At 35.3% G+C, this 72,089-nt stretch overlaps 1 protein-coding gene and 1 pseudogene across 2 annotated transcripts in view; both read right to left on the reverse strand.

The window, feature by feature from the left end:
* Nucleotides 1-17,743: 17,743 nt before the first annotated feature.
* LOC109789800 (vicianin hydrolase-like) lies at nucleotides 17,744-33,611 on the reverse strand (annotated as a pseudogene). Its single transcript, XR_014430303.1, has 13 exons — nucleotides 33,376-33,611; nucleotides 32,946-33,015; nucleotides 29,948-30,006; nucleotides 28,945-29,044; nucleotides 28,536-28,607; nucleotides 28,368-28,455; nucleotides 26,360-26,612; nucleotides 25,701-25,816; nucleotides 25,344-25,558; nucleotides 23,945-23,976; nucleotides 18,742-18,844; nucleotides 18,347-18,455; nucleotides 17,744-18,045 (listed from the first exon to the last, which is right to left on the reverse strand). The product of XR_014430303.1 is annotated as a vicianin hydrolase-like (transcript).
* A 33,348-nt stretch (nucleotides 33,612-66,959) lies between these two features.
* The window catches only part of LOC109789799 (beta-glucosidase 12), a 23,607-nt gene continuing 18,477 nt past the window's right edge, over nucleotides 66,960-72,089 (reverse strand). Inside the window, exons 6-13 of the mRNA XM_020348833.3 lie at nucleotides 70,956-71,043; nucleotides 70,617-70,872; nucleotides 69,590-69,705; nucleotides 69,258-69,472; nucleotides 69,113-69,144; nucleotides 68,396-68,498; nucleotides 68,179-68,275; nucleotides 66,960-68,089 (exon numbers count right to left, since the gene is read on the reverse strand). Coding sequence (XP_020204422.1) covers nucleotides 67,906-68,089; nucleotides 68,179-68,275; nucleotides 68,396-68,498; nucleotides 69,113-69,144; nucleotides 69,258-69,472; nucleotides 69,590-69,705; nucleotides 70,617-70,872; nucleotides 70,956-71,043 — 1,091 coding nt within the window. The 3' untranslated portion in view covers nucleotides 66,960-67,905. The remainder of the gene's footprint in view (nucleotides 68,090-68,178; nucleotides 68,276-68,395; nucleotides 68,499-69,112; nucleotides 69,145-69,257; nucleotides 69,473-69,589; nucleotides 69,706-70,616; nucleotides 70,873-70,955; nucleotides 71,044-72,089) is intronic.

A 72,089-nucleotide genomic window follows, 5' to 3' on the forward strand; every position in this document is an offset into this window, starting at 1 on the left:
TAATTTAATATTAGATGTCAAAATACAAGAAAATAAATGGAATGAAAATTCATACCCTATAGCAATACTTTATAGAATATATTATAAAGTAATGAAAACTCAGTTGGCTCCTAAAGCCTTATTAATGAATCCGAAGAATGAAACTACCATGTTATTAGTAAATCCTGAAAAAATAAGTGCAGTAATACCAAAAACCTTAAAACATAATGAAATAACAACTGGACTAAAATGGAGGTTAGAAGAAATATTAAAACCAGAACCCCCAGAACCAGTAGAAGTAGAAGAGATCGTAGAATATAAATCAGGAACTGTTGAAGTTTCTTTTGCCCCTTTAAGAAGAATAAATTCTTTAAGAATAGGAGAAAGCTCTAGGGCATCCCCTAATACTTTTCATACTGCTAGAAGATCATTAGATAGATCAAGCTTAATATATCATAAAAACATGAATTTAAAAGGAATTAGACCAAACCATACGGTCCCAACCCCAGAATATACTTGGGAAGAAACAAAAACTCATAACTCTCCATCACAAACTGAACTTGCTGAAGAAGAAAATATAGATTCTACTATAAATGTTATTAATAAATTCGAAATAAATAAAAATTTATTAAAACAAGAATTTTTAGCCGAAGAAAATAAAGACAAAAGAAAATGGTTTTTTGAAACATTTACCCAAGAAGAATTAAAAACTCTTAGAGAACAATACTATAAACATCTAGAAGAAATTCAAGAAAATATTCCATATTTCTTATGGTTTGAAGAAAACTGTTTTAAAAATTTAACTGTTAATGTTCTAAAAAATGCTACTAAAATATGGAAAACTAAATCAGGAGAAAAAATAAGTGAAATACCCCCTTTAGAAGAAGTTAAATTTCCAAATATAGAAAATAAGGAAGTAGTAGCATCACCCTTTAAAATGATAGGAAGAAGAAATCTAGATGAAAATCCCACAGTATTAGATATTCAGAATATTCATAGTCAAATAAATTATACTAATCAATTAATACATCAAGTAGCTTTAAAAGTTTATGAAGAAAAACTAGAAAGTACGGATAAAAATCCTTTAGGAATAAAACCTTTAGAAAGATCTTTAATTACTCCCACTAGATTTACAGATAAAGAATATAAAGAATTTAAATTAGGAAACAACACAGACAATTTATTGTCAGAAATAAATAAAAAATTAGAAAAATTAAATATAAAAAATATCAATATACTTGATATCCCTCAAGAAGAAATAGGTAATTTAGATATAGAAGATTTAGAAGATAATATACTTAAAATACAAAGAAAATTTACTGAAACACAAACTACTCATAATATGCCTACCACTAGAAATTATTATCAAAGGCCAACCCTTCCAGATATACAATTCGAAGAATGGAATTTAGAAAGTCCTTCCTCCTTTAATGGTGAAGGAATCTCTGAATGGAATATAGATGGGATGACAGAACATCAAATCTTAAGAAAAACCCATGAAATGTCCATGGCCGCTTCAGCATATAGAGCAAAACATAGTGAACAACAAACTGTTAAATTGTTAATAGCTGGATTTACAGGAGCACTAAAAGGATGGTGGGATAATTATCTCTCTTCTGATCAAAGAAATTATATTTTAACAGTAGTAAAATCTGAGGATGGAACTCCCTTAATGGTAGAAACCTTAATAATAACTGTTAAATTGTTAATAGCTGGATTTACAGGAGCACTAAAAGGATGGTGGGATAATTATCTCTCTTCTGATCAAAGAAATTATATTTTAACAGTAGTAAAATCTGAGGATGGAACTCCCTTAATGGTAGAAACCTTAATAATAACTATAATTCAAAGCTTTATGGGAGATTCAACTGTATTTGATACTAAAACGAATATTCTTCTACATAATCTAAGGTGTCCCACTTTAGGAGACTTTAGATGGTACGTAGATAACTTCATAATAATGGTTATGACTAGGGAAGATTGTAAAGAAAAATTTTGGAAAGAAAAATTTATTGCAGGATTGCCCCCAGTCTTTGCCACAAAAGTTAGAGAAAAATTAAATACTTTATATCCTGAAAATTTATCTGAATTAACTTATGGACGAATAATAGCTGTAATAAAAAATACTGCTTTAGAAATTTGTAATAATATGAAATTAGAAAAACAAATGAAAAGGCAGAAAGAAAGTGGAATAAAAGAGTTAGGAAACTTCTGTGCTCAATATGGGTACGAAGGGTTAGTACCACCCTCTAGGAAAATTAAAAAGAAGTTTAGAAAACCTTTTAAAAGACGAAACAATTTTGTAAAGAAAAATAATTCACCTTTTAGGAAGAGAAAATTTTCAAATAATAATAATAATAATAATAATAATAAAAATTTTACTAAAAAACCAAATTTTTCTAATAAAAATAAAGGAATAGTTTGTTTTAAATGTGGAAGATATGGTCATATGAAAAAAGATTGTAGAGTTAAAGAAAAAATAAATAACCTAAATATGACAAATGAATTAAAAGAACAAATTGAGAAAATACTTTTATATGAATCTGAAAGTGAAGAGGAAACAAGTGAGGAAGAATATTTAGAGAATATAGAAACTTCTAGTGAAGAAGAGAGTGAATGCGAATGTGAGGAAAATCCTTGTTCTTGTGCATTTAATATCAATGTAATAAATGCTGAAATCAAAATAGCTTTAGAAATGGTAGATAAAATAATCAACGAAGAAGATAAAATAGAATATTTAAATAAATTAAAAGACTTAATTTTAGAAGAAAATCGTGACGAATCTACCTCCAAACCTGAGTTTGAAGGATATGATTTTGCACAAATAGTAAAGAAAGCTTCTCTAAAAGAAATACCTGTAACTATTAATGACTTACAAAAAGAAATAAAAGATTTAAAAACTGAAATAATCAATATTAAAACCAAAATGATTGAAATAACTCAAGAAAATTATCAACAAAAGGAACAGATAAAAGAAATTCTTGAAAAATTAAATCCTCAACCTTATACAATCGAAAATCAACCTTCGATAAGTCAAATTAAAATCAGTCAACAAAAGTGGCATATTAAAATAAGTTTAAAAATCGGGAAAAATTTTCATAAAGATTTTATAGCTCTAGTTGACTCTGGAGCAGATTTAAATTGCTTACGAGAAGGTATGATACCTACTCAATATTATGAAAAAACTGTTCAAAAGGTAAGAGCAGCAAATTCGAATAAACTAAAAGTTAACTATAAGCTTTCTAATGCTCATATTTGTAATAAAGGAAAATGTTTTAAAAATACTTTCATACTAACTCCAGATATTAATGAAGAAATGATTTTAGGAACTCCGTTCCTTACTCAAATATATCCTTTTGAAGTTTCTCAAGAAGGGATAAAATTTAAAGACCTTCTATTTGAATTCATAAAACCTGTTAAAAATAAAAATATTAACAATTTAAAAGACTTAAATGAAGAAATTTTTTTAACAAGAATAGAAGCTAAAACTAAACAAATTAATCTGTTAAAAACTGAGGTAAAATATAAACAAATAGAAGAAAAATTAAAAAATCCTAAAATCAAAAAAGAATTTGAAAATATCGAAAAAGAAATAGTGAAAGAAATTTGCTCTGAAGTTCCTAATGCTTTTTGGGAACGACATTATTTCGAAGTTGAATTACCATATGAAGATGATTTTTCTGAAAAGGACATTCCTACCAAAGCCAAACCTGTACAATTAAATAAAGAAACTCTTGAATATTGTAGAAAAGAAATTCAACAATTTTTAGATAAAAAATTAATAAGGCCTAGTAAATCTCCTTGGAGTTGCGCAGCATTTTATGTCCAAAATGCTTCGGAAATAGAAAGAGGAGAACCAAGAATGGTCATAAATTATAAACCTTTGAATAAAGCATTAAAATGGATAAGATATCCTTTACCTAATAAATCAGAATTAATAAATAGAATTTATAATGCAACAATATTTTCAAAATTTGATATGAAAAGTGGATATTATCAAATAAAAGTAAAAGAATCAGAAAAGTATAAAACTGCATTTGTAGTTCCTTTTGGTCAATACGAGTGGAATGTAATGCCCATGGGACTTAAAAATGCTCCATCAGAATTCCAAAATATAATGAATACTATCATAAATCCTTATTCAAAATTTGCATTAGTCTATATAGACGATGTGTTAATTTTTTCAGAATCTATTGAACAACATATGAAACATTTAAGAATATTTAAGAATTTAATCAAGAAAAATGGAATGGTAATATCTCAAAAGAAAATAAAATTGGCTCAAACAAAAATAAGATTTTTGGGTCATGATATATATCAAGGAACAATAACTCCTATTAAAAGAAGTATTGAATTTTCTGAAAAATTTCCCAATGAAATAAAAGATAAGACTCAATTACAAAGATTTTTGGGATGTGTAAATTATGTAGCAGATTTTATCCCTAATATAAGAATTCTTTGTAAACCCCTTTATAATAGGTTAAGAAAAAATCCAAAACCTTGGACCCCCGAATTAACAAGAATAGTTCAAGAAGTAAAAGCCCAAGTGAAAACCTTACCTTGTCTAGGAATACCACACCCTGAAGCCCAACTAATAGTAGAAACAGATGCTTCGGACCAAGGGTATGGAGGAATATTAAAACAAAAAAATAGATAACCACCCTGAACAAATAATAAAATATCATTCGGGTATATGGAACCCAGCCCAATCCAAATATAGTACTATTAAAAAAGAAATTTTGAGCATTGTTTTATGCATGAATAAATTTCAGCATGATTTAATAAATAAAAAATTTCTTTTACGAATAGATTGTAAATCTGCAAAAGAAGTTTTAGAAAAAGATGTTAAAAACCTGGTTTCTAAACAAATTTTTGCCAGATGGCAAAGTTTAATATCTTGTTTTGATTTTGAAATTGAATTTATAAAAGGAAAGAATAATTCTATACCAGACTTTTTAACAAGAGAATTTTTGCAGGGCTCCGTTTATGTCGAACCCCATAAAGAAAATGGGCTCTCAGCCCAATCCTCCTGAAAAATCTGGGCCATCTAGCCTTTCGCTAGATGACTTCTCCCCCTCATATTTAAACCAGACTAGAAAACTCCCAAATACTCTGAAGACCCCTCTTGAAAACAAATTTACTGTATTAGCCCATACACCAAAAACCCCTGAAAAGGCCACTTCCTCTACCACCAAAAATATCCCTAAAGAATTTCATATTTTAGAAAATTGTGAACATGTGGTTACTCTTGAAGATCACTGGACTGAAGAAGATCCATGGAAGATTATGCAAAGTCTAGCTCCTCCTAAATGGAGTTGGATCCCAAAAAATGAAAATTTAAAGAAAAATAAAAAGTTTTATCAATTTATTTTAATAGATACAGGTTCTGTTGAAATAACTCCTGTATCAGATACCCGAGATCCTTCTATAGTAAATTATTCAAAATTAAGAATTATCAAGGTCCTCTCTTACCTTGATTGGAAGACCCATCCCTTCACAGAAAAAACCTTTTCCAGACCTTTCGATCCTCCTTCATATTCATATTTTGATTATCAAAAAGCCTGGTCATATATTCTCCTTGAAAATAACCCAAAACATTCTTGGTACATTTCCTTTAAAAATGAATTACCTAGTTCAATTCCCAATTGGTTTGTAGATTGGTTCTTTAAAATCAGCCCAGTCCAATCTATCATACCTGAAAATGTTTTGACTATATACCGAAGATATAAAGTTCTTACCCCAAAAGAATTACCCCATCTCAGATTAATAAAATTCTGTTCAGCCATGGGAATTAGTTGGCTCATGGCTCATCTTCTTGAAGTTCATCAACATAAAGAAGAAACCTACCCGAAAACTATTTGTAGAAAAACAAAAGTTTTTTGGTGGAAAAAATTTGAAGTAAAATATGTTGAAGATCGTTTTCAAAAATGGAAAACAATGGGCCTTCAAACATCATCATATAAGGTCCAGCCCAAATTGAAAATAGGAGAATCTCTAACATCTGAAAATTTAGAGAAAATTTCCTCATCCAAAGAAGAGAAGACGCTCTTGAAGAAAAAACTGATGGAAGCCTTATCTTCCTTGGGTTCAGACTCTGAAGACGAAGAAGAAGTTGAAGATTGTTATGCCATCCAAATGGCTCAGAAGCCTGAAGAAGATGAAGAAATTGATTTTCTTAATTTATAGCAATCATCTGAAAAGATTGTTTTAATTAAGAAAAATGTTGAAGAACATCCTGAAAAACAAAGTATGCAAAATAAGAAGAAAATGAATGAACCAGTGCAACGTATCTTGGAAAAATTGAAGATAAAATCAGATGAAGATCAGTACTGGAATACTATTGAAGAATAGTTTAGTGCATCTGAGTAAGAAGTCGTGGGTCCCTTTTCTCCCACGTCGCCCAAAAGATGCTTTCTTTAGTTTGTCGTTTGTGTCGGCAGCCGAAAGTAAAGGCTTGCCAGTTGTAATTTCTTTTCTTAGATTGCAACACGTGTATGTATAGGATGTGTTGCTTTAAGTCGTGAGGCTCTTTTCTTATCTATAAAAGAGTATTCATTCGGAGTAAGAGGACACAGCTCTCCTGAGCCTTAAAACCTCTATCTTCCTTTGAGTCTCCTTCATAGTTAAGACGCCCAGCCTTGAAATGAGTCTGTAAAAATTTGTAAGTTTAATAATAATGCTTAAATATTTTATTGATGGTTTTGCACATGTACATCTGTATGATAATTATAATCTCTTTGAATCTTTTGTAATTATCGAATTTTATTTTTATGAAATTTCATTTTTAATTCCTGTTTATATATATAATCAAGAAATTAACAGTGATGAAGAATATAATAACTTTATTAGCATATTTCTTCTTTCAAGTGGTAACTTTGAATATTTAGAAGATTTTGTAAATTTGTTTTTATAATTCTTATCTTCTCTTCTCTTCTCCTTCCGCATAAATGAGCGCCCTGATGCCTAAATGGTATCAGAGCCAAAAACCTGAAAAATTTTGGCTAATATTTAATATAGTGTTAATATTTTGGCTAATATAGGCATCAGGGCGCTCATTTATGCGGAAGGAGAAGAGAAGAGAAGATAAGAATTATAAAAACAAATTTACAAAATCTTCTAAATATTCAAAGTTACCACTTGAAAGAAGAAATATGCTAATAAAGTTATTATATTCTTCATCACTGTTAATTTCTTGATTATATATATAAACAGGAATTAAAAATGAAATTTCATAAAAATAAAATTCGATAATTACAAAAGATTCAAAGAGATTATAATTATCATACAGATGTACATGTGCAAAACCATCAATAAAATATTTAAGCATTATTATTAAACTTACAAATTTTTACAGACTCATTTCAAGGCTGGGCGTCTTAACTATGAAGGAGACTCAAAGGAAGATAGAGGTTTTAAGGCTCAGGAGAGCTGTGTCCTCTTACTCCGAATGAATACTCTTTTATAGATGAGAAAAGAGCCTCACGACTTAAAGCAACACATCCTATACATACACGTGTTGCAATCTAAGAAAAAGAAATTACAACTGGCAAGCCTTTACTTTCGGCTGCCGACACAAACGACAAACTAAAGAAAGCATCTTTTGGGCGACGTGGGAGAAAAGGGACCCACGACTTCTTACTCAGATGCACTAAACTATTCTTCAATAGTATTCCAGTACTGATCTTCATCTGATTTTATCTTCAATTTTTCCAAGATACGTTGCACTTGTTCATTCATTTTCTTCTTATTTTGCATACTTTGTTTTTCAGGATGTTCTTCAACATTTTTCTTAATTAAAACAATCTTTTCAGATGATTGCTATAAATTAAGAAAATCAATTTCTTCATCTTCTTCAGGCTTCTGAGCCATTTGGATGGCATAACAATCTTCAACTTCTTCTTCGTCTTCAGAGTCTGAACCCAAGGAAGATAAGGCTTCCATCAGTTTTTTCTTCAAGAGTCTTCTCTTCTTTGGATGAGGAAATTTTCTCTAAATTTTCAGATGTTAGAGATTCTCCTATTTTCAATTTGGGCTGGACCTTATATGATGATGTTTGAAGGCCCATTGTTTTCCATTTTTGAAAACGATCTTCAACATATTTTACTTCAAATTTTTTCCACCAAAAAACTTTTGTTTTTCTACAAATAGTTTTCGGGTAGGTTTCTTCTTTGTGTTGATGAACTTCAAGAAGATGGGCCATGAGCCAACTAATTCCCATGGCTGAACAGAATTTTATTAATCTGAGATGGGGTAATTCTTTTGGGGTAAGAACTTTATATTTTCGGTATATAGTCAAAACATTTTCAGGTATGATAGATTGGACTGGGCTGATTTTAAAGAACCAATCTACAAACCAATTGGGAATTGAACTAGGTAATTCATTTTTAAAGGAAATGTACCAAGAATGTTTTGGGTTATTTTCAAGGAGAATATATGACCAGGCCTTTTGATAATCAAAATATGAATATGAAGGAGGATCGAAAGGTCTGGAAAAGGTTTTTTCTGTGAAGGGATGGGTCTTCCAATCAAGGTAAGAGAGGACCTTGATAATTCTTAATTTTGAATAATTTACTATAGAAGGATCTCGGGTATCTGATACAGGAGTTATTTCAACAGAACCTGTATCTATTAAAATAAATTGATAAAACTTTTTATTTTTCTTTAAATTTTCATTTTTTGGGATCCAACTCCATTTAGGAGGAGCTAGACTTTGCATAATCTTCCATGGATCTTCTTCAGTCCAGTGATCTTCAAGAGTAACCACATGTTCACAATTTTCTAAAATATGAAATTCTTTAGGGATATTTTTGGTGGTAGAGGAAGTGGCCTTTTCAGGGGTTTTTGGTGTATGGGCTAATACAGTAAATTTGTTTTCAAGAGGGGTCTTCAGAGTATTTGGGAGTTTTCTAGTCTGGTTTAAATATGAGGGGGAGAAGTCATCTAGCGAAAGGCTAGATGGCCCAGATTTTTCAGGAGGATTGGGCTGAGAGCCCATTTTCTTTATGGGGTTCGACATAAACGGAGCCCTGCAAAAATTCTCTTGTTAAAAAGTCTGGTATAGAATTATTCTTTCCTTTTATAAATTCAATTTCAAAATCAAAACAAGATATTAAACTTTGCCATCTGGCAAAAATTTGTTTAGAAACCAGGTTTTTAACATCTTTTTCTAAAACTTCTTTTGCAGATTTACAATCTATTCGTAAAAGAAATTTTTTATTTATTAAATCATGCTGAAATTTATTCATGCATAAAACAATGCTCAAAATTTCTTTTTTAATAGTACTATATTTGGATTGGGCTGGGTTCCATATACCCGAATGATATTTTATTATTTGTTCAGGGTGGTTATCTATTTTTTGTTTTAATATTCCTCCATACCCTTGGTCCGAAGCATCTGTTTCTACTATTAGTTGGGCTTCAGGGTGTGGTATTCCTAGACAAGGTAAGGTTTTCACTTGGGCTTTTACTTCTTGAACTATTCTTGTTAATTCGGGGGTCCAAGGTTTTGGATTTTTTCTTAACCTATTATAAAGGGGTTTACAAAGAATTCTTATATTAGGGATAAAATCTGCTACATAATTTACACATCCCAAAAATCTTTGTAATTGAGTCTTATCTTTTATTTCATTGGGAAATTTTTCAGAAAATTCAATACTTCTTTTAATAGGAGTTATTGTTCCTTGATATATATCATGACCCAAAAATCTTATTTTTGTTTGAGCCAATTTTATTTTCTTTTGAGATATTACCATTCCATTTTTCTTGATTAAATTCTTAAATATTCTTAAATGTTTCATATGTTGTTCAATAGATTCTGAAAAAATTAACACATCGTCTATATAGACTAATGCAAATTTTGAATAAGGATTTATGATAGTATTCATTATATTTTGGAATTCTGATGGAGCATTTTTAAGTCCCATGGGCATTACATTCCACTCGTATTGACCAAAAGGAACTACAAATGCAGTTTTATACTTTTCTGATTCTTTTACTTTTATTTGATAATATCCACTTTTCATATCAAATTTTGAAAATATTGTTGCATTATAAATTCTATTTATTAATTCTGATTTATTAGGTAAAGGATATCTTTTCCATTTTAATGCTTTATTCAAAGGTTTATAATTTATGACCATTCTTGGTTCTCCTCTTTCTATTTCCGAAGCATTTTGGACATAAAATGCTGCGCAACTCCAAGGAGATTTACTAGGCCTTATTAATTTTTTATCTAAAAATTGTTGAATTTCTTTTCTACAATATTCAAGAGTTTCTTTATTTAATTGTACAGGTTTGGCTTTGGTAGGAATGTCCTTTTCAGAAAAATCATCTTCATATGGTAATTCAACTTCGAAATAATGTCGTTCCCAAAAAGCATTAGGAACTTCAGAGCAAATTTCTTTCACTATTTCTTTTTCGATATTTTCAAATTCTTTTTTGATTTTAGGATTTTTTAATTTTTCTTCTATTTGTTTATATTTTACCTCAGTTTTTAACAGATTAATTTGTTTAGTTTTAGCTTCTATTCTTGTTAAAAAATTTTCTTCATTTAAGTCTTTTAAATTGTTAATATTTTTATTTTTAACAGGTTTTATGAATTCAAATAGAAGGTCTTTAAATTTTATCCCTTCTTGAGAAACTTCAAAAGGATATATTTGAGTAAGGAACGGAGTTCCTAAAATCATTTCTTCATTAATATCTGGAGTTAGTATGAAAGTATTTTTAAAACATTTTCCTTTATTACAAATATGAGCATTAGAAAGCTTATATTTAACTTTTAGTTTATTCGAATTTGCTGCTCTTACCTTTTGAACAGTTTTTTCATAATATTGAGTAGGTATCATACCTTCTCGTAAGCAATTTAAATCTGCTCCAGAGTCAACTAGAGCTATAAAATCTTTATGAAAATTTTTCCCGATTTTTAAACTTATTTTAATATGCCACTTTTGTTGACTGATTTTAATTTGACTTATCGAAGGTTGATTTTCGATTGTATAAGGTTGAGGATTTAATTTTTCAAGAATTTCTTTTATCTGTTCCTTTTGTTGATAATTTTCTTGAGTTATTTCAATCATTTTGGTTTTAATATTGATTATTTCAGTTTTTAAATCTTTTATTTCTTTTTGTAAGTCATTAATAGTTACAGGTATTTCTTTTAGAGAAGCTTTCTTTACTATTTGTGCAAAATCATATCCTTCAAACTCAGGTTTGGAGGTAGATTCGTCACGATTTTCTTCTAAAATTAAGTCTTTTAATTTATTTAAATATTCTATTTTATCTTCTTCGTTGATTATTTTATCTACCATTTCTAAAGCTATTTTGATTTCAGCATTTATTACATTGATATTAAATGCACAAGAACAAGGATTTTCCTCACATTCGCATTCACTCTCTTCTTCACTAGAAGTTTCTATATTCTCTAAATATTCTTCCTCACTTGTTTCCTCTTCACTTTCAGATTCATATAAAAGTATTTTCTCAATTTGTTCTTTTAATTCATTTGTCATATTTAGGTTATTTATTTTTTCTTTAACTCTACAATCTTTTTTTATATGACCATATCTTCCACATTTAAAACAAACTATTCCTTTATTTTTATTAGAAAAATTTGGTTTTTTAGTAAAATTTTTATTATTATTATTATTATTATTATTATTATTTGAAAATTTTCTCTTCCTAAAGGGTGAATTATTTTTCTTTACAAAATTGTTTCGTCTTTTAAAAGGTTTTCTAAACTTCTTTTTAATTTTCCTAGAGGGTGGTACTAACCCTTCGTACCCATATTGAGCACAGAAGTTTCCTAACTCTTTTATTCCACTTTCTTTCTGCCTTTTCATTTGTTTTTCTAATTTCATATTATTACAAATTTCTAAAGCAGTATTTTTTATTACAGCTATTATTCGTCCATAAGTTAATTCAGACAAATTTTCAGGATATAAGGTATTTAATTTTTCTCTAACTTTTGTGGCAAAGACTGGGGGCAATCCTGCAATAAATTTTTCTTTCCAAAATTTTTCTTTACAATCTTCCCTAGTCATAATCATTATTATGAAGTTATCTACGTACCATCTAAAGTCTCCTAAAGTGGGACACCTTAGATTATGTAGAAGAATATTCGTTTTAGTATCAAATACAGTTGAATCTCCCATAAAGCTTTGAATTATAGTTATTATTAAGGTTTCTACCATTAAGGGAGTTCCATCCTCAGATTTTACTACTGTTAAAATATAATTTCTTTGATCAGAAGAGAGATAATTATCCCACCATCCTTTTAGTGCTCCTGTAAATCCAGCTATTAACAATTTAACAGTTTGTTGTTCACTATGTTTTGCTCTATATGCTGAAGCGGCCATGGACATTTCATGGGTTTTTCTTAAGATTTGATGTTCTGTCATCCCATCTATATTCCATTCAGAGATTCCTTCACCATTAAAGGAGGAAGGACTTTCTAAATTCCATTCTTCGAATTGTATATCTGGAAGGGTTGACCTTTGATAATAATTTCTAGTGGTAGGCATATTATGAGTAGTTTGTGTTTCAGTAAATTTTCTTTGTATTTTAAGTATATTATCTTCTAAATCTTCTATATCTAAATTACCTATTTCTTCTTGAGGGATATCAAGTATATTGATATTTTTTATATTTAATTTTTCTAATTTTTTATTTATTTCTGACAATAAATTGTCTGTGTTGTTTCCTAATTTAAATTCTTTATATTCTTTATCTGTAAATCTAGTGGGAGTAATTAAAGATCTTTCTAAAGGTTTTATTCCTAAAGGATTTTTATCCGTACTTTCTAGTTTTTCTTCATAAACTTTTAAAGCTACTTGATGTATTAATTGATTAGTATAATTTATTTGACTATGAATATTCTGAATATCTAATACTGTGGGATTTTCATCTAGATTTCTTCTTCCTATCATTTTAAAGGGTGATGCTACTACTTCCTTATTTTCTATATTTGGAAATTTAACTTCTTCTAAAGGGGGTATTTCACTTATTTTTTCTCCTGATTTAGTTTTCCATATTTTAGTAGCATTTTTTAGAACATTAACAGTTAAATTTTTAAAACAGTTTTCTTCAAACCATAAGAAATATGGAATATTTTCTTGAATTTCTTCTAGATGTTTATAGTATTGTTATATATATATATATATATATATATATATATATATATATATATATATATATATATATATATATATATATATATATATATATATATATAGGAGGGTTCAAACGACACCGGTGTAACTTTTACTAAGTGTTACACCGCTCAATAACTTTATATTAAGTGTGAATTTTATAAATTCAACCGTTAGATTAAAAGTTCATATCAATTTATATGTGTATGTCAAATTTTATTAAAATTGAACAACAACTTGAGAGTAATCAAAGTGTTCATATTTTAGTATATTTTGAAATAAATATATTACGTCAATTTTTTTTTATAAAAATAAAGTATCAAATCATCTTGGATTACTATAAAATTTTGTATATATGATCTAAGAGATATGAACTTACAATCTAACGGTTGGATTTATAAAATTCACACTTAATATAAAGTTATTGAGCGGTGTAACACTTAGTAAAAGTTACACCGGTGTCGTTTGAACCCTCCTCATATATATATATATTAATACTATATTTTGATTTATTTTTTTGTGTGCTTACATTTTAATATTTTGAGTTTCTTCTTTTTTAATTGTAATCTTTCAAAATATTAATAACATTATATAATTACTCTTGATTTATAATTTTTATTCACGATTTTGAAATTGTAGAAAGAAAAAAAAAATTGTGTATCTCATATTAAACAAAATATATATAAAATTATTAATAAAATATAAGTTTATTAAGATAATATAATACTTCTAAAATAAAAATATTACTTTTGGTCTAGTCTACTATTAAATGTGTTTTTAATCCTAAATTTTATCAAATTTCAACGTAACTTTTGAACAAAATAATATTTAACTTGTACTAAAATTAACTTTTAAATTCTAATTAAATAGGGGTTATATATATTATATTCAAACTTAGAATTGATTTTTAAGTTAATATTTGTGAAAAGATAATTTAATTTATCAAATATCTCATATTTAATTAACCATTAAAATAATAAATTTCATAAATTATTTATTAGTTGTTCAATATTCTCGATTTAATCCAGAATTAAGATGTAACACATAAAAAAATGTAACACACACACACATACATATATCTATATATATATATATATATATATATATATATATTTAATTTTTAGCTTCCTAGGATTAACATAAAACTTTTTTATTCTAAAATAATTTAAAAGATAGAGAAATAAAATTAATATAGTATATTAAAGTATTTTTCCTTTTTAACATTTCTAAATGTAATTACATGTCATTATGATTTTATTTTTCTATTTTTTATTGAAAGTAAAATTATAGAATTTTGGAATGTGCATGACTTTGTGTGAATTTTTATTTCAATTTTTGTCTTGTAGTTTGGGATGGTTTACTACAAACTGCCATAATATAGAAATTTTGCGGCAGTTATTTGACTCCGTCGCACAAACTGCCGCAATGTTGGAAAATTTTGCGACGATTGGGAGAAACCGTTGTATGAAGGGTCGCAATATCAAAGCGACGATGGTTTCAGGATAACTGTCATAATTTGTCCATCGCAATTCATCATTTTCCTTGTAGTGAATGTAAACTATATCTTTTGGTGGCCACCTGGAAAGGAAAAGAAAACGCACCTATGTCACTCGACAAAGATTCTGATAAGAGTAAAAGCACACTTAGTTTGTACACAACAATCATAGTAAGGTATTGTGGACTCCACCACTCACTCCTATTTGTAATGTTTCAATTGTTGAAGATGAAGCAATGCAATCCTCCACAACTGTCAGATCAAAAGAGATCTAATGGTTCATTGCACGCACCTTTTCATTACCCAAGAGGTCTAACCATTAGAAGATAAAGCGTAAGCGCACAATGGTTACGAGACAATGATTTAAAGATGCCCTAAAGGCTGTATGTAAATCTTGTTTGTCTCTCATTTTATCCAAGGCTTGGGGGCATGTATACTAGATGAGCTCTTAGGTTATTGGAAACAGGCGTTGTCGGGTATCCCTCAACAATGTCAGATGCCTAGACCCCTTTTTGGTAGCCAAAGACACTTAACATGTCGATAGGGAGGTGACTTATCTTTTGGTAACCGAGGGTGCCTAAGCATCTATAATTCATGCCCATTTGATGTCATCAGGCCTCGATCTCTTATCCGTTCCAAAATTCAAGTCATTCAATGCCTAAGCGTGTCTAATTCTTGCTCAATCAACACCCTTGGGCTCCGATCTCCTAATCGCTCAAAACAGTTGAAGTCATTTGGCAGGCATCAACCTCTTGACAATCGAGGAAGTTGAACAACCACTTAATTTGCATAATGATAATTAGGCACGACCACGATAAAACATGGACAAGAGACATATTACCTAATTGGTAATTAACCTTAGACCATGACCCATTAAGATTTGGGCTCGTAACGATTAGTATAAATAATACGACATCTCGAGGTAAAATTACTATTCATAATGTATTGACATTTATTATATTGAGCCAACTTCTTACTTGAGTGTTGGAATGACTTTTGTACATGCATTCCCCTCGACATTATAGGAAAACCGGTTCAGAGAATGAAGAACAATGAAGACATCAAAGAAGAAAAGTAGAAAGTATCCTTAAACATAAGACTTGTCTTAAGACAAAATGGTAGACTTGGTACTCCGAAGATCATATCCATTCAATATTAAAATAATGTTTAACTAGCAAAAATCACATTTCACAAACACAAATTAATATTTGATTGTTAACTTTAACATATCGAGTAAACTATGTCCATCGAAATAAAAAAACATTATTAAATAAAATTTAATATCTCTAATTTTTTTTCCTTTCTCTCTTAAGTTTAAGTTTTTATCCTTAGTCACCCTTGCAGATGGACAAAAAAAGAAAAATTAGGAAAAGGAATTCTATAGTGTGAATAAGCGTAAGGTTGATTTCATTCATATCCATGTCAAGAGAAAATCACGGTGCGTTGATAGTGAACTTACACAAATTAGCGCCAGCAAACTTTATAGAGTCAAGTGTTTGTTTTTCAAATATAGAAGCACCGATTGTCTCTTTTCCTTGGAAGCAGTACTAAATATTTTATTGCATTTCGCAGAAATAGTACTAAACGTCACACTCTAAAATACTTTATACACTATTCAACATGTGTTTTTTGTATTGATTTTGAAAGTTACGTGTCTTACTAGCTTGAGTAGGGTATCCAACAAATAATGAATGAGATCTATATATCTTGTGACACACGTGAATATTTCACCAAGAATGTTAGAGCAACTCCAATGTGACTCTAACATGAGTTTCTTACCATTAGAGAAAACTGATCAGGTGGCAGCAAGAGTTTCTTGTAGATGAGAGAGGGTTGCTTCACTAAGCAACGGTTGCTTACTTTTGTAAACTGAAGGAGGCGCGGCGGAGGACGGCGGAGGCGTGCGGTTGGACGGCGGCAGCGTGTGGGTGGACAGCGGAGGCGTGTCGGTGGACAACGGAGGTGGATGTTCTGCCGCAGGTGGACAGCAGAGGCGCGTCGGTGGACGTTCTGCCGCGGGTGGATAGCGGAGGCGCGCCGGTGGACAGCGGAGGCACGCCTGTGAACGTTCTGGCTGGACCTGCACGCGGCAACGGCGACGGTAATAGTAGACGGTGTTTGAAGGTGGAGTTGGAAGAAAAGGAAAGGGGGAGAAAAAATGAAAAAACCCTTTACGAAGAGAAGAAGAAAAAGAGCGTTTAAAGAAATAAGAAATAAGAATTAAAAATTAAAAAATTAAAAAATTAAAAATAAATAAAAAATTTTAATATCAACTTATTGTGTATTTTTTTTCATAATTTATTTTCTTTTATTGTAGTGCAATTGTCCTTTTTAATAAAAATTTTAATTTAGTTTGTAAATGATTTGAAAAAAAATTCTAAAAGTTGAATTTCTTAAAGTTTCTTACCATTGAAGTAAATTTCTGTTTGAGTTGCTTAATGCTGACATGACACACTGATGATCACTTTTTTCAGTTTCCAATGCATGAAGCAACTCAAATGAGTTGCTTCCGTTGGAGATGCCCTTAGCTCAGTACAAATAATAATAAAAAATATTGTTATATTTTATAATAATATAATACTTATTACTAAAAATTATTTTTACATATATTATATGTTGATATATCATTAAAAATATAAGTATAAGTTATAATTCTTTTTTTTTATTCATAGTTATTTTAATATTATTATTATTATTATTATTTATTAATGTCACTTTTATAAAATTAATGACTTATTAATTTTTTTTTATTTTTATCCTTAATAATTAATGTGTGTTTACTGAACAATGTGATTATTCATTTTCTAATATACCTATTTCTTCTCCAACTACCTAAAGGGCATAACAGGAAAATAAGTAATAAATATTTTGAAAAACTAAAATATTAATCATTTTCTTAATTTTTGTGTATAACCATAAATGTCAAACAAAAAAAACTGAAGGTAGTAGTAATATACAAAAATTATTGAATCTTATTCAAAATTAACATTAAAATTGTGTACAAGTATATATCAAATAAATTTATAATTATATATATTATATTTAGAATGAAACTTTTTGTGTATCACTTTTGTAAGATTTTTCCTCACAAAATGAACCTTTAGAACTCATGGGCACCATGATATTTTACTTGGTCATTCCATTAGGCATGATTTATTTGATAACAACAATTTATTGATTACATCCGATGCAAGTGATATACGGGAATAAACAACAAAAACACTAGTTATGGCAAAGGAATGAAGGATAATTTTAGATCACTTGAGAAGGAACTTTTTCAGCCAAAAAGCAGAAAACTTGGGGTATCTTCTCATATTGTTCTTGAAATCAACATATATGATGCCAAATCGAACTGTGTAACCAGCATCCCATTCAAAGCTGTCTGAAAATGACCATCCATTGTAGCCCTTCACATTGACACCTTCCCTGCAAAGAAAAGCATAAAACCAAAAATTACCATACCTAAATTATTCATTATCAACCAAATATTTATAACTAAATCCTACTTAAATTCTTTCTTAAAAATAAAAAAGCAAATAGATTAAATACTTTCTATTACGCTCTCATCAAGTCACAAATCATCATACATGATAAGTTTGTTAAGTTTTATAATAACTACTTCAAAAATTATATGAACCATGATTTCGGATTGATTTATTATTTAACATATTTTATACGAACTATATAAGAATTAGACTCAAGGAAGAAACCCATTTGACTTTCTCACTTGATTGCTTGAAGAAGGAATTTAAGATGGCCATCAAGGTATGTAATCCTGATACCATCCTTTCGGGCTTCATTGACTGGTGTTGAGTCATTCCCTGCTTCAGCAATACCTAAAAGAATTTAGAGCCAAAAAATATTAATTTCTGATTTAACTAATCAATTAATTGCAGTTAAGCTAGTGTTTCATAAAAATTATGCTTCACATTTCACACCACTTATTGCATCAGCTACATGATGCACTAAGAAACAAGGTTAGTAGCTTAGTACAGAACATTAGGTTAAATAAGGAATTAACTAATCGGGTTAATTACCAGAAATTTTAAGATAGGATATATCATTGTAATCTTAATGCGATTATTTACTAACCAAAACGAAATTAAATTTAACAGTATTTACCATTTTCAGTGATGTAAATTTTGGGATTCTTGTATTTATCCTTTAGGTGCATCACAATTTGATGTAGTCCCTTCGGATATATATGGAGCCAATCCAAACAAGTCTGCACAAAAATAAAATTTTGTTTCATTAGTAGTAGAAATGCATGTAGACTGCTATTGCATGGTTAATTTATTTCACCAACTGCATATTTTTTGAATTTACTTGGATCATTTATAATCACAATGAAATACCCATTAATGTAATTTTAGATAAATAATATTCACATATTAAGTTCTATTTTAAGAAATTAATCATTTGAAACCATTTTAGATAACTTTTTCCTTACATTAAATATTTTTATATTAAATTTTACTATAAATTTAGTTTTAAAATAAAAACATTGAAACATAAATTACATCACATCAAAATCATTTTTAACCAAGATTAGGAAATACAAATTGTAATTATTATATGGCATGAAGAAAATGGTACATTATCAATTAGTAATTACCAACTAAATTAAATGAAGTAGCATTGGTTTAAATAGTTTGACAGAGATAGAAAACTGAATATTGTATATTCACTTTCATATGTTACATGTGTGAATACCTGAATATATACAGTAAAAAGAGAAGTAGCTGATCCTATAATCATGCTAGTCATTATAGCAATGATTCTACAATAATGACAATTATTGATTACATTAAAGTCTAAAATATGGAATAGCTTAACTATAGGGATTGACTAATTCATATCATGATTCTCATGATCATCCATGATTATAGGATCCGTAATCAAGGGAGATTTATTGATTCTCTAACTTCCCCTCTCAAACTGATAGTGAAGGAGTCACCCCAAGTTTGTCTCTTAATTGATTGAACCTTGTATGTGTCAAGGCTTTGGTGAGGCAGTCAGCGATTTGATCAGCTGATGGAACATAAGCTACAATGACTTTATCTTGCAGTACTTGATCTCTAATGTAATGCACATCTGTTTCAATATGCTTTGTTCGAGCATGCATGACTGGATTTGAAGCTAATGCCTTGGCACTCAAGTTATCACACCATAGTATCGGTTTCCTTGGCTGAGGGAGTTTTAATTCAGTAAGAAGTGAACGAGTCCAGGTTATTTCAGCAGCTAGATCAGCCAAGGCTCTATATTCTGATTTTGTGCTGGACCTTGACACTACTTGCTGCTTTCTTGAGGACCAAGAAACAAGTGTGTCTCCAAGGAAAACACATTGACCTGCCATAGACTTTCGATCATCCACACTAGTGGCCCAATCTGCATCTGAAAAACCTGCTATGTCTAGATAAGCAGAGCATTTAATGTGTAGACAGTAGTGCATAGTGCCTTGGAGGTACCTTAAAATTCTCTTGATACCCTGCCAGTGATCTAAAGTTGGAGAGCTCATGAACTGACTAAGTTTGTTGACAGAGAAAGCAATGTCAGGTCTTGTATTTGTCAAGTACTGCAATGCTCCTATGGCTTGTCTGAACTCGGTTGGATTTTTCAGTTTCTCCCCTTCAATTGTAAACTGCTTGCCAGTGACCATAGGAGTGGGACAGGGTGATGCATTTTCCATCTTAAATTTCCTTAGCAAGTCCTTTATGTACTTGGATTGCTTTAAGTACATACCAGTTGCATCTCTATGAACTTCTATGCCTAAGAAATAATGTAATTGACCAAGATCCTTTAGGGAGAACACAATGTTGAGTTGTTTGACAAAGGCTTCCAGGAATTTGGTGTTGTTCCCTGTCACTATTATATCATCAACATATATTAGAAGAAAAGTGATATGATTTTTACCTCTTAGAGTAAAGAGTGAGGTATCACTTTTTGTGTTCTGAAAACCCCATTTTAGCAAGGCATTTTTGAGGCTGTCAAACCAGGCTCTTGGTGCTTGTTTAAGTCCATAGATTGCCTTAGATAATTTGCAAACATGATTGGGTTTGGTTGGATCTGCAAAGCCTTCTGGTTGATTCATATATACGGTTTGCTTTAGATAACCATTGAGGAAGGCATTATTTATGTCAAGCTGTTTTACTTCCCAATTAAGGTGAACTGCAATTGCAAGGATGATTCTGATTGTGCTGGACTTAACCACAGGGCTGAAGGTTTCTTCGTAGTCTAATCCAGCTGTTTGTTGAAGTCCTTTTGCAACTAATCTGGCTTTTCTCCTTTCAATGGTGCCATCTGCTTTGTACTTGGTTTTGAACACCCACTTGGAGTCAATGATGCTTTCTTGGGCTTGATATGGTACTAAGGTCCAAGTATGATTGAGATTCAGTGCCTGAATTTCCTTGTGCATAGCATCTTTCCACTGTGGACTTTGGAGGGCTTCTTGTGCATTTGTTGGTTCCTTTTCTTCAACACAGTTTTCAGCTAATCCAATATACGGAAGCTTTGGCTTGTGAATACCACTTTTGCTTCTGGTGTGGATCCGACCTTCCTCAGGAAACCCTGTGTTTGTGTCTAATTCAGCAGGTGCCTCAGGAAGACTTGTGTTCGTGTCTAAGTCAGCAGGTTCAGTAACATTCTCCTGAAGCTGTTCATTGGAAGCTTCTGGGTTCCCAAGTGGTTCTGGTTCAATGTGGAAGTCATTGTTAGCAGGAACAATGTCTTCTCTAAGTGATGGACCTGTAACACGCAAAGGAAAAGAACTAAATGGATTCTCAGTTAGTGTTTTTAAAGGAACTCTTGTATTAAGAAAACCATCATGGAACGGGAAGTGATCTTCATTGAAAACAACATGTCTTGAGATGAAGATTCTACCATGAGAATTGACACATTTGTACCCTTTGTGAGAATTACTGTAGCCCAAGAACACACATCTTGTTGTGTGGAACTGCAACTTGTGTTGATTATAAGGCTTGAGACAAGGGTAGCAGGCACATCCAAATGATTTTAAGTAGCTGTAGTCGGGTTCCTTTTTATATAGAACATAATAAGGGCTTTTATTTTGGGTTACTGGTGAGGGTAGCCTGTTTATAATGAAAGTTGCAGTGGAGAATGCTTCCCACCAGTAACTCAGAGGCATTTTAGCTTGTGCCAACAGTGTCAACCCAAGTTCTGCAATGTGTCTGTGTTTTCTTTCAGCTCTGCCATTCTGTTGTGATGTATATGGACATGACATTCTGAATTGTATCCCTGTTTCTATAGCATGCTTCTGAACAACTTTATATTCACCACCACCATCACACTGAATTGTTTTAATCCTTTTGTTGAACTGATTTTCTACCATATTTTTGAACTGGATAAAGACATGAGCAGTATCTGATTTTTGTTTTAAAGGATAAATCCATGTAAACCTAGTGAAATCATCAATGAAATGGACATAGTATTTAAAACCAGATGATGATATTATTGGTGCAGGACCCCATACATCAGTGTGGATTAATTCAAGGATATCCTGAGCATAAGAGGAAGAGGATTTAAAAGGTAAAAAATTCAGCTTGCCATACTGACAAGCCTCACAGAAGCTAAGATTATCACTAGGTGATAATTTTACATTATAGTCTTTTAAGACCTTGTCTAAGATCTTATTATTAGGGTGTCCAAGTTTCCTATGCCAGCTTTCTTTGACAGATACAAAAACACATGGGTCTTTTTCTTTTTCTGAGAGTTGATACAATCCATTCTTAAGTTTCCCTTTTAGAAGTACCTTCCCTGTCAGCTTGTCCTTCACAAAGCAAAAATTTGCATCAAACTCAATAAGAATATGATTATCAGCAGCTAGTTTGGACACACTCAATAGGTTTTTGGTAATATTTGGCACATATAAAACATCATGTAAGTTGATAGAATTAAGTTTTGAGGAACCAGTTCCAGCAATTTGTAACCTTTCACCATTTCCAACAACTAGAGAAGTCTTACCATGATGTTCAGTTAGATCACCAATCTTGTCTGTTTGGTGTGAGACATGGTTGCTTGCACCACTATCAAAGTACCAGTCATAGTCTCGAGCAGAGTTTTGAGAAGCTAGGAAGGCATTGGGAGGTCCTTGTTTTTCATTGTCTGTTGAATTATTAGAGTTTGAGTAGGCTTTGTCAAACCTGTAGTAGCAGTACATTGCTGTATGTCCCATCTTGTTGCAGACCTGGCATGTAGGCTTAGATGGTCTACCTCTTCCTCTGCCTCCTCTCCAACTTCTGAAGTTGGAACCTCTCCAGGTGTTGTTTGTGTTGAACCTATTGCCCCTGTGATCAGCTTTGGTAACCACATTTGCTGTTGCATTGAGGTTTAGGTTGGTGAGGCTGTTTAGTTGCTCAATTCTATTTTCAAAGGTCAACAATTGAGCCTGTAGATCAACCCAAGTGAGTGTAGTTTGATCAGATAATTTGACAACTATTGGATTATATTCAGAATCCAAACCATTCAGAGTTTGAATGAGTAGATCAGAATTTGAGATTTCATGTCCTGCAAGTTTGAGTTTATCAGCCAGATTCTTCATTTTGGACATATAATCTTCCATTTTCATGTCTCCTTTTCTGGTGCTATGGAACTCAGATTTAAGGTAAGTAACTCGTGACCTTGTGTGAGCACCAGCTAGACTTTGAGCTTCATCCCAAAGTTGTTTTGAGGTTTCACAGTGTAATAACTGTGTTGCCATGTCAGCAGTCATTGAATTCATTAACCAACCAAGGAGTTGTTGATCACTTGCTTGCCAGTCTTCAAAATCAGGATTGGTCTTTCTGATTGAATCTGCAGCAAGGATGAATTCTTCAGGGCACTCCTTTTTCCCTAACATGTAACCATCGAGCCTGGCACCTCTGATGATAGGTAATACCAGTGATTTCCATAGGGGAAAGTTGTCTCTGTCCAGCTTGACAGATACAGTGGATGGAAGGCCATTTTTGGGGTTGGAATTGGCAGCGGATGACATGGTTTGTTTTTCGGATCAAGAGCCTTCAAGGCGTAAAAGCTCTGATACCAAGATAGAAAACTGAATATTGTATATTCACTTTCATATGTTACATGTGTGAATACCTGAATATATACAGTAAAAAGAGAAGTAGCTGATCCTATAATCATGCTAGTCATTATAGCAATGATTCTACAATAATGACAATTATTGATTACATTAAAGTCTAAAATATGGAATAGCTTAACTATAGGGATTGACTAATTCATATCATGATTCTCATGATCATCCATGATTATAGGATCCGTAATCAAGGGAGATTTATTGATTCTCTAACTGACAGAAAATATACTATACCGGGGTGCCAATAGCTACACCTTTCTTTTCCACTGTGATCAAGAGAAAATTGTTGCTTGTGTTTGTCAGTTGAATGCTAGGGCTAAACGAACATTGTGGTGCAATTTTAGAAACTTATTATTAAAATAGGGCTGTTTTGAAACATTTTACATCTTTGGGGCTGTTTTATTGGGTGTCGCTATGGGCCATAGCGCCACCCATGACACGTGACTTTTTTTTTTTTGGCTTGGGTGGGCTGGATCAGTGTCGCTATAGGCTGGCCCACCACAGCTGATGGACTTAAAAAAATTATGTAGTCCATAACGACACTGAGTAAAGAAAAAAATAAAAAAAAGGAAAATAATAATAATGTAAAATAAATATAATAAAGTGAACTATTTATTATATAATTATAAAAATAAAATTAAGTTTTATAAAAACGTAATTTTAAAATAAATAAAATGTATTTTTGTAACAGGCACTGTGGCCCAGAACGCCAAAGAGAAGCTATAGGCCACAGCGCCCCAAATTTTTTTTTTTTAAAAGTAAATATTATTATTAAACTAAACGTAAAACAAATACAAAATATTTAATAAAATAAATTTAAAAAAAAAATAAAGAACCCACGTCCCAAACTTACCGGAAGAAGAACCAAATGAAAGTGAAAAGAGTGGGAGGAGGGACACGTGGCAACCACGCCCAGCACACGCTTTGGGCCCTACCGCTCTTTTACCTGTTATTTTTTTATAAATTTGTAAAAAAAAATTAAATTTTAAAAATATAAGATATATTTTAAAAATATTAGATATATTTTTAACACAGGCGTTGTGGCCCATAGCGTCTGAGTGGAGCTATGGGCCATAGCGCCCCAAATAATTTTTTTTTGTTTTTTAATTATTTTTTATATTTTATTACTTATTTTTTAAAATTAACATTTTTTTTTATTTCAATCTTTTTTTCCCTTTTACCCGTTATTTTTTTATAAATTTGTAAAAAAAATTTTAAATTTTAAAAATATAAGATATATTTTAAAAATATTAGATATATTTTTAACATAGGCGCTGTGGCCTATAGCGCCTGAGTAGAGCTATGGGCTATAGCGCCCCAAATAATTTTTTTTTTCTTCGTTTTTAGCCGATTTGAGTCGCTATAGGCTATAACGACTCTTTGAAGCTCTCCACCAGCTGCAGCGACTCTACCAATATGGCGTTCATGGCTTATATATTCAGACCCAAAAATGCCATGTGTCATGGATGTCGCTATGGGCCAATAAAAGAACCCCAAAAGTGTAAAAATGTTTCAAAACAACCCCATTTTAGTAATAAGTTTCTAAAATTACACTAAAATAGTCGTTTAACAGAATGCTAGAAAACAGCAAAAGAAAATAATTACTATAGTCAATTTTGGCATATGTACTTACTAGTGAGGGCGACTTGCATATCTGTGTAGAAGGTCTTGTTGGCACTGACAGGTTTAGCAGGTTCTGCATAATATGCAGTGTAATAATTCACACCAAGAAAATCAATGGACCTTTTGAGTCTTTCAGATTCATCTTTTGTGAATTTGGGGAGTCTAGCACCCACTAAAGATCTCATACTCTCTGGATAATCATCATATATAACCGGGTGATTATACCTGAAAAAGAAAATTGAATTTATACAATTAGAACGTTTATAATTAATATTTATCTTAATAAACTAGATCATCAATGTTCAATTTACATAGATTTTCTCACTTTTTTTGTTTTTTTTTTTTTTTTTATGAGAAACACACATACCAACCAAAGAAGAAGTCCAGAGCTCGATTTGCAGCCTTGTAATCCGCAACACTCTTAGATTTAGGCAAAAAGTAGTGAGTCGGATTGGTGATCCCAATTTGTCCTTTTTGATGAGCCTAATAAATTGTTAGTTACATCACTTGGTGTTTTATGCAAAATTGTGATAATTTAAAGGAAAAATTATCCAAAAAAATGTCTTAATTATAATAGTTTTCACGTATATATTATGATAAATATTATATATAATAATATTCAAAAGTGAGATATAATATACGTAAATATTAACTTATTTGACATATAATTACACAAATTTTAGTGTTAATTTTAAATAAAATTTAATATATATAATAATATATTGGATCACTATAATCTTTACATACTTTTTTTTTTTACAATATATTAACATATAGTGTAAACAAAAGTAATTTTTAGTGATAAATTAATATCATGTCACTATATTATTGCATGACAATTTTTCTAAGTGATGTGAGGGCAAAATTTGCAATATTATATAAATTGAGAAGTAAAATCTAAGAAAAAGGACAATAAAATTCCCAAGATTTTGAAACTTAGAAAATAAAAATTGTCACTAAACCTAATTAAAATATTTGAAGATGGTGGCTGGAATATTGTTTTTAGACAATGTTTTTTAATTGAACCTGATATTTTGTCTTGTACAATGTGGCTGCTGCCTCATGAGCAAGTAACAAGTAGTGGCCAACAATGTAGGGTTCAGTGGCTGAGTCACCAAAACTGCAATTTCCAGCATACTTAGAACGTCTACCTGGTGCAAAGGAGTCACCATTGTAGCCATTGAGACTAAATGATAAGGGTTCATTCAGAGTCACCCAATGTTTCACTCGGTCTCCAAAGGTATTGAAGCAGAAGTCAGCATAGTCACGAAAATCCACCCTAGTTATCCATAACAAGCAAAGTTAATTAATTGATACTAATTAATATATTAGCTAATTAATTATGAGTGCAAGAGAAATTTTCCACTTATAAACAACTTTTTCTACCTATTATTTTAGTTAAAACTAGTATTTTAGTAGTGTGTTTTATAGGTTAGATGTTTATTATACATAACTAAACTTTATAATAAATTATTTATATAAATAAATACTATATTTAAATATATAAATTATATTTTTATTTAAGATAAATAATTTATATTGTAACATAAAATTATTTTTAATTATTGATAATTTATTTTAAAAATTTAATCTTAATTCATGAATAAATATAATAAATAAAAAACTAAATTACATAAGAAGTAAAAAGAATCCCTAAATTTACTTATATAAAAGAACATTTTCTAAAAACGTTTTTATATAAAATTTGCGTTTAATATATAGAAATTTAATTTTAATTCATATATGATAAATAACAATTAAATTAAATAAAAAGTTAAAAAAAAAATTATCTAAGAACATTCTTTTTAAAGAGGCTCCAACATTGATTTTAACATCATGCACCACTTTTAGAATTTTTATTAACTTTTACGTTCAGTATTCTTATTAACTTCCACGCGTTGAACATTATTTTTAAAGAGGTTCCGACATTGATTCCAATATTTGGCAAATCATCTTTCAATTCTTTTAATTTTGTTGAAAGTGACTTTTGCAAAGGGAGCTTAGTTGGTCCTACTATTCTCAAATGCTTAACTCTCTCTACAATTAGGTTCTCTTATTTTCTCTACATTTTAACTTTTTCATTTAATTATGCACCAATTTATGTATATTTTAATCATGAATTTGGTGCAATGTTCACCAACACCATCACATCATCTAAATCAATTTCCTAACAATTTTTCAATTTCTACTTTATCATGGAGGTAATATAAACCATAAATTAAAATTACCATTTAATTGAACGTGACTTTCTTATGTTTTCTTTTATGTTAACTAAAATATAATAACAAAATGAACATTTGTTTTCTTCCATCTTCCATAAATAGTAGGGAAGTTAGAAATGTCTTGAAGTACAATTATTAATTGTTTGGTCCCGTTATTAGCGAAAATTTATGATTATCTTTGTACATAATAATATATATATATATATATATATATATATATATATATATATATATGTATGTATGTATTTATTTTAACTTTTTAATGTGTGTTTACAATTATCATTATCTAGCATGTAACATTTTAGATATATTTTAAACATTTCAGTTGTAAGAAAAAACTATATTATAGTATTATCATAATTAAATTGTAGTATGACTGAAAAAAATAATGACATAAATAAAAAATCATTGATAAAAATTATTATTTTTTACAATATTATACTACTATAATATGCCATTCATCAATACATAATAAGAGAAATAATTATAAATATCAGTTTTGGTATTAAAAAATACATTATTTATATCAATAACAAATTATCTTGATAGATTGATAATTATTTTTTAAATAAAATACATATAGTAATACGAAGTATTTCAACTTTTCTAGCTAATAATAAAAATAATAACAACTTAAGTCATTATAGGTATATATTAAAATCTATTATTAGACTATAATCTCACATCTTAACAAATTTCATTTGGTGAAATTCCATTTGTAATTTGACAATTCTTAATGAATCTTAATGATAAATGTAAAAAAAGTTAAAAATAAAAGTACTTTATTCATTCTTTTCATGAGTGTAACTTACACTACTTTTGGACTACGAAATCCCCCATACTCATCTTCAAGATCTTGTGGGAAGTCCCAATGGAAAAGAGTGACAAAAGGTATTAAGCCTGCCCCAAAATAAGGCAAAACGAGTTAGCAAGGGGAATTTGTAGAAAGAATGAACAAATAGGTATTGGGAGATGTTTACCATTTGATATGACCTCATTGATGAGATTGTTGTAGAATTTAACCCCCATGGGATTAATAGCTCCTTTGCCCTCTACAGGAAATAATTCAAAATTTTGAAATCACTTTCCACCACACTTTCCCCATTACGTTACATTATTCTTTTTCTTCCCCTTTTTCTTTCTAGTACACATTAATTTAACATGAAATGGACCGTTAAGAATAGTTTTGTCCTAGAGTTATATAATGAGTTAATCATTTATATATTGCTAGTATAAAGTTTTTTTATACTGACAATCAATTATATATCTTTTAATTATGTCATGTCACTGTTAAAAGTAAATGTATTTATAGTGACATGATACAATTAAAAGATATAATTGGTTGCTGGTGTAAAATTTTTTTACACTGACAATGTATAGGTGATTAACTCTAATATAATTGTATCTTATTGGGGAAAATTCTTGTCCAAGAGATGGAGAATCTGAAGGAGTCCAGTCCAATTTCTTTCACCATTAATTTCATGTCACTCTACAACATTGCACTGACAGTTCATTAATTCTCTAATTCAATGTATATTAATTAGTAATTGGTATGCACTCAAGTCATTTTACCTTACAACTATGACTAAAACACTAGTGAAAAATTAGTATATTACGTCACCTCTTTAACATCGGACACACTAAAATCCGACGTAAAAAAGATGCGGTGGTATTTTTGTAATTTTCGCGAACTTTTTTACGTTGGACCTGGTAGGGTTCGACGTAAAATGTCAAATCTACGTTGGATGTATGTTGTGTCTGACGTAGATTTGACATTTTACGTCAGACCCAACCAGGTTCAAAGTAAAAAAAGGACGCGAAATTGAATAAGAGAGTGCGAGACACACCGGGCGCATTCACTCTTCATTACTTTTCGTTTTTTTTCTCTGTAAACCCTCTCCCTCTCCTTTGTTACTGAATCATTTTTTTGTCTTTTGCAGAGTAGGGTGAACTCTTTGTTACTCATTCGCACACTGTTGCAGCTCATCAAGTATGAATCAAGGTTTCGTTAACACCTTTTTGCTTCGCATTGCTATTGTGGCTATCTGTTCTATTCGGTTTTTTGGTTGTTCTATTTGTATTGGTTGTTCTATTTGTATAGGTCGTTGGCCTTTTCTTTTGGGTTACTTTACAAAGTAGAACGGTCCGTTCTCCAAGCAGAACGGCCCGTTCTGCAAGCACTCGTTATGTTTTTTTATTATTTTTTTACTACTTTTTTACGTCGGACCTTGGTAATGTCCAACGTAAATTTACGTCGATTTTACAGGGCCGACAAAGATTTACGTCTCCCACATTAACGTCGGTATTTTTTTCGATGTAAAAAACTCAAAATAATCGACGTGGAATACCCCTTTTGTACTATATTGGTGAAATTTAAGGGTAGGTGGTGTACCTTGTAGTGATGATATAAACCAGCTCCTAGGTCACCACTGCTATGATCCCGAATCTTTTCTGTTCACACAGGAGAAAAACAATATTACGAAAGGACCTTGACACTTCAATTTAATCCGCTTTAATTTAAGGTTAAATTATGCAATTTTTTGCTACAGACCAATGTTTTAATAAATACAGATAGATATTGAATCGATAACTATGTTATTTTTTTTTTAATAATTATATTATTAATATAAAATATTTATTAATTTTATTGATAATTTTTTTTATAGTTATGCTATTGATATAAAATATTTATTAACTTTATTGATAATTAATTTTTATTAAAAATTTTGACCGATTATTGTTAGTACAGTCTCTTCTTCTAACCACTTTTTTAATGCATAATATTCAAATTTAAAATTTTATTTGAGTGGATTAAGTGCAGTACCATTTACATCAATAACTTGTTGGTAAATGTTGATTTATGGTTTCATGATTCTATTATGGTACTTGAATAAACAATAATTATATATAATAAATAATATATAAATTAATATAAATATATATATATATATATATATATATATATATATATATAAATAAGTAAAATAAAATAAAATGTTTTATATAATAAAATAATTACATTTTTGAAACAATTTTTTTTCGTGAGTTTTAAGATTGGGGGAAAAAGAAAATCTTCACTCATATAGTCTTAACTTATATTTTACCTATACATTAGAAATGTTAAAAATGTTGATTATATTTAACTAAAATTTATAATAAAAAATATATAAATAAATTTTATATTTAAATAAATTATATTTTAAATTTATAATAAATAATTTGTATTGTGATGCAATACTATTTGTAATTATTAATAATTTAATTTTGAATTAAATATGACAAATAAAAATTAAAATAAATAATATAAGATGTTAAAATGTTCTCTAAAAATATTTTTATTAAAAAAATACTTAAAAATATTCTTGGTAATTTTTTTTTTCTGAAAATGCTTTATGAGATAACAATTTGTATTTAATATATTCCTGTTGATTGGTGAACACATTACTACTTTTATTCACATATATATAAAACTTTTCCACCTAATTTATACTCTTTAAAGAAAATTGATTTATCAATACAAAAAATAATTAGAAAAATATCTATAAAAGAGACAACTAATAAAAGTAAAAAAGAAAAGTTTTATGGAAAAAAGCAAGATAATATTAAAATAAAAGATAAAAAAATTGTAGTATTTCATCTCAGCTATCTATTTACTATCTATTTATTTTAATATATATATATATATAGAGAGAGTACTTAACCTCACATATAAGAGGATTAGAATATGTAAATATTTTTGGTCTCCACTTTTTAGTGGATCATTATACCCCTCATATGTAAAATAAATCTTTTTATATATCATATCTAAATAACTATCTATAATTTTCTAATACTTTTTTTTTATCCTCCGACATAAATAACGTTTTTATCTCTACATCTTTAAATGCACTTAATTTTTATTTCTCTTTAAATACTCTCATAAGTCTTATATGATAACATGAAAAATATAAATAAATAAAAATAAAAACTCGAACAAACAATATATTAAGACTAGATATTTTTTTTTTTGGTTCGTCCCTAGAGTATTAACCGCCGACAGCAGTGACTAATCTCCTCGCTACGTTGGAGGCACCTCAAAGGGTAGGATAGCTGGCCCCAAGATTTAACGCGGCTGCATACACAAGACAGGATTCGAACCTCTGATCTTGCTTAAGACTAGATATTTGATAGTGGGTAATATCATTTGATATATATTATTATAGTCTTATATATGATTTGTGGACTCTATAATAGATTTACTTTTCTTTTTCTTAAAACTCGACTTTAAATTGTTAAAATAGAAGTATTCTTTTTTTTATAATCAGAATATATGTTAGCCAAAAGTAAAATTTCATTATTTGAGCTACCAAAATTTATTTATGTGTTTAAGAGTTTGATATATAAATGCATATATTAGAAAATATTTGTTGAGAGAAGCTAATTTTAAAAATGAATCTTTAACTTTTGATTAGGAGGTATTAGGTCTAATCTTGTATTTTTTGGTATCTTGGACGAAGTGAAAAAATATGTCCTTATAATTATTTAAATATTATTTATCATCCTAATTCTCAAATTTAAAAGTGTAAAATACAAAAAATTAAATATACAAATGCTAAAAAATGACTCAACATTATGTTTATATTGGATTATGAGTTATCTTTAAAGATCATTATACATTGAAAAAATAGATAAATAATGGTAATACATCACTTAAAAGTTCATGATAGAGAGAGATGGATGGTTCATGTTTATAATTTGATTCAAAATTTTAGGAAATAAATAGGTCACTACTAAAAAAATAGAAAGAAAATTAAAAAAATTAGAAATAAAGAAAAAAAAAGTAATTAAGTTAAAAGTAATCCTTATTAATGATTTTATATTAACATCTATGAAAATTCTCACCGATACTGATTTATTTTCTAAAATTATGGTTAGATTTTCATTAATTAATAAAAAATAATTATTAATTAATTATTTACAAATAATTTTTTTATAACTTGTTCATAATTAATTTATTTTCTCAAATACTTTTTTCATATAACTTAATTATGTAAATTTTTATTTTTATATATTATATAGACTATATATATATATATATATATATATATATATATATATATATATATTGTATTAGTCCATTAATGAGGCAATAGATATTGACCCCACTGGTGGTTAGGGCCACCAGCCGAACTTATGAGCACCACTAGACAACTTGATTCACTTAACAGTCATTTTAATTGAATTGACTGACCATAAATATTTTTGGCCATAAAATATAATAAAATATTTCTTACCAAGAAATCATTACAAAAATACAAACACACTGTTTGGTAAAAACAAAATAGAAAAAAGCAAATGAAAAAAATGTTGTTCATATGAACGAGGAGAGACTGATAAAGATAAAGGCTAACCCGGATGCTGATTGGTGAAGGTGTCCCATATACATGCTCCTCTGCCATCTACATTTGGAGCTCCTTCTACCTATGTATAATGTATTTAACAAACAAAGGAAACATTAGATCAATAATGTTCACTTCCAATTCAACAAGTTCAAAGACCACAAAACATTTTTTATTTATAATTTTTTATACCAAGGTGTAATTCCTTCTCATCAGATCGGTTTCTATATAGATAAAATAGTACTTTCAGTTAATTATAACTATATATCAAAGTCGAGGATCGAACTTTTATCAAACTTCAACTCTTGATTAAAGAACACAAATGACGAACTTAATAGTACATCTAACCTTTGAAAACTGACCTTAATTGTACGACCAGTGAATAAATTAATGAAAAGAGAAATACTGTGTATGGAATGCATTGTTATTTGGTTATAAGAACCTGGTAGGCAGAAGAACCTAATCCAAACACAAAATCTGAAGGGAAAAGGCTCCTATTGAATGGTGAAACATAGTGGGTTGGCTCCACGCTTGGAGCTGCACTTCCTGTGTCACTCATGACCAAAAGGGTGGCAAGAAACAGAAGAGAAAGAATCAGAGAAGGACTTTTAGTTTTCACATGTTTCTGGTTTGATGCCTAAAACCATTCTCCAAATGCATCAATTTAAAGAAAAATGGGTTGGATATTTTTGTTTTGTTTTGTTTTTTATGACAGGAATATGACGGATATAATTGGTGGATACTATTTTTCTTTAAATATAAATTAATGAGGATAGAGATTTTCGGAAATGTAGCATTATTGTGCAACTTCACTAACTTTTTAGTTTTTATTTTATTTTATTTTTTATTTGGAAGTTTAATTGTGGAAATCATTTTATGTAGGTGTTATTTTGTTTTTTTTTTATTATCTTTAATATAGTTACAAAGATAATAACATTTTTTTCTATTTTATAGATAAATATTATTTTATAAATTTTTTATTGCAGAGAGATATTACGTTTTTTTTTTAAATTGATCATCAATTTTTTTAATTATTTTTTTTCCTTTAATAACGACCATAGAGAAAAAAGACACTTGTCTCCATAGATTTATTCAATGAATAAATAAATAAAAATATAGATAAAAGGAATTTGATAATAGTTTGGAAGAATAATAATATGGGAGTAGAGAGAACTTCAAAGTTGATTTGAGTAGTTAAAATAATAATTTTTGGTTATAAAGTGTGTTTGTAGAAGAGAGAGAAAATAATGAAAAAAAAGAAGATAAAAGAATAAATGTTATATATGTATTTTTATTCAAGGGTATATCGGTTTTAAAAAATGTACAAATTAAAATTATTTATTAAAAGTGAATCAAATGAATTTACTACCTTTGGATCTATGAGCTAGTGGATCCAATGCAAGAGAAATTATAGGGAATATTGCACAAGTATTTTAATTTGGTAAACTTACAAATGATGTATTTATGTAATTGCAAGGAAAAAGAGAACGTAGAAGAGAGAGTTAAATAGTATCAAATTTTTTTTTTCCAACTCGAACAACTTAATAGAAGAAAGTAACAATTTTAAAGAAGCACAAAAACATAGAGAAATCAAGGAGAGAAAGATCTACATAGTTGTTTTTATATTGATTCATTCCCACCACTAAATTACATCCAATTCTTAATTAATAGATCAAATTTCACTAAAATAAGTTTATTTGCTATAATGACTTGACAGATTTCTGCACTTTACAATTCAACATTTAGTAGTAGAAAACATAAATTTAATTATCTAGGATTATCATGCAAACAATTCCTAGATATACATGCAACAATATATATTTATGTATAAAACTCATCTATTGAAATCATAAATATAAACCCCTCTGTGGAACTATAAGAGAAAACTATACATATACAAAATCCAAAATGAAAACACAAATTCTAGGTTGTCAGTCAATCAACTACTATACATAACTATCTCAAAACGACCAAATCAAACATCACCATCTCCAACATGACCCTTAAGATTTGGCTCACCTTCCAGTCTAACCTTGCCTACTCTTATAATAATATTATCACTGCAATCCATCAACAAGAAAAATAAAATGGTAAGCTTGACATCAAGAAATCAACGTATAATCTGTAAAAGTGTTTCACCAACTATATTAACAACTTAATCCAGTACAACAATAGTAACTCAACAACTTTCACTTAGCATAAAACATGTTTAACTACTAAATCAACACCACAACTAAGCAACATGTCAACTTGCACCACGATACAAGTCATCAAAATTTCAACTTAAACAATACTACAACATATCAACGTAACAACAAAATGCGTCGTTATGTATTTTAACTAAGAGATCTCTTACAATGAAATGAGTAGTCTAAGTGGTTTGACCCTATCGAGCCAACTTAATAATGCAATTTTTTTGGGTTTGCAAGATCAACAAAAAATATGGATATTGATCCACAACACCACATAATTTCTCAAATTTGGTCACTTAAACTAGGAAAGTTATTATTCCTGTCAGGAATAAAATAACTTGATTGTAAGTCTACCATAACCTTAACATGCATAACTAAGCTTATATGGAATTAGTTCATCGACTATACCTCCAAATATTGCTCCCTTTATTTGGTCTATGGAGAAAAGAGAGACACTAGAAGGAGGGAGGTTGAATAATATCACTCAAAAACTCACTTTTCGTGAAATAATGAGGTAATAATGTTACGGTAAGTAGTGCAAACGAAAAGGTAAATAGTACGAACATAGTGTTTTTATACTGATTCATCTCAACCTCCAAGACTACATCTAGTTCTTGATTCAACCAGATCAAGTTCTATTATCTTATTGTAAATGATAAAGATTTAATACATATTTTTTTATGACTAAGAGTTTATCTTATTCATTAACAAAGTTGTCTTAATGTATTTAGCATCTTAGTCATTATTTTGTCACTCATTCTACACATACACTTTATATGATATAATTTCAGTATGAAAGACAACTTGGAACTTGCTCTAACCTACCCAACTAAGACTTAAACAATTTGAATTTTGATAAATAAAACTAAGATATTAGAACATGACTTCTTCCTCTTTGGATCCTCGTATCTTCATGTGAAAAGCCAAAACACAAATCACTCTCCAGCATCTTCCTCTTCCTTTAATCACAATAGATAATTGTATTTTGAATTTTGTCACGTGTTTGTCTCTTTTTGGAGTTAGGTTTCATATGTGCAATTTGAGGGATTGTATGATTTGAGTGTTTAAGTGTAAATTGAGGCCATATAAGTATTATAAGAGTAATTTAGAAGTGTTTCACCTATTGGATTTGATTTAGTAGTGTAAAAAATAGATTTAGATGAGAATAGGGTTTTGCATGACAAACCTTTTTGAAAACTTTTTTGACATAACATTTTTGCTTAGTGAGAACAATTCACACAATGAATGGGATGAATTGGTTGAATGCTCACTCAACAAAGAACAACTCGCTTGACAAGACTTAGTCCCATATAAGCCTTTGTTGGATCACTAAGTGAAGTGATTTTGCTTAGCTTGCTTTAGTCCTTGGAGAGCGAGCCTTTTGATTTGCTAAGCGAATAATGTTTGCTCTATAGGCTATAGTTCTTGTAAGAGCTAGGTTACTAAGAGAAGGTGTTTCACTTAGTGAGTGTGAACCACTAAAAGGGTGGGTATTTTGATTCACTAGGAAAAAATGGGTTGTCGCTTAGCAAAAGTGAACATAAGTTTGGAGTTAGCTCAATGAGGTTGTGTTTCTTAGTGAATCTCCTTATATAAACTTGGAGTTACTATCCTCTTTAGGTTCTTAATATTGGGAATATAGTTTGAGAAGGATTTAAGAGGCTAAAAAAGGATGTATGAGAAAATTGACACGAATGAGTAATGAGTTGAGATAGTGTATACATGTTAAAGTTATATATGTTGTTGATTACTGTGTGAGATCTTGTGCTTAAGACCATGTGATATAAGCTATACATGTGATGTGAATAAGTCTAATTAAGTGATGGTTTAGCCATGTAAAATCCAAATCCAAGTTACACTTGTTCATTTTGAAGTTTAAACAATGGTCTAACCATGTGATAGTCTAGCTTGGCCTAGGAATGTAATAAGCACAATATATGTGTTGTGTGATGTGTTTGAGTCCATGTATTAATGCATAGTTGCTATGAGTTTATATGGGAGGATCTCTGTGATCTTCTACCTTGGTCCCAAACATGTTATGATGGGAAACCTGTTGTTTATGAGTGGGATATAAAGGGAAACCATGGCTAGTTGTAATACCTTGAGTGTCTCCCAATAGTTCTTTGTACTATAGTAAGAATGGATTATGCATTGGTTACCCATTGTATGAAGATCTTTGCTAAAATGTACTTCCAAACTACTTCATATGCATGCACTTAAATAAAAATGAGAATGCTACCACATGCATATAAGATAAGAGCATTTGAGTTCATGAGTCTTATGTAATGAGTTGTAATTGAGTTTCCGATTAGAGTGTAAGATGTGTTGTGTGTTTTTTTAGATACTACATGTCTTTTTTTATATGTGCTTCATACATGTGTGAGATGTATTCATAGTCATCTGTGGTTGTGTTGTGCTTTCTTGTAAGGATAAATGCCAATTTCAAGAGCAAATAAGGTACATGACTTTCCACTTGCAGGAGATCAAGCTTAGGCTTCAAATTTCTTTTGATGGGATTGCTCTCTTTAGTGGGACGTCGGGATTTTAAAGGGGTAGTTTATCATGTTTAGTTTACTTGAGTTTATTACATGATGGATATGGTTTTATTTTATATTTCTAGTTTTTCTTTGGAACTTGTAAAGCTTGTTTTAATGCCTAAACATTTTTTTTTTAATTTTGGAACTTATTTTAGTACTTAATTACTAAGTTATAGACAAGTTATACAATTTAAATCCTTTTACCTACGAGTACAACATTTATTAATTATAAATTGCTTTATTTTATTAATTTTGGAAGTTGATGGACTTATAACATCTTGGGCACACAAGAATGAGAGGGATCCAAAGATTGTACAAGTATGAGAATGTATAATTGATGATGAATTTAAGGAATTAAATGCTACTACCTATACAAATTAGATGCATCTATTTTTTAGTAGTACATCACTTAACAACTTCATAGTTAAGCATTTTTTATTTGGATAAATTTAAAGATGGATGACCTTTTGAGAAGTTTCTCAAAAAGTAAGTGAATGATGACAAAACATGATGAAAAATCTTGTTTTGATTTGTGGAGACAATTGTTAATTCTAAAGACAGTCAGACATATCAAAAAGGATAACCCATAAAAGGTTCTAGTTGGTGAAGAATTTTGACCAACAAAAAATAGTGTGAAATGTCATTAAATGCAATTACTTATATGTCAAATTTGTGAGGCATTACATGTTACACACAACTTACTAAAACATCTTTATTACATTGATTTGATTTGATTTTTTAAAATGGTTATAAGAAACTTAAAAAAGATGTTCTTGTTTGAGAACACATGTGTACTATCCGTACCGCTAAGCCGAGCTTTAGCTCGGCTTCACAACACAGAATGACCTTGGACACGCGCTAGGCGATGTCAGCCTGACATCCAAATAGGTCATAACTGATCTCAGGCCCAAGGCCCAATGAAACCCTAATTCACACAAAGGTACGCACATTACTTATACGAGACTCATATACCCACAAACACTAACTTTAGCATCAGAGTCTCTTTTCCAGGTGCCACCCCCGCCTTGGAACAGCAAGCGTACCCAGTGAAGGGGGCTCACCAATCTTTCCTAGCAGATTATCCCTACGACCGATCTCCGGTAAGAACATTTGGCACCCACCGCGGGGCCGATCAAGACAGCTCTTACGGCCAAAGCTTATGGTTTTCACCCGAAGCCATAGTAGACGAGCAACAGACGACCTAAATCGCACAACTAGAATGGACAGTGAAGCAACGTTGAGAAGACTGATCGAACAGGTCAACCAAATGCAGCAGCAACACGCAGCCGACTTGGATAACATTCATGCCCAGCATGAAACCAACCTAGCGGCGTTGCGTGCCGAGAATGAGCGCATTTGCACCCAGCTTCCTCGCCGCCCTTCTAATTAACCCCCTCCACCGAGTAATCAGAACGAGGAAGAGGGGCACTCGGTTTCCCAGCCACCGATCGTGCCTAAGGCACCTACCCACAGGTCCACTACAAATCGGTCACACATGCCGATAGCGAGGTCAGACCATGAAGTCAGTAATGTGCCTGCCCAAGCCCTAGGGCATAGGGCAAGCATCCGCCGCCATCCCTTTGTTGACGGCATCATGGAGACGCCCCTTCCTTTCGGATGGAAGCCTCTCAACATCGACCGCTATGATGGTACTACTGACCTGGACGAGCACATCGATCTATATGTTACACAGGTAAACCTATACACTAATGAAGATGTTATTCTGTGTAGAGTTTTTTCGACCTCGCTCAAGGGGGCAGCACTCGCCTGGTATACCCAACTACCAGCGGGATCAATTGACAACTTTGACACTCTGGTGAGATGATTTACGGCACAGTATGCAACGAGTCGACCTCACCACGTTACATCAGCCGCCTTGGCTAGTCTTAGACAGGGCGACGAAGAACCACTAAGGACGTTCACGGAGCGCTTTGCTAGCATCTCGGTGAAAATTTGAAACTTGAATCCCGAGGTCGCCTTGCACGCCATGCTCATGGCACTCAAGCCGGGACCATTCATCGATAGCCTGTGTCGGAGACCTCCTCTCGACATGGACGAACTCTGTGCCCGAGCTGCAGGCTACATTCAGATGGAGGAGCACTATACTTTTCGCGACTAGGTTCACGGAAAATCACAGGCAAAGTCAGACCACGGTCACAAAGACAAGGTTAAGGTCACCAACGACAGCCAGTTCGAAAGCTGCCAGGGCAAACAAATGGGGGAGATACGACTTCTACACCCCCCTGAACGCATCCCGTGTCCACATCCTGGAGGAGGCCAGCAACAGTAACCTGCTCACTCTGCCACCACCTGGACACAGCCCCAACAGTGCGAAAAAATCCAAGCACTGCCGGTACCCTAAAAACTATGGTCACACAACCGAGGAATGCCGCACACTCAGAGATCGCATAGAGGAACTCGTCCAAGGGGGACATCTCGGACAATACGTCCAACGACAGCAGGGTCACAGAGGAGGCTATAACGGACGAGGACGAGGCAGAGGTCGAGGTTCGGGAACTCACACGGACCAACCCTCTAGTTCTCAGTAAAATGCTGGTGACATAGTACATGCTGAGGTAAGTCAGGAAACAGGGTCAACGCCCTTGCAGGGAGTCATCGACACAATTGTAGGTGGTTTCGCAGGGGGAGACTCTAGCAGCTCGGCGCGAAAAAGACACTTGTGCAGCATCAGCAATGTTCACCCCGCTACCTTGGCCCTACACCACAGCACACCACCGATCACCTTCACCGACGACGACTACACTGGCGTCTGTCCAAACCAGGATGATCCAATGGTCATCGCTGTGGAGGTCGCCAATTGGGAGGTCCACAAGACGCTGATCGACCAAGGAAGCTCGGCTGACGTCCTATACTGGCCGACGTTCCTCAGGTTAGACATCCTTCACTCCCTTATCCAACCTCACACAGAACCCCTAGTCAGTTTTGTAGGAGAGCGAGTTCACACTCGAGGGTACGTGGACCTACTGACAACCTTTGGCACCTCCCCTGACTCAAGGCGGATCATGGTCCGATATCTTCTCGTCGAAGCCAACCATCCTACAATATAATCATCGGAAGGTCGACGTTGAACCAACTCGGAGCAGTGGTGTCTACCCCGCACCTCACGATGAAATTCCCAGGAAGTGGTGGCAAGATCATCTCTGTCAAGGTGAACTAGAAGACAGCTCGGTAGTGCTACGCTGAGAGCTTAAAAGTGTCACCATCCGAAGAGAGCCACAAAAGTGACCCTCCTACAGTAGCTCACATCACCCAGGTTGACATCACTGACCTGGACCCAAGGTTAGAATCCCATGACGAATGACCGAGTCCCATTGACGAGCTTGATGACCTCCAAGTTGGCAAACTCCCCGGGCAATGTACAAAGATAAGCAGACAGCTAAACTCGGAGTTACAACAGCAACTTGAAGTCGAAATCTCCAAGAACGCTGACCTTTTTGCATGGTCAAGCGTCGATATGCCAGGTATAGACGCTAACTTCATCTGTCACAGGTTGGCAATCCACAAGGAGGAAAAACCAGTGGCCCAGAGAAAGCGGAAGGTCAGTGGTGAGAGACGAGAAGCCATCATCACCGAGACACAAAAGCTACTGAACGCGGGCTTCATCCGCGAAGTCAGATACACCACGTGGCTGGCAAACGTGGTACTGGTGAAAAAGAGCTCGGGGAAGTGGCGTATGTGCGTCGACTACACCGACCTGAACAAAGCATGTCCCAAGGACTCGTACCCCTTACCGAGCATTAACAGGCTGGTCGATGGAGCATTCGGGCACGCCCTCCTCAACTTTCTAGACACTTACTCCAGGTACAACCAGATCATGATATACCCACCGGACGAGGTGCACACGTCGTTAATCACTGACCACGCCAATTTTTGCTACCGAGTGATGCCATTCGGTCTCTAAAATGCAGGAGTCACTTACCAACGACTGATGGATAAAGTTTTCCACCAACATATTGGGCGGAACATGGAGGTCTATGTTGACGACATGGTGGTCAAAACCACTTCCGCCGAAGGTCGTGATGCCAACCTGGCCGAGGTGTTCAATCAGATCAGAAAACACAACATGCGCCTCAACCTAGAGAAGTTTGTCTTTGGCATCTAGGGAGGCAAATTCCTAGGTTTCATGATCACCAGCAGGGGCATTGAAGCCAACCCGGAGAAATGCAAAGCTATTATCCAGATGTAGAGCCCTCAGACTGTGAAAGGTGTCCAGCGCCTAGTAGGAAGGTTGGTTTCTCTTTCACGTTTTATCCCTAGGTTGGCGGAGAAAGAAGGGCCCATCTTCACCCTGCTGCGAAAGCCGAAGAACTTCGAGTGGACGGACCAGTGCGAAGAGGCTTTCAAGAGCTTCAAAGTCTTCCTCACGACTCCACCAATCCTCTAGAGGCTGGATCACCGCGCCGACCTCCTCCTCTACCTAGCCGTGGCAGAAGGCGCAATCAGCGCAATCATAGTACAAGAGTGTCGCCACCGGCCCGAACGGGCCTCGGCGGTCGCGAAGACGGTCGAGCTCGCTTATTATTTTAGTTTTGAAAATGTATTGGATTATTAGAACGACTTGTTCTCAAACTGAGACCTTGTCGATCTTATCCAATTTATTTATTAAAAGTCTCACTAATCCATATTAATCCCAAGCGGGACCCTCCATGGATTAGTGGTTTTCGCAAAAGGAGGGTTCGTGGAGTCGCCACCAATGTTTTACTCAAAACATTGGAAAAAGGGATAAGGCAATTGATTTTATAAATCAACTTTGGCCATTACAACCAGAGTCGGGTAAGGGAGTCGGTTACGCGTGGGGAAGGTGTTAGCACCCCACAGCGCCCCTTTCGGGTTCCCTATGACAGATTATTTCTAAAATAATAGCGTAAAATTACTAAATTACCCCTATTTATTATAAGCGATTATAAATTAACTATCTACATGATGACAGTTTAAATATGCACACAGAAAGCAGTAAAAGGAAGGATTTAAGAAGAAACCTCTTGAAGCGTGCTTTTATATATTGAGTAAAACTGGGAAGCTTTTTGGCGTTCCCTCGCTCTACAAGCTCGCTCGCTCTCTCCTATAAAATTTTGACTATGGAAATCCGGAGGATTTCCCTTCGACTAGGTTCGAATCTCCAAGCTAAGTGCTCGGAATTCCAGAACTTCGTCGGATCGACTCCCAGAGAGATTTCTAGGGCAGAACACTGCTCAAAAACCCCAGAATACTCAAGGAGGGAGTCAAAACTAAGTGTGAAAGTGTGGAATGACGTCCAATTGTCGTCATATTTATAGGGAATAGGCGCAATACGGCCTACAGGGGCAATACGGCCGTATTGAAATTTTTGAACTTCAATACGGTCGTATTGAAGTTCAATACGGTCGTATTGAAGTTCAGAAATTTCAATACGCCCGTATTGAGTTCGCTGCGGTTGTATTGAAGTGTCAATACGGTCGTACTGACTTCAGTATGGCCGTATTGAAGCTTCAATACGGCCGTATTAAGTTCAGTACGGCCGTATTGGGCTTTTTCCCTCCACTTCTTTATTTTGAGCTATTCTAAGACCTCTGGACCTACAGAGAACCCTCCTAGGGCCTTCGAGGAGTCCTTCTGGCTGATTATCCTTCAGTCTTCGAGAGTCTTCAAGCTTTATTTCCGACCCGGACAATTTTAGGGGTCTACAGCTGCCCCCCCTTTACTTAGTCAAACGGCCTTTTGGTGTACCGTTTGATAAGTAAAGGAGTTGACCCAATTGTCCGGGGAATAAGCCATCCTTCCGACTTGTAGTATCTTCAGGTGGGAAAATTGTTGAGTAGCCTCTCCAGGTTGAGTTTGCCCTCTCCAGGGTGAGTATTAGTCGTCGCCTCTCCAGGCTCGTGCATACCTCCGCGCTTCTAGTCACTTTGGTAGCGTGAGTCTTGCCCTCTCCAGGGTGAGTATTAGTCGTCGCCTCTCCAGGCTCGTGCATACCTCCGCGCTTCTAGTCACTTTGGTAGCGTGGGTCTTGCCCTCTCCAGGGTGAGTTTGCCCTCTCCAGGGTGGTGCATACCTCCGCGCTTCTAGTCACCTTGGTAGCGTGAGCCTTGCCCTCTCCAGGGTGAGTTTGCCCTCTCCAGGGTGGCTGAGTTCGCCCTCTCCAGGGTGAGTTTGCCCTCTCCAGGGTGAGTTTGCCCTCTCCGGGGTGAGTATTAGTCGTCGCCTCTCCAGACTTGTGCGTGAGTCTTGCCCTCTCCAGGGTGAGTTTGCCCTCTCCAGGGTGAGTTTGCCCTCTCCGGGGTGAGTATTAGTCGTCGCCTCTCCAGACTTGTGCGTGAGTCTTGCCCTCTCCAGGGTGAGTTTGCCCTCTCCAGGGTGGCTGAGTTCGCCCTCTCCAGGGTGAGTTTGCCCTCTCCAGGGTGAGTTTGCCCTCTCCAGGGTGAGTTTGCCCTCTCCGGGGTGAGTATTAGTCGTCGCCTCTCCAGACTTGTGCGTGAGTCTTGCCCTCTCCAGGGTGAGTTTGCCCTCTCCAGGGTGGTGCATACCTCCGCGCTTCTAGTCACTTTGGTAGCGTGAGCCTTGCCCTCTCCAGGGTGAGTTTGCCCTCTCCAGGGTGGCTGAGTTCGCCCTCTCCAGGGTGAGTTTGCCCTCTCCAGGGTGAGTTTGCCCTCTCCGGGGTGAGTATTAGTCGTCGCCTCTCCAGACTTGTGCGTGAGTCTTGCCCTCTCCAGGGTGAGTTTGCCCTCTCCAGGGTGAGTTTGCCCTCTCCGGGGTGAGTATTAGTCGTCGCCTCTCCAGACTTGTGCGTGAGTCTTGCCCTCTCCAGGGTGAGTTTGCCCTCTCCAGGGTGAGTTTGCCCTCTCCGGGGTGAGTATTAGTCGTCGCCTCTCCAGACTTGTGCGTGAGTCTTGCCCTCTCCAGGGTGAGTTTGCCCTCTCCAGGGTCTGCCTCCGTGTTCTTGACGACATTGGCAATGTGAGTTTGCCCTCTCCAGGGATTTGAGATGATTTTTGTCTCCACAGTCCACGATGCTGCTTCGACGGTTTGATTTCGGTGCCACTGAGGGCTGGATAACGCAGGGATCCGTCTAGGGGATGTGCAGTCATTCATAGGTTCCTGTGCCCCAACTTGCATTGCATTGTTGGTACCCATTGAGGAATTTCTGTTTCCTTGGGGTGTAGACACAGATGCTCTTCTTGAATTGAGCGATGCCTTATGTTTGGCTGACGTCCTTTGACGTTGGTGGAGTATCCCGGTTATCTTTATTCGGGTATCTCTTTTGGGTTTTCTGATTTTTGTCGCCTCTGTGTAGGCTGTTATCCGCTGGGGATTCTGTCGTTGATTTTGATTAGCCTCTTCTGTTAGGCGTATCAGCTCGACGTTCAATGATTGGCTAAAAAGCCAAATTCCACTTGGGGAATTGTTATTGATTTTTTTTCTTTTTTTTGGGTTTTCTTTTTTGAAGGAGTGCCTCTTGTGTAGGCGACTGGGGATTTGAAGTTCAGTGTTCGGCTGAGTGCCAGATTCCGCTTGGGGAATACTTATTGATATTTTTGATTTTTCTCTTTTTGCAGGGATGCCTCTGAGTAGGCGATTGGGGAATGAGGGATCTTATGTATCCCAGAGTATTATTTAGGAAGCCTCTGCAGGCTTAGCCTCACTCAACACTTGAGTTGGAGAGCTATCTTCACTGAGGAAGTGTTAAGTCCTTTGACTTGTATATACTGTTTGGATGATCGCACTTCCATTGGGGATTGCGTCGATTTTGCTTTGATAGCTCTCACTGGGGATTTTTCCGTGAGCTTGAGCTGAGGTTCCCTCTGGGGAGTATTATTTCTGCGAGCCTCTCCAGGCTCAGTTATTCTGCATACTGTGGAGGATGTGGAGTATTATTTTGGTAAGCCTCTCCAGGCTTAGTTATTCGGTACAAACTGATGAGTATTGTTTCGGCAAGCCTCTCCAGGCTCGGTTATCTTGTGCAATCTGTTTGCTGGATTTTCTATATCCTTGCCTTTTTTATTTTCGGCTTTTTCTGTGTTTTGCCTTTTCTTCTGATTTGGCTTTTTCTGGTATTTTGCCTTTTTTGTGTTTTTGGCTTTTGCTGTACAGAAATTAAAAGTGCTAAAGAAATTAAATTCAGTTATTATGAGAGAGTATTATTTCGGCGAGCCTCTCCAGGCTCAGTTATTTTGTAGGAGTATTATTTCGGCAAGCCTCTCCAGGCTCAATTATTCTGAAGGAGTATTATTTCGACAAGCCTCTCCAGGCTCAATTATTCTGTATGACGAGGGAGTATTATTTCGGCGAGCCTCTCCAGGCTCAGTTATTCTGAGAGTATTCTTTCGGCAAGCCTCTCCAGGCTCAGTTATTCTGAAAGATGCTGTTGATTTTCTGAATCTTTGTATTTTGCTTGCTGCTGTCATACACAAGCAATTTTCTATTTTTCTATTTTATGCGGTTGCCTCATGACGAGGTCTTTGAAAATTTCTTTATGGCCAATACGGCCGCATCCATTTCAGTATGCCCGTATTGAATTGAAAATTTGTTCATAACCCTAATTTTGGTACGGGCGTACTGAACATGATACGGGCGTATTGTTTTTTCTGAAGTTTATATATTTTTTGTTTTTTCAATAAACAGAGAATAAGTGATCTTCCAGTACACCTATCATCTGTATGCATGTATGCAGTATGATGCACCTAATTCTATTTGATTCTTTTTTCAAAAGAATTAACCGATGCGTTTTTGTGTTTGGATTTTGCCATTCCTCCAGACGGACTGTGCTCTGCCGATTTCTGTTACCGAGGAATGATGCATATTTGATTTTGGTGTCATCAACCAAATGATTCTTCCCTTTCTTTAGAAGATGTGTCAACCCTCCTATTGACCACTATATCTCCATGTTTCCACTAGATTATTCAAAAATCGTTGGGACAAGAGAGAAAAGAAGGAAAGGATATATATTTTCAAAAGTTTGTGTTTTAGAGGGGATTATTTTATTTTTGAAAAATGGATTTTGTAAGAATGGCTGGCCATGGTAGGCTTATGTGTTTAGGCTTGTTCGATTAAACACTTATGAGGTTAAGCACATCTTTGTTATTAATGATTGTGTTTTGACAACTTGGATAGCTTTTCTTGAGCCCCTTGTTGAATTCAATTGATGGTACCATCATGGATTTATTTTGTTTTTCTTTTTTGACGGCCCTAACTTTTGCCTAAAACACCCATTTGTGATGTCTTAGCGGGCTTTTGTTTTTGTTCATTATTTTGTAACCCTAATTTTTGCCTAGGTCACCCTTTTCGTGGGATTCCTAGCGGGTTTTTGTCTTCATTTTGTAACCCTAACTTTTGCCTAGGTCACCCTTTTGTTGGGTTCCTAGCGGGTCTTTTGCTCTTATTTTTGCGCAGTCCCCTTTTTGGGTTTCCTGCCGAGCTTATTATCTTTAGGATTTCTTTTATCCATGATGGCACTTATTGATGCCAAGAAAAGGTGCTCCAAGCTGTCATGCACACTTCCACATAAAAATGATGCGGGTTTATTGATTATTAAGACGATTTTAACCTCACTTATGTTCATTCAAACAGGGTTAAATAATGTGGTCTAGAATTTTATTGCAAGCGAGAAAAGAAGCAATTAATGAAGAATGATTTTATTATAATCATAATGGAAACATGTGCCCTATCGAGGCTCGGGGGTCGGGCTGTCCCCGAGGAGTGATCTCTAATAGTCACTGAATTTACACATCCCTATTAAAGGGGAAAAAAAAACATTTTGACGACGACGACCGGCCTAGACGCTTGTGAACCGGCCTTCCTAAAGATCTGGCTTAAAGAACGTCGAGAAGGATCTTGATTCCTCTTCGTTCTTTGATCTTTGTTAGGGTTGTATCCTAACCCTTGTTTCCCCGGATTGTCCTTGATAATAGGTAGCTCCGGGATTCCTTGGGAGTACTTGCCCAATCCTTGTTCTGGCAAGTATGGAGCTACCTTCTTCATTTCTTGGGGAAACGTTTCAACATTGGCAATTTCCAATGCTTGGAAGGCGGTTTCTAAAGCTTCCTCTGCTGCATCCACATAAGGTATGTTGGATGGCTTGCTGATGAGTATGTCATCTTCAGCTTGTACAGTCACCAGTTTGTCACCCACTATGAACTTGACTTTCTGGTGGAGCGTAGAAGGAATAGCTTTTGCATCATGAATCCAAGGTCGGCCAAGGAGACAGCTGTATGTTGGAGTAATGTCCATCATTTGAAATTCGACGTTGAAGATAGTGGGTCCAATTTGGATTGGAAGATTGATCTCTCCCACCACTTCTCTTTTAGAACCGTCGAAAGCTCGGACGATCATGTTGCTCGGGCGCATTTGGACTCCCTTGATTGCCAATTGCTTGAGCGTTCTTTTTGGCATTACGTTCAAGGAAGATCCATTATCTACCAAGACTTTTAGCGATGTGATACTCCTTGCACTTTATAGAGATGTGCAAGGGCTTGTTGTGGTTTGATCCCTCGGTGGGGATTTCTTCATCGATGAAGGTGAGGTGATCATTAGCCGTGATGTGACTAACAATCCCCTCAAACTTGTCTTGGGAGATAGTGTGCGACACGTATGCCTCGTTCAAGACTTTCAACAGAGCTTGCCGATGCGGTTCGGAGCATAGGATCAACGACAACAGAGTAATCTTTGCTGGCGTCTTATGAAGTTGATCCATGATGGAGTACTCGCTCTGTCGGATAAACTTTAACAGCTCGTCTGTCTCCTCCTCGGATTCTTTTTCCTCGGTTTTATCTTTTCCTTTTTCTTTATTCTTGGGAGCTTTTTCTTGTAGATCTTCGGGAGTGTAGATCCTGCCACTCCTAGTCATGCCCCCAAGTCCAGCGATGTTAGAGATATCGCTGTCGGCAGAAAGGTGGATGTCGTATATCCACGGCACAGCCTTATTTGATTTGTAAGGGAAAGGCCTTGGGACTGTGATCCTTAATGGTGTCGGACCTTCCCCTTTATTCGTCTTGATTACCAACAACGGAGTTGATGTGCGCTCGATTGGCACGGTTGTTGGCTTACACTTGATAACGAACGGCGTGCGATCCATTCTTTGAACATACGCATCGACTAATCCTTTCTTTTTATTAATGTTTATTAATGGATTACTAGGAGAGATGTATGAATGACTCCTAGATCCCTCCATGATCTATATGCATGATATGAGATGATGGCGATGAATATGCATGCATTGTGTTTATTGAACTAAGCATTATCATGTTTTCGGGATGTCCCTAAGATGATGCATGATATTGCTTGGTTTGGATAAATAACCCTTTTTTCTTTTTTGGGTATTTTTATTTATTATATTTTTTGTATTTTTGGGTGAAAAGGGAAACTACCTATATGAATGTAATGAAGGTAGATGTTAACACCATGTAATGGAAGATTCTTATTCCCATTTATTCTTATTTTAAAAAAAAGGAATGTTGTATGTTTAAAGAAATGCAATGTATGCTCAAACAATTTCACATAAACAATGCACAAACAATTCACTCATCCACGAACAGTCACGAGCGAATCACGAGGTAGGGGTCTCCTGCAGAAAAGTGCATATTCAAGGAGGTTCTAACTGTTCTCACTTGGTCTGAGGCCCCCAAGGTGCCCCCATTATAGGGACCCAATTCCTCTCGTCGTAGGTCGATGGAAAGTTCCAACGCACCGTCGGACTCAAGTTCATGGTTATCACCTTGAGTGATGTTTTCCGACAACGGTCTACGGGCACCTATAGACCCATTCGACAACCGGCCGTACTAACATCCACTCCCTATGGTTAATCACTCATGCCCCCGGGTATAGAGGGAACTGTTGTGTGCAAAGGTTTGTGTACAGTTTGTATTTCAAACAATTGCGGAATTTAAACATACAACAGTTATTTAAAGCCATATAATAAATCATGTTTTTATACAAGCAAGGGGTAATAAAGTAATTTTAACTATTATTTGTTAAAAATAGTCTGTCACTAAATGGGACTGACTCTCGAAGCTTCCCCAGTGGAGTCGCCATCTGTCGCCACCGGCCCGAACGGGCCTCGGCGGTCGCGAAGACGGTCGAGCTCGCTTATTATTTTAGTTTTGAAAATGTATTGGATTATTAGAACGACTTGTTCTCAAACTGAGACCTTGTCGATCTTATCCAATTTATTTATTAAAAGTCTCACTAATCCATATTAATCCCAAGCGGGACCCTCCATGGATTAGTGGTTTTCGCAAAAGGAGGGTTCGTGGAGTCGCCACCAATGTTTTACTCAAAACATTGGAAAAAGGGATAAGGCAATTGATTTTATAAATCAACTTTGGCCATTACAACCAGAGTCGGGTAAGGGAGTCGGTTACGCGTGGGGAAGGTGTTAGCACCCCACAGCGCCCCTTTCGGGTTCCCTATGACAGATTATTTCTAAAATAATAGCGTAAAATTACTAAATTACCCCTATTTATTATAAGCGATTATAAATTAACTATCTACATGATGACAGTTTAAATATGCACACAGAAAGCAGTAAAAGGAAGGATTTAAGAAGAAACCTCTTGAAGCGTGCTTTTATATATTGAGTAAAACTGGGAAGCTTTTTGGCGTTCCCTCGCTCTACAAGCTCGCTCGCTCTCTCCTATAAAATTTTGACTATGGAAATCCGGAGGATTTCCCTTCGACTAGGTTCGAATCTCCAAGCTAAGTGCTCGGAATTCCAGAACTTCGTCGGATCGACTCCCAGAGAGATTTCTAGGGCAGAACACTGCTCAAAAACCCCAGAATACTCAAGGAGGGAGTCAAAACTAAGTGTGAAAGTGTGGAATGACGTCCAATTGTCGTCATATTTATAGGGAATAGGCGCAATACGGCCTACAGGGGCAATACGGCCGTATTGAAATTTTTGAACTTCAATACGGTCGTATTGAAGTTCAATACGGTCGTATTGAAGTTCAGAAATTTCAATACGCCCGTATTGAGTTCGCTGCGGTTGTATTGAAGTGTCAATACGGTCGTACTGACTTCAGTATGGCCGTATTGAAGCTTCAATACGGCCGTATTAAGTTCAGTACGGCCGTATTGGGCTTTTTCCCTCCACTTCTTTATTTTGAGCTATTCTAAGACCTCTGGACCTACAGAGAACCCTCCTAGGGCCTTCGAGGAGTCCTTCTGGCTGATTATCCTTCAGTCTTCGAGAGTCTTCAAGCTTTATTTCCGACCCGGACAATTTTAGGGGTCTACAAAGAGCACCAGAAGGTGCAAATGCCGATCTACTTCATCAGCCGAGTCCTCCAAGACACGAAAAAATGGTATCAGATGATTGAGAAGCTTGCACTAGCACTTGTCACCGTAGCTCGGTGCCTCTGACCTTATTTTCAAAGTCACCAGGTGGTCGTCAAAACCTACTACCCAATCAAGCAAATCCTGAGAAAGCCAGAGCTCGCTGGACAGTTGATAGCATGGTTGGTAGAGCTGCCCGAGTTCGACATCAAATATGAAAGTCGCGGCCCCTTGAAAGCTCAATGCCTAGCAGATTTTGTGGCCGAACTAACTCCAACTTTGGCCGACGAACAACAAGTATGGACTTTACATGTTGATGGGTCCTCCAATTCTAAGGGTGGTAGTGCAGGTATTATCTTGGAAGGGCCGAACAAGGTCACCTTGGAGCAATCTCTCAAGTTTGGCTTCAAAGTGACCAAAAACCAAGCAGAATACGAAGCACTTCTCGCAGGGCTAAGGCTGGCTCACGACCTCGGAGCTCAGAGAGTAAGTTGCAACAACGACTCAAAGCTCATGGGGGAGCAGCTCAGCGGGGCATACCAGACTAAGGATACCCTATTGCAGAGGTACTTCCATGTAGCCTCCCAACAGATCTCCTCATTCGAAGAGTTCACAATATCCACCATGTGCCCCGCGAGCAAAACGCAAGAGCCGACCTCCTGTCCAAGCCCGCCAGCATGAAGCGCCCCAAGCAACATCGAACCATCATACAGGAAACGCTAAACTCGCTCAGCCTAGACGACAAGGTTGTCAGCACCAGTGACAGCGCAAACTGGGGGTGGATGGCAGGGATTTGGAACTACTTAAAGGAAGGGACTTTACCTGAAGATAAAGAGGAAGCTCGGAAGGTGAGGATACGATTGGCTAAGTTCGTCATCATTGGAGACGAACTGTTCAAACTTGGCATCCCCACTCCCCTTCTGAAATGCCTAGCTGAATCCCAGGCCACCTATGTCGTCGAGGAGATCCATCGAGGGATATGTGTCATGCATTCCGGAGCACGCTCGATGGTGATCAGAGTACTCTGAGCTGGGTATTACTGGCCCACATTGAAGTCAGATTGCCAAGCCTACGTACAAAAATGCAAGGAATGCCAGCAGTTCGGCAATGCACATCGGCAACTGCCCGAAGCCCTCCACCAGATGATGTCATCATGGCCTTTTGCCCAGTGGGGAATGGACATCCTCGGTCCATTCCCCCTCGCGAAAGGTCAACTCAAATTCCTCCTCATGGCAATCGATTACTCCACCAAGATCACCGCCGAGAACGTACGGAAGTTTACCTGGAAGAGCATCATATGCAGGTTTGACATTCCACATTCTCTGGTCACCGACAACGGCAGACAGTTCATTGCGCAGAGTTTTGAAAACTTCCTCCGTGAACTCGGAGTCAAACACCTCCCGACCTCAGTGGAGCACCCACAGACCAATGGCCAAGCCTCCAAGAGCTCAAAAAGCGGCTAGGAAGCACCAAAGGACAATGGGTCGACGAGCTTCCCAACATCCTCTTGGCGTACCATTGTACCACCCAATCAACAACACACGAAACGCCTTATAAGCTAACCTATGGAGCTGATGCTATGATCTCAATGGAGGTCGGTGAGATGTCTCATCGACGTCGTGTTTTCGACAGTGAGCAAAACGCTTAAGAGACAGCGGCCAACCTCGACTTGATTGACGAGCTCATAGAAGAAGCTCAGATCCATGAAGAAGCTTGATAGACCATGGGCCAAGGGCTTAGTTACTAGAGCTATGGCTAGAAGAATACATGAAGAGTTGGACCTCTTGAAGACTAGTGGGCTTCTTAAGCCCAAGGTATTCTTCACTTGGACCACTCTATCATGAAGAGATGGCCTAGTTCTATTTGTATATAGTTTGTACATAGTTCTCTTGTTTTAGTGTATTTTTGCCTTTGTATTTGTGAGGCACTTTCCTTGTTTTTATTATTGTTTGTATATTGATTTTAGGGTGGGTTACTTGGAGAGTTTAACTCCATTTAACCTCCTTTGTTGATACATTCATTTTCTATTTTTTCAGTAGGGAAAAGGGGGTGACATTTAGCGAAGCTAGGGAGTGTGCTTAGAAATTGGGCTTGAGATGGGCCTAGGCAAAATTTTGCATATTAGACTCATTTTTCTCCTAATTTTTCATAGATTTGATTTAGCTAGGTCTCATCATCGTTTGATGAACCTAACTAAACCAAATAAACAATTTTTGAAATAATTCAAAGGAGAAAATGGAGCCTTGGCCGCCTAGCTCATTTGCTTTCTCTTTGGCTGAAATTTGTAAGCTCTCTTAGTTCTTGAAGCTTCTCCTCCAAGTTTCTAAACCTTGGTAGGTTGGGCTGACTTTACCATGGTTCTTAAGTGAACCATGGTCAAGGTTAGCTTCTCCTACAAGTTTTAGAAACCATGGATGGTTAGCTACACCTTACCATTGTTCCTAGTGAACCATGGTTAAGGTTAGCTTCTCCTAGAAGCTACCTTGCCCTGTATATTTGTAAATCCCTCTCTTGTAATCACTTTTGGACATTTATGAGAAAAAGAATTCAGAATTCTCTCTCATTTTTCAAGAGTCAAATTCGTGAGAAACTTCTTCTAGTTTTCTCTCAAGTTCCTTCTCCAAGAAGCTTGGTTCCTCAAGCTTCTTCACTTCTTCAAGAGGTGGCCGAACCTCCCTAGGTGCTTCTCCTCCATTGGAGATTGCTTCATGGAGCTTCAAGTGTTGATTTGAAGATTTACCTCAAGAGTATTCACAGTCCTTTGCATGGAATACTTGAAGAACATCAACCTTCTCCAAGTATCTCCATCATTTTTGGTATCTAGAGCCTAGTGCTCTTGAGGTTTGGTGTTCTAATTTTTTTTGTATGAATCCGTGTTGTCTCTTCCTTCTTCTATGTCTAAATATGTGTTTGCTGAATGGATCTAAATTTTCTAAATTTTTTTTTGATAGATCCTATATGTCACATAAGAAGTAAATTGATTCATGTTCTTGCTTATTCCTAATCCGTGAATCAATTGTTTTGTGCTTTAGGTTCTCTTTGCTTGTGCGTTTTGTATTTGTTGAGTATCTCCATTCATTCACATGTTTCCGTGATTGGACAACACTCATTCTACATTAGATTTGTTTTTGAATGAATTGTTTTGTCTTAGAAGTCATGTGTAGTCCTTTTACATGTTGAAACTTCCTAGACTAGCTTGTTTGACCTAAATTTTTTGTGTTGATTGTGTCCGAAATTTTTGTGTACTCTTCTTATTGAATCTGATCCTTACCTATATGTGCTTTTGTTTTACATATTTGAGTTCATAATTTGCTATTAGTTCTAGCAAATTTCCTAGAGTTAGGTTTCTATTATGTCTTGTTAAAATTTTTGTCAAAAAAATTCATAAACACAAATTCCTATTAGGTTTTCCTTGAGTCTTATGTGTGGCTGAAACCTATTGCAATTTTTGAAAACATTAAAACAGAGACAAAACAGAGGTGTATGTGTTCTAAATGCATGATAAAAACAAAAGAATGAGTGCTTAAAAATTTGACCTAAAAACACTACAAAATTGTGAAGCACTAGTTACAAAATGCATGTGAACACCTCTTGTTTTGTGTGAAATTTTTGCTGCAATGTTTAGTAGCCTAAAACTGAGACTTATATGTGTTAAAAAGGCATTTGAACTCCTGATCATTAAAAGAAAAAGAAGTGAAAAATATTTTGCAAAAAGAAAAGAAAGAAAATAGCAAAAGAAAAAGCCAAAAAGGAGTGAAAAAAAATTGGTATCTCTAGCTCTCGGTTTTGGTGTGTTTTTACCTATAATATTTTCAGTCCAGCCACATAATTTGTGTCTTATTTTTGTTTCTAATCTTAGATTTGTTTTTGTAATCCACTCTAGTTCCTTTGATAGGTTATCTTTTGTGTGCTAGCTTTCTAAATTTGCCTTAATTGTTGCTTGTCAGTTTTGTGGAACTCCTTCTAGTTTGTCTCATTTAACTCTACCATTTGGTGTAGCCATTATAAATTTTTCCTTTTCAGTTTTTGTGCTAATATTCCAGCATCTTAAGGTGTGTTGAGTGCCTCTTGGAAGGTGTTGAACGCCAAGCTCAAGGATAGCCAATATTGAAGGATTTTTTGTGGTAACCTAGGAGCTTGTTTCTCATTGGATTGGATTCTTGGAAATTAAAACACCTAGGAGTAACCATCATCAAGGTTTCTTCTAAAAGAGGAGTGAAAAATATTGTGAGGCTGCAACCTTGGTGGCTGAATTGGAGAAAGAAGGAGCAAGATTTTTGAAAATTTTGTGAAAATTTAAAGACTAATTTTAGTGACGAAATTTTTGTTTCTAAAAACCTATTTTCCTTACAAAATCCGTATCTAAAATTTGTCTCTAATTAGTGGCTAATTTTCTTTCTTTGAAATTAAGTGCAACCACTAATTTCATTTGATTGTGAATTTACATTTCATTTGGAGTGTGAATTTGTATTTCATTTGAAGAAAATTTGCATTTCATTTTTCTTGTAATTTTTTAATTTCCAATTTTTGTACAAGACCTTTATTAAGGAGTGTATTTGAGTGCCTTTGGTGTATCTCCATCTCTCCTTAAGTGTTCTCATAGTAATTTTGTTTAATACTTGTGAGAGGGTCCTTGAAGGTCTTTGGTGCCTTTCAAGCTCTCACCTAGGTTTAATTGCTTTGCACGTCTAGTTTATGTTTTCTTGTCTTTAAGTTTTCAAGCAATTTATGTTTTAAGAAATTTATGTTTTCAACAATTTAAGTTTTCAAGCAATTTATGTTTTCTTGCCATTTATGTTCAAGCATAATATAATTGTACACTTTAGGCACTTGCTTGGTATTTTTCTTTGAAAAAGATCTTTGTGAAATTGCTTTGTGCAAGGCAAACGTACAAGGGGGTTTAGAGATTTTTACTTGAAGAGGCTTGGTTATTAAGTGGCTCTTTAGTAGCTCACCTCCCTCCAAAGTTCAATTTGTACTCTTAGACCTCCAAATGCCAAGTCTAAGCACTTCAAAAATCTTATTTTCTTAAAAACTATTTTTATGTGGAAAAATCTTTTTGTGTTAAAATGTCTCAAAATTCCTCCAATAGTGAAAGTGATGGCTCTCCAAAAAGTCTTTCATATATTACTAAAGAGCTCAAATCACTTAAACTATGGAAAAAGCAAGAGTCTCTTCAAAGAGAAAGAGAAAAAATTGAAAGAGAAGGACAACTTGCTTACCTTGAAGAAGAGTTGAGAATTTTAAAACAAGAATAAGAAAAATTGAAAGAAGATATGAGAAAACATGGGAAAAGAGTAGGAGCTCACAATCCCACTATACATCCCCGAAAGCATGAATAAAGGGGATCACTACCAACCTCCACCTAGAAGGTCCACAAGACCTAGGGAAGTCAAAGTTGACCTCCCACAATTCTTTGGCAAAGATGATGTGGAGATATACTTAGATTGGGAGATGAAAGTTGAGCAACTCTTTGCTTGCCACAGGGTAAGTGAAGAGAGAAAAGTTCCTCTGGCTACCCTTAGCTTCCAAAGGCATGCCATGTATTGGTGGAAAGCTCTTGAGAGAGAGAGACGCCTCCACCATGATCCTCCAATTCAATATTGGAATGATCTTAAAAGTGCAATGAGAAGGAGGCACATTCCCACTTACTATGGTAGGGAGCTTATGAATAAGCTCCAAAGGCTCCAACAAAGGGACATGTCTGTAGAACGGTACATGCAATAAATGGAGCTTTTAATGATGAGGGCATGCATTAGGGAAGAGGAAGCTACAACTGTGGCTAGATTCTTGAGTGGTCTTAATTTAGAAATAAGAGACCAAGTGGAGCTACTACCCTACAGGGACCTAAATGACTTGGTCCAACTTTGTGTAAGGGTAGAACAACAAAGAATGAGAAAATCTTATAAAAAAGATAGCTCCCACTCTTCATTTCTAAAGAAAGATTCCAAGAAGGAGGGAAAAACTTTTGAGAAAAAGAAAATTTTTGAACCCTCCAAGAGTCTAGCAACAAAAAAAGATAAGGGAAAAGGGAAAGACACTTCAAACACTAGTTCTAGGACTAGTGATATAAAATGCTTTAAATGTTTAGGGAGAGGCCACATTGCCTCCCAATGCCCCACTATAAGAAGGTCCTGATCATGAGGGGGCATGACATTTATAGTAGCCAAGATGAGGCTACTACTTCCTCTAGTAATAGTGAGGAAGAAGCAAGTGAACAAGAGGAAGGTGTGGAGTCTACTTTTCCTTATGAGGGGGAGCTATTAATGCTTAGGAGACTCCTCAACAACCAACCTAGAGATACTCTATCACAAAGGGAGAACATCTTTCAAACTAGATGTAAAGTTTCAAACAATGCATGTTCTCTCATTGTTGATAGTGGCTCATGGTGCAACTATTGTAGCACTAGGCTGGTTGAGAAGTTGAGTTTAACTACTAGTCCACATCCTAAACCTTATCAACTTCATTGGATTAATGAGGATGGTGACCTAGCATTTGACCAACAAGTAAAGTTCAAGCTTTCCATTGGGAATTATGAAGATGAGGTGCTATGTGATGTAGTACCAATGGAAGCTTGTCATATCTTATTAGGAAGGCCATGACAATTTGATAAGAAAACCATGCACAATGGCCTTACTAACGAGATTACCTTTACTCATAAAGAAAAGAAATTTGTGCTTCATCCTCTTTCTCCTCAACAGGTGGCTGAGGATCAAGCACAAATGAAACTCAAAAGAGACAGTGAGAAAAGATTTCAAAAAAAAAAGGAAAAGAGAGAAAAAAAAAAAGTCCGTGAAACCTAAGGATAAAGAGGAATCTAGGGAGAAAAGAGTTCCCTCCCTAGAGGTTGTTGTTCATGAGAATGAAATTTCTAAACAAACCCTCTTGATTCAACAACCCTCTTATATCCTTCTCTGTAAAGGAACTCTCTCTTGCACTACCACATCTAGTGGACATGAGACTTTACCTAAGGGGGTAAAAGTTCTTTTAAAAGAGTTTGATGATTTATTTCCTCCCGAGGGTCCAATGGGCCTTCCTCCTTTAAGAGGAATAGAACATCAAATTGATTTGGTGCCTGGGGCTAGCCTACCCAATAGGCCTGCCTATAGGACCAACCCCCAAGAAACAAAAGAAATAGAGTCTCAAGTCCAAGAGTTGTTGGAGAAGGGCTGGGTTCGAAAGAGCTTAAGTCCTTGTGCTGTTCCAGTGTTGTTGGTTCCTAAGAAAGATGGCAAGTGGAGAATGTGTTGTGACAGTAGAGCCATAAACAACATCATTGTGAAATATAGACATCCTATCCCTAGACTTGATGACATGTTAGATGAGCTTCATGGAGCCATCATATTCTCTAAAGTTGATCTTAAAAGTGGTTATAATCAAATAAGAATTAAAGAAGGTGATGAATGGAAAACCGCTTTTAAGACCAAGTTTGGATTATATGAATGGTTGGTGATGCCTTTTGGACCCACCAATGCTCCTAGCACTTTTATGCGTCTCATGAATCATGTTCTAAGGGATTGTATAGGTAAGTTTGTAGTAGTTTATTTTGATGACATTCTCATTTATAGTAGGTGCCTAAGTGATCACATAGGACACTTAAGGCAAGTTTTCAATATTCTTAGGAAAAATCAACTTTTTGGTAATCTAGAGAAATGTACATTTTGTGTAGATAGTGTTGTATTCCTAGGTTTTATCATTAGCAAAAAAGGGGTTCATGTGGACCCCGAGAAAATCAAGGCCATCCAAGAATGGCCCACTCCTAAAAGTGTTGGAGATATTAGGAGCTTCCATGGGTTGGCAAGCTTCTATAGGAGGTTTGTTCCTAATTTCTCCACACTTGCCTCCCCATTAAATGAGTTAGTCAAGAAAAATGTGGAGTTTATATGGGGAGAGAAACAAGAAAATGCCTTTCTAACCTTAAAGGATAAGCTTACCCATGCACCACTTCTGGCTCTACCTGATTTTTCAAAAACTTTTGAGTTAGAATGTGATGCCTCTGGAGTTGGCATAGGGGCGATTTTGTTACATGGTGGGCACCCTATTGCTTATTTCAGTGAAAAACTTAAAGGTGCCTCTCTTAACTACCCTACCTATGACAAAGAACTCTATGCTTTGGTTAGGGCCCTTTAAACTTGGGAACACTACCTTATTCCCAAGGAGTTTGTCATTCATAGTGACCATGAGTCACTTAAATATTTGAGGGGTCAAGGCAAACTCAATAAAAGGCATGCTAAGTGGGTAGAGTTTTTGGAACAATTCCCATATGTGATCAAGTTCAAGAAAGGGAAAAATAATATTGTGGCTGATGCCCTTTTTAGGAGACACACTTTGTTGATCTCCCTTGGATCTCAAATCTTGGGATTTGATCACATTAAGGAATTATATTCCAATGACTCAGAGTTTAGTGAAAATTATACCCAATGCTTGGTCAAGCCTCAAGGAGGTTTCTATATTTCTGAGGGGTATTTATATAAAGAGGGACGGATTTGTATACCCCAAGGATCTATTAGAAAACTCCTTGTAAAAGAAAGTCATGAGGGTGGTCTCATAGGGCACTTTGGAGTTGAAAAGACTCTAAGCTTTCTAAAAGAAAAATTCTTTTGGCCCCATATGAGAAGGGATGTTGAGAGGTTTTGTTCTAGATGTATAGCTTGTTTACAAGCAAAGTCTAAAGTAATGCCTCATGGCTCCTATACACCCTTGCCTGTTGCTGACTCTCCATGGGTTGATATCAGTATGGACTTTTATTTTGGGCTTGCCCAAGACCCAGAGAGGCATGGATTCTATTTTTGTGGTAGTGGACAGATTTAGCAAAATGGCCCACTTTATACCCTGCCACAAAATAGATGATGCAAGCAACATAGCAAGACTCTTCTTCAAGGAAGTGGTTAGACTACATGGTCTACCCAAAACCATTGTTTCAGATAGGGACACCAAGTTCCTTAGCCATTTCTGGAAAACTCTTTGGAGTAGGCTAGGAACTAAACCACTTTTCTCTACTACTTGTCACCCACAAACTGATGGAAAAACTGAAGTAGTTAATAGATCCCTATCTACAATGTTAAGGGCAGTCCTTAAGGGTAACCATAAGTCTTGGGATGAGTACTTGCCTCATATTGAATTTGCTTATAACAGGGTAGTTCATAAGACTACCAAAATCTCACCTTTTGAGGTTGTGTATGGTTTTAACCCTCTTACTCCTTTGGACCTAATACCCCTACCAGATTCTTCTCATTATTTTCATAAAGAAGGGGTATCTAGGGCTGAATTTGTTAAGAAATTATATGAGAAGGTTAAAATTCATATACAACAACTAAATGAAAGAATTGCTTTGGAAAGAAGCAAAGGAAAGAAAAAACTCATTTTTGAGGAAGGAGATTGGGTTTGGCTTCATTTGAGAAAGGAAAGGTTTCCTTCTCAAAGGAAGTCTAAACTCAACCCAAGAGGAGATGGTCCTTTCCAAGTCCTCCAAAGAATCAATGATAATGCCTACATGTTAGATCTTCCCAGTGATTATGGAGTAAGCAACACTTTTAATGTGAGTGATCTTATTCCCTTTGCAGGTTATGATGAGGAAGATGAACCTACAGATTTGAGGACAAATCCTTCTCAAGAGGGAGGGGATGATAGACCATGGGCCAAGGGCCCAGTTACCAGAGCTATGGCTAGAAGAATACAAGAAGAGTTGGACCTCTTGAAGACTAGTGGGCTTCTTAAGCCCAAGGTATTCTTCACTTGGACCACTCTATCATGAAGAGAAGGCCTAGTTCTATTTGTATATAGTTTGTATATAGTTCTCTTGTTTTAGTGTATTTTTGCCTTTGTATTTGTGAGGCACTTTCCTTGTTTTTATTATTGTTTGTATATTTATTTTAGGGTGGGTTACTTGGAGAGTTTAACTCCATTTAACCTCCTTTGTTGATACATTCATTTTCTATTTTTTCAGTAGGGAAAAGGGGGTGACATTTAGCAAAGCTAGGGAGTGTGATTAGAAATTGGGCCTGAGATGGGCCTAGGCAAAATTTTGCATATTAGACTCATTTTTCTCCTAATTTTTCATAGATTTGATTTAGCTAGGTCTCATCATCATTTGATGAACCTAACTAAACCAAATCAACAATTTTTGAAATAATTCAAAGGAGAAAATGGAGCCTTGGCCGCCTAGCTCATTTGCTTTCTCTTTGGCCGAAATTTGTAAGCTCTCTTCTTAATTTTTGAAGCTTCTACTCCAAGTTTCTAAACCTTGGTAGGTTGGGCTGACTTTACCATGGTTCTTAAGTGAACCATGGTCAATGTTAGCTTCTCCTACAAGTTTTAGAAACCATGGATGGTTAGCTACACCTTACCATGGTTCCTAGTGAACCATGGTTAAGGTTAGCTTCTCCTAGAAGCTACCTTTCCCTATATATTTTTAAATCCCTCTCTTGTAATCACTTTTGGACATTTATGAGAAAAAGAATTCAGAATTCTCTCTCATTTTTCAAGAGTCAAATTTGTGAGAAACTTCTTCTAGTTTTCTCTTAAGGTTCCTTCTCCAAGAAGCTTGGTTCCTCAAGCTTCTTCACTTCTTCAAGAGGTGGCCGAACCTCCCTAGGTGCTTCTCCTCCATTGGAGATTGCTTCATGGAGCTTCAAGTGTTGATTTGAAGATTTACCTCAAGAGTATTCATGATCCTTTGCATGGAATACTTGAAGAACATCAACCTTCTCCAAGTAGCTCCATCAAAGCTTGTAAGCTCCGAGCCTCCAGAAGGTACAACACGCGAGTCTGACCTCGCTCCTTCAGGGTTGGCGACTTGGTGTGGCGAATATTAGGAGACGCCCGCAGAGATTCTTCAGAAGGGAAGCTCGCGCCTAACTGGGATGGCCCATTCCGTGTCATAGAAAACTTAGAAAATGGGGCATACCGACTAGAAGAGCTTAGTGGCAAAGCCATCCTGAGAACTTGGAATGCCACATATCTCAAGTTCTACTTCAGTTGAAATTGTACGAATGAGTTGTGCACTCTTTTCCCGACTCAGTCTTTTGTCCCAAGAAACAGAAAAATGGGTTTTGGCTGAGAGATTTTTTAACGAGGCACACCCATGACATTAATAAAGTGACTCATTCCATTCATGACTTCTTAATTTTACCCTGTTTTATTATAAAATGCATTATCTTAAGTCGAGGTCGAGTTCGAACCTTGATACGAATAGTTTTATCTCAAGCCGAGGTCAAGTTCGAACCTTAGTACGAATTAATTTATTTTACGCTGAGGTCAAATTCGAACTTTAAGAACAAAATCTTAACCCGAGGTCGAGTTCGAACCTCGGTACACATTATTTTATTTTACGCTGAGGTCGAATTTGAACCTTAAGAACAAAGTCTTAACCCGAGGTCGAGTTCGAACCTCGGTACACATAATTTTTTTTTACGCTGAGGTCGAATTCGAACCTTAAGAACAAAATCTTAACCAGATGCCGAGTTCGAACCTCGGTACACATTATTTTATTTTACGCTGAGGTTGAATTTGAACCTTAAGAAAAAAATCTTAACCCGAGGTCGAGTTCGAACCTCGGTACGCATTATTTTATCATACGCTAAGGACGAATTCGAACCTTAGGCACAAAATCTCAATCGGAAGTCGAGTTCGAACCTTGTGTAGAATTATCTTATCTTATGCTAAGGTCGAGTTCGAACCTTGGTACAAAATCTAAAGTCAAGGTCGAGTTCGAACCTCAGTACGAATTACTCTATCTCAAACCGAGGTCGAACTCGAACCCTGGTGCAAATCACTTTAAAATAAGCCAAGCTTTAACGTGTTTTCAAACCACAAAAACGGGCTAAAACTAAGCCTAAAACCAAATCCAGTTTTGAGCGCAAAAACAAAAGGTCGAAATAAAACCATTGAAAGTGCAAAATGAAAACCACAATTGAACAAAGCAAATTATATACACAAGTTCAACAAATACAAATGTTCAGGAAATAAGAAGAGTGAACAAAATAAACTAAGCTATTACAAAACCTAGTGGCCTAGGCAGAGGCATTCTCACTTGAGCTGTCTGGGAGGTCGTTTTCCTTCACCAGCCGCTCGAAGCGCACCTGATGGAATAACACTAAGGCCAAGAAGACCAAGAGGTGATATATCGAAGGAGGCAAGAGGAATGGGTTAGTATTGAAAAACCATAGGAGGAGTACCCCTACTTTTGGGCCTTATCTCCTAAGTTTTTATAGCATTTATTTTTATTCCTATTTTTTGCCCTTGTCTTTAATTTCCTATTTTACCCTTGTATTTTGGGGTATCTTAGTCATAGGATTTATTTTCTTTTGTATTTCCCATTTTACCCTTGTATTATGGGGTACTTTAGATCATAGGTTTTTAATTTTGGGCTAAGGTATTTAATTAGGGAGCTAGAAATATTTTTGGTGGTGTTTGGACCTATTTTTGGACTTATAAAGGCTTAGGCCCAAGTGGAGGGCAAAGGTTGCATGGTCTTATCATGCACCTACATGTAGCCTAACTAAACCCAAAGATTCCATCCTTGGCCACCAAGTTGCATCTAGGGTTAATTTGGGTTTCATTTGGTGTGCATTTGGCACCCTAAATGCAACCCTAGATGCCTCCCACTCCTATAAATACCCTAGGCACCACACCTTGTAAATACTTTGGATATTGAATATAAAGAGAGCCTTTTGTGCCTTTATATCTTTCCTTAGTCACCCTTGGCTAATTCGGCCACCTCCCTCCCATCTCCACCTTGAGAGAAACATCCCTAGAAGTGGACTTCATCATCATAAAGTGAGCCAACCCTAGAGTACCCTTCTCAAGTATTTCCTCAAACACCTTCTACCCAACCTCCATTTTCGTCCATTCCATCATTATCCACCCTAAAACCTTGTGCCACCTTTGAAGAACTTGATCCTTGGAGAAGGCGTCCTATTCTTTGTTGATCATCTCAAGTTCATGCAAGTGAGGATGCCATCAACACCTCTTTCTCCACATGCATGGGTGAGAAGTCAACCCCAGGAGCCAGCAACCTCGCTTGACAAGCTGCCTTGATAAAGCCCTTCTTATGCTCCAGCTAGACAGCTTGCTCATTCTCAACAAGCTTCCTCTCCAACTCCACCTTAGCCGCGGCCAGCTTGTCAAGGTCCGCCCTCAGAGCGACGACCTCCTCTTCTTTGCCACTAAGAAGCACCTCGTCATAGAGACGCCTCTCAGCAGCTTCCCCAGTTCGGGCTTCAGCGCCGAGACCTTATCCTCAAGGGAGCGCACTCTACCCCGAGAGAAGGTAGAGAGCTCCTGAAGCTCGCCAACCTGTGCAGCATAAACTTCGTTAGCCCTCAAGGCGATCTCCAAGGACTTCTGGACCCTCGCGAGATCTTTCTTCGTAGCTTGAAGCTCGGCCTCGTTCTGCCTCTTGGCCTCGCCCAGAGTGGCCCCCAGCGCCCGATTCTCCTCCTCCAAAGGCTGGACTCGACTCTTTGCTTTTTCGAGGTCCCCTTGCTGTTTCGACCACCTATGCTTCTAGTGGTCCACAATAGCCATCGCCCTCTACATGAGGACCTCAGCAGAGTCAAGGACCTCCACTGGCCCGACCTTGTCGATCATCGCTTGATCAGCCGAGCACAGCGAACCCCTTGGGTAGAAGGTCTTCGCGGTCACCCCCGAACTCCACAATGAGTCCACATCCGAGGACGCGCTCACGTGATCCAACCTTGTCAAAGGGCGATCCTTGTCGAAGCATTGAGCGATGTATTTACCCTTGGGGGCCTCCTTCGACGGACGAGATGGCGGCGCTGTGGCTGCAGGGGTTGGCGTTGAGACCTCAGAGCTTGGACCCTCTCCGCGGACCTTGGTGGGAGTCGGGGCAGAGGCCGCCTGCACGGCAACAGGGGCGTTCAGCCCTGGCGTTTTCGAGCTCGCTTCCACCCAAATCTCAGCGGCAGTTTTCTCAGGCTCCGCCTACAAAAACACAAAACTTCCCTAAGGTATAAAGCAAGAAAACCACACAATGGGGAAGAAATATGGTCAGCAACAAAAAATATACAAACCTGCGCCTCACGAGCAACCTCCTCCGCGGCAGCTCGGGACGATCCCTCAGGAGGAGGGCTTCCTGTCAGGTCAATAGGGTCAGCATCGGCAGCCTTAGAGGTCACCTCTCCAGCATCTCGAGGGGCAGAGGTTCCCCCGACCTCCTTCTCCCCCCTCTTCCTTTTCCTGCGAGTCTCCAGAGGGGCGACCTCCTCCTCCAGACGCTCGTGGACCTCAATCTCGGCCACATTGTAGCGATACTTCAACTCGCGCCACTTGCTTTTTCCCATTATGCCTGCAAACGCAAAAGCCAAATACATCAGTAGAAGAAAATTTTACAAACCCTGACAACTAAAAATGACGAGGTACTCACTCTCTAGACCCCTTTCCTTGTACGCCGAGTTAGCAAGCGACAAGACGAGCTTGCAATCCAAGGGACGCGGAAGCGCTTCTAGGTCTTTTATGGCAGCAGCATCCGAGGTCGTCAATTAAAGGTTGGCCGACCCGTTGAACTTGACCGGATCTTGCTGCCAGTAGAGTGGGAACCTCGGCAACCCGCCGAAGTGGAACACCTCGTCTTTTAGTGGGTCGACCTCCTTGGGCAGAACCCGGAAGAAATCCTTTTTAAAGCTCTTATACGACTGGGAATAGAGGGAAAATAACCCCCTAGCCTTACTCCCATTCAAAGACACCCAACCATAGGGAGGTACGCCCAATTTCAGTTGATAAAAGTGAAGAAAAACAAGTAGAGACAACCCTATCCCTAGGGTCGAGCACAGGACTCGAAAAGCCCTAAAAAAACCCCAACTATTGGGGTGCAACTGGCAAGGAGCCGAGTTGACGAAATTTAAAAAATCACATTCAAATTGGGTAAAGGGAATGCACACGCCTAAATCCCGAAAGAAACACTGGTACATATAGAAGAAGGGGGGATTAAAGATACCCCCCATGTACACACACTCCCCGGGCTGACAAGGTTCAAGCCGGATGAGCTTAGAAATGGATGATTGGCAGATCCTATGCGATTTCCACATCGCATTGATCTCCAGAAATGACTTGAAGACGCTCTAGAACTCTCCGACATCACCCCTGACCCATTCGTAGCCAGAAATGACGGGGAAAGGTTCCCGAGGGTGGTTCCCACCCTTTTTCTTTTCGGCAACGGCCGTCTCGACGGCCACCGCCTTGCCGCGCGCCTTGTCTTTTCCTTTGGCTGGCGCAGAAGATGCGGCACCACTCCCTCCAGCCATCAAGAAGATGAAAAGATTCGAGAAGGAGAAGAAGATAGAGAAGTCGAAGTACCTGGTACTCCTTTGACAAACGGAAGAACACTAACGAAGGATGGGGACTTGGTTGCCGGAAACAGCGATGGAGAAGAACGGAGACAAGAGAAACGAGGACGAAGGGTGGACGGAGGAAAGTGAAGAGGCGTCGAGAACAAGCCAAAGGGAAAAGAGTAAAGTGAAGAGGGAAGGGCGCGAGAGAGAGAGAAAAGAAGTCTCAAAAATTTGAAAATGGACGACACGTGGAGAGAGAAAAATAACACTGACGACACATTAATGGAGCCCATTATGATGGGTACCCATCATTGCATAACCGTCACTTCCCATTAACACTCCGCCCACGCGTTATGGGAACGAAGTGACGGTTATGACACATGGCATCAAGAGAGAAAGGCGTACGCGAAGAGTCACGGCCCCTTGGCGAGCTCGGCATTAACTCCTCGACCCACGGTCTTCGGAGCTCGGGGGACTAGTGTACTATCCGTACCGCTAAGCTGAGGTCTAGCTCGGCTTCACAGCGTAGAACGACCTCGGACACGTGCTAGGCGACGTCAGCCCGACATCCAAATAGGTCATAACTGATCTCAGGCCCAAGGCCCAATGAAATCCTAATTCACCCAAAGGTACGCGCATTACTTATACAAGACTCATACACCCTCAAATACTAACTTTAGCATTAAAGTCTCTTTTGCAGGTACCACCCCCGCCTTGGAATAGCAAGCGTACCCAGTGAAGGGGGCTCACCAATCTTGCCTAGCAGATCGTCCCTACGACCGATCTCCGATAAGAACAACATGCATATTCATGTTACAAAATTAGATTTTCAACCTTTTATCTTGTGTGTGTGAGTAATGTAAAACATATATTTCATCTTAGGTTAATTTATTTGAAGCAGGTTTTATATCAGCATTACAAGGACAAACATTCTAGATATTCAAAAGAATTGAAATAGAAGGAAAAAAAAAGTTTGTTCAAATGTATACTAGATGTGGTTTCAATTCTTGAGTTTCTCTTATTCTCTTTATGCATTTGTTGGTTCCTTTTTACCCTCAGTGATCTCTTATGATTTTTGTATAGTTATAGAAAACTTTTCAACCCTTTATCAATTTTCTGTTCTTAGAGTTAGAACTATGATTTGTTTCATTATTTGGACTAATGGATTAAAAGCTTCTTAATTCTCTCATTTTTCTTAACGAACCAAAGATGATTCATTAACTTGCTTGCACATTATTACTATACAGGTGGTGTAAGAGGGTTCCAATAAAGGACGGCAAACGATTTGAGGAAATTGACTCGTTTCATTCAAATCGACTTTTTTCCCTTTATTTTAATTAAATTATTTTTTTTTCTTTTTCTGCTTTTTTACTGTTGTTTTAATCTAAAATAGACTCAAGACAACCCAATAAAACAATGAGAGAAAATTAAAAGTTACTTAAATAAGCTCAGCTTAATTGACCGTGTATATAAAAAAAATGAAAATAAGGAAATGAACTAAAATTTAAAGACTGAACAAAATAAACAAATAAAATTTAGAAAAATGGAAGAAATTGGGTGTTCACATCCAAAGATAAATGTGACATATTGATGGTGTTTAATTCGCATATTATTCTTATACAAGAGAAAAAATAAAGGACCCCTTGTGTAAGTGCAAACCACTTGTTCTTTCTATTCATTAATATGTTCATTGGGATTCAAATTCTTGAGAGAGGAAGCTCTTAAACCATTTAGCTGAGTCTTTTGGATATTTATTCAATCCATTCGTATAGTTAACATAAACAATTCCAAACCGAACTGTGTAACCATCTGACCATTCAAAGTTGTCCAAAAGTGACCATGCAAAGTAGCCTCTCACATCGACTCCATCCCTACCAAATTCAAAAGTTTAAAACCCAAATAAAGTACATCAAACCTTTTTCTTGCTAGATTGCATGAATTATATATTATATATACTTACAATATAGCACTATGAACATAAGAAAGATGTTGAATGTGGCAGTCTATTCTCTCTTGGTCTTTGAGTGATACTTCTCCATCATTAAAATCATCGTAACCTTCAAATTATATCAAATAATTTCATTAGTATAGTTTTAAAAGATATTATATCTCTTATGTAACTGACCAATCTACTACATCATAATGAATAAATAACTATTCTGGAAATTTTGAAATACCATTTTCTGTAATGTATATGATTGGATTGTTGAATTTATGCTTAAAGTAGAGCAATACTTCTTTGATTCCTTTTGGATAGAGGTATATCCATTCCGAGGCAGCCTGCCAAATTATTTATGTAAGTCATGCATTCATAAATTAGTGAGTGAAAATTTCTATTTCCTTTAACTATACTGACAAAAGAAAAATGAGAAATTCAAAATTTTATCTGTTAATCTACACGTTTCACATGACTTTGTAATGAGAAAATTGTGTATTTATCTCTTTTTTCATTAAATAAGCTAGTGGGACTTTGTAAGTTCTCAACATAAATAAAGAAAAATAGATTGGAATTTTTACATGGTAAGGCCTTTTAAAATTTTAATAGGATGATCTAATATGCAAAGTTATTAAATTATACAATAGAGAATTGTATTGTATTTCTCTATCTTGAATTTAGATTTACATGGCTATGTATTTATAGACAAGCTAAACAAACTGATAAGAAAAACTTCTATAAGGTTATGTAGTAAGATAATTGTCTAACTAATGACAATTATATGAATTTGAATTATCAGTTGATATAGATCACAATCTTATCTCTATCATAATAGAAATGTTTATCTTTATATAACTAATAGAAATATTTTTTTCATCTCATTAAAACTTAACAAGGAAAAATCATTGATTGTATTGTGAGTGATGTAATTTCATGCACATTAGTTTTTTGTTCTTACCCTTGGCCCAATAGGAATTCCATTACGCTCAACTGATACATCATTTACACAAGCAAATGTAAAGCTATTAGTATCAAGAAGACTATAAAAGTTACTAAGAAAGAACATTATCATAAAGCACAATTTCAATTTCATAACAACTTACAAGTAATCTCAGCACAGAAATCTGTGAAGTAGGATTTGTTTTCTCTTGTGCATTCAACATCAGCTGCATAAGCTGTTGAATAATAGTTGATGCCTATAAAATCGAAAGAATTTTTCACCAAATCTGATTGCTCTTTAGAAAACTTTGGCAGTTTTTCACCCACATAGTGAACCATTTCAATTGGGTATGAACCAGATCGTAACGGTTCCATAGTCCTGGTAATCAAAATTGTTAAAGTCATATTTAACACCAAATAAATGATGGTAAGAACATTATATTGCACTCATATTTTCTTTCCACTAAAGAAAGTTGTTTTGAGCATTATTAGTTACCAATCCAACTTGAAAGCTCTAGCCCTAAATGTAGCATCAATGTCTAATGGGGATTGGGTTAATGGTATAACCCAGTCAATGGCTTGAACTAACCCAATTTGTCCTTTTTGTGTAATCTGAAAGAAATAATCCATATTAGAATATGGAAATCCATCAAACGACGTGAACATTGAACCATTATGTACTCTAGGATGAAAATGACACTACAAAGAAGAACTCAAACTTACCATCGATACATTATACTATTAATATTTTAATCAGCATTATACTTTTGTATAAAAGCTATACTAATAAAGATTACTACCTTGAATTTTTTAATACAAAAATATTTTAAAGCAATTTAATGAAATTAAAAAAATGAATTAATTTAGTTAGTGACATTAAATTTATTAATAGATATTATTTTTTTAAAAAAAAATATCCTTAAAATTATTGCGAATAATGATATAACTTTTTTTCCCCAAATAAATTAATATGTGGAAAGAGAATAGTGATTATGGAATTACGGTGATTGGATCCTCTCCAACAAATTATGTCCCAAGTACTCACTATCCGGCAAAATTTGAACTCTTAATTGGTAATTACTTTTACTTGAACAATTAAAAAAGAGAAAAAAATATGATCAACAGTTAATATTATTGCTAGAGAGAAAATGTTCTTGGAGAGGTTACTGAGGATCTTAATCTGAAATAATCTTCCCCATTATACTCTTAAGATAGAGAAGGAAACAACTTTTAATTAGCATTTATTATTTTACTAAAATGTTATAAAATACTTAATAATGTTTTGGTTAAAAAATAATAAATGGAACAATTTGAAAGAAGTTGTACAAAAAAAGGAAAAATAAATATCTCAAAAGGATTTGTACATACAAACAAAGGCAGTAACATTTTTTCTATTAGTATATATCAATTTTTCTTGTAAAGCATGGAATATCATGCATTTTTTTAATGTATATATTTGGTTTTCAATTTTGTAATGTGTAGTACATGTAAGTTAATAAAACATGCACAATTTAAGCAATGACCTGGTACTTTTCCCTGTAAACTTTGACAGCAGCAGCATGTGCAAGAAGCTGATGGTGGGTAACAAGGTAGGGTTCAATAGCAGAGTCTCCACCAGAACAATTAAAATGCAACCAGTTTGAACATCTTCCTGGGGCATATTTCCCATTTGTGTAACCATTTTCAGAGAAAATTGATGGTCCATTTATTGTAATCCAATACTTTACTCTGTCACCAAATGCTTTGAAGCACACCTCTGCATAGTCCACGAAATCCTTCCTGATAACAATGCAAACACTCATTTATATTTGGTTTATGAAATGGAGTACTTGTTTTAATCACTATTCGATAGAATTTCTTACACTACTTTTGGACTCAAAAAACCGCCATATGCATCTTCTAAGCTTTGGGGGTGATCATAATGCAATAGAGTTATAAAGGGCTTCAAACCTGTTGAAACAATTTACGTTATTATTATTTTTTTTTCTGAACCAAATTAAAGGCCATGTGCCATGAAACAACACAAGTTTTCCATCCTTCTTGATTTAATTTAATGAATAAGTTTATATAGGATATAATGTAGAAATAAATATATTTCAACATGTGCTCATATACACGTAATAATTAATAGATAAAAATACAAGGTGTTATTTGAAATATTCTTATATAAAAATAGAAAAAGTCATTCAATGATCTTTTAAATAATTTAAACATTTAATAAAATATAGATAATGTTTTCACAACACCCGCACTTGAGTCAACATGTAACACCTGTTTTTTTTAATTAATAGGAATTATTAAATAATTATTTAATTATTTGATATATTTTGGATATATAAGTTGTATTATTAAAGGTTTTATTTATTTAAATTAAAAGGGAAGGAAATTAGTAACTAAGGTTAAGTGTTTTAATTAGAAGGTTAGAAAGAGGTTAAACTTTTAAAAAGAAAGATTTCCGATAAGTTTTTATACTCTCTTATTTTTCACGCACGCATTCGTGCTTCAAAGCTCAGAGAATAGGAGCAAGAAGGGAATCACTCTAGAGTTATATACCCATCGTCCAGTGCTTATTGATCAGGTAGGGGGTGAGAAACTTCGCTTTGAGCGTAAGAACGTATGTTAGATAATGAGATTGACCCCAATTCTGTCTCTATGGTATGTCTATGTATGAAGGAGTTTTCCCCAAATGTGTCTTTATTTTCTCTGTTTTTCCTTATATGTTCTGATTGATGTAATTAATATGAATGTGTTGGTAATTTTTCAGTTTGGCTTGTAATTATTTATTTTAGTGCTCCTATGAGCTCATACGGGAAATCCTAAGGGAATGCATTAGTAGTTGTATGAGGAGATGACATGAGTATGTTTCTATGTGTAAATTGTGTCTTTTAGAAGTGTAATGTAACCTATGGAGAGTTCTTATTGATTGGATTTGGGTAGGAGATGTTAGGGAACGGTGTAGGGATGGTTAGAAATCCATAAACAATATAATTTTGTGT

The sequence above is a fragment of the Cajanus cajan genome, chromosome 10 (genome assembly GCF_000230855.2).
Source record: "Cajanus cajan strain Asha chromosome 10, NIPB_CcT2T_4, whole genome shotgun sequence".
NCBI lineage: Eukaryota > Viridiplantae > Streptophyta > Magnoliopsida > Fabales > Fabaceae > Cajanus > Cajanus cajan.